The sequence below is a fragment of the Asterias amurensis genome, chromosome 10, assembly GCF_032118995.1.
Source record: "Asterias amurensis chromosome 10, ASM3211899v1".
NCBI classification, from domain to species: Eukaryota; Metazoa; Echinodermata; class Asteroidea; order Forcipulatida; family Asteriidae; genus Asterias; species Asterias amurensis.
This window is the reverse complement of record NC_092657.1, coordinates 17,972,987-18,045,075: the sequence shown is the minus strand read 5'-3', so window position 1 is coordinate 18,045,075 and position 72,089 is coordinate 17,972,987. Positions and strand designations below refer to the sequence as shown.

The following is a 72,089-nucleotide window of genomic DNA, read 5'->3' as shown; positions in this document are numbered from 1 at the left end:
AAAAAAATGCTTCAAAAAGAAAGAAAATAAGTCACAAAAACACGGCAAACTTTCCCGTTATGATTGTCGGCAACAGTCCCCATTTGGTATATATGGATAGAATATTTCATATTCTTCCCGGAAATGTTAAAAGCGAGAACACGTCGTAGCTAGTCCAGTCAGGATACAACGAAAAAACAGCATGATGCCATATCAGTCGATGATGTCATCATCAGCCAATCACCGTGCAGGAAAACCACGCTGTCTAATAGTTGATTTTTTTGTAAAGGGAGTTTTGGATTAACGGTGGAAAGCGTTGTATCCTGACTGGACGAGCTACGATCCGGTCTCGTTTTTGACATTTTCGGGAAGAATATGAAATACTCTATCCATAAATACTATTTGGGGAATGTTGCTGACATTCATAAAGGGAAAATTTGCTGTGTTTTTGTGACTTGTTTTCTGTCTTTTTAAAGCAATTTTTTTTACATACAATTTTATCTTTTTGAAATTTGAGTTGCATCGATTTTTTTCATACATAACGACAGATATGGCCTTCGTTTCAATTTTTACGTCTACTTTAGCTGGCTGTCAAAACAAAAGGTCTTGCCCGGCGGTATATTCGCGAATCGTGTACTTTCTAGGTGGCTGCCAAAACAAAAAGGTTTTGCCCGGTGGTATACGCGCGAATCATGGTTTCGAGTGACGTCAAAGGCCACATCGTCTGAAGGGGCCGGCTCCGTATGTGTGTCGTCACTGACTGAAAACGAATAAACCAAAAGTATCAACTTTATTAGATAAAAATATGTCACTTGTCAATTTATTGACCATTGCTCATTTTCAGTATATGATAATGTATGCAGGTGATTTAACAATAGCATGGCGTCACAGGTGTTGGGTTAAAAGTAAATAATATCGACATCATTTTGGCCATTCACTTAATACGCAGTTATTGACACATTAATTGAATAAATATCAGAACATAAAACGGAGGGTGCACTTTATTATGTTACGTTTTTGTTTGCTTGATAGGTCGGGTTTGGCTCTCCAAGCTGGTAAAAGACTTGATGGATGTGAAGCTGCATCGTTTAATGATGATAAAGACTGCTGGACACAAACCGGTAACGTCATTGCACTTGGTCATGTGCTATATGAAAAACATCCTTACGCTGGTTTCCTGTATGTTGTAGGTCACAAGTTCCCGGCAGGTAAATAATGTATACTGGTGTATGGGTAACATTTTAATAGTGGTATTTAAATATAGTTGGAGAATAATTCATTTTATCACTCACAGAATACATTATTCAGTGGACCCACACAACTGTTGTGGTGCCACCTTGGCTAGTTCAGTAATGCTATGTGGGCTTGCTAAGCCCAGTACAGTTGGTCTTTTCATGACCTTGCACATTTTTCCAGGGTTTTCCCGAGACGTCTTTTTGCAATGGGCGGAGCTCAACAGGTCGCCCTATGCTGCTTATGTGCGGGAACTTCACTTCGGTTCAACTTCCAACCAATTCAACACCCAAATGTTGTACTTGTACTTCGAAAATTTGTAGGAGGGGTGATGTAAATTGATGCAGCCCCGTAAATTACACCGAAATAGCTCATCCCAACCTAAGACAGATGAATGCCATCAAAACGAAATAGAGTGAGATTAGACCAAATAAATTGTGGGTGCTGCAGAACAGCTGTCCCAATGCGGCGACTAAATGAAGTGGCATACCTACTAATGGAACGCCGTTTCATTTCCATCTTCTTTGGGTTAAATGCTCCAAAATATCTGGCTCGAGGATAATCTGTACAATTGTACAAGACTATGCTTTATGTTGTTGTGTGTTGTTCACCCAGCCTGCTGGGGAAATCCAGTTATTTCACCTTTGTAAAGGTCAATCCAGGACCTACTTAGAAATTGACAAAATTGTTCTTGTTCTTAAAATAATTGCTCCCATCAATACATTGCCCTGTAAACTCATTTTCGGGTCATGTCACGAAGGGCAATAATTGTACATGCAGCCAATATAAGACAACTTTCACGAAGGAACAAACATTGACTTGTCAATTTCCGTAAAATAGAGTTGCAAGAAAATCTTTTTTTTTTTTGCTGCTGAGGTGTTCCTTCCTGTTGTATTATGTAGTGCATATGGTTGCCTCCAAATTTACATTTGTAACTAATGTACAAGATAACGTAGTTTTTAAGAAAGAGGTAATTTCTCACTTAAATATTTGAATTGAGTCCAAGACCTAAGCTGAGGTCCCAAATTTAAGCATCTGAAAACACACACTGTGCGAAAACGGTGTTTTATCTTCGATTCATAAATACCTCAGACAATTTCGCTATTCATATTGGTGGAGAGCGCGTCACGTGGGTGTGTATAAACCTTTGTTTATGGCCGGTAAAAAGTGTTAATTTATGGGCGTGACACGCGACCTTGCACCTGTTCTTATAAGACAGTTTCTTCATTCATATCGGTCGAGAGCAATGGCTGAAACCGTTGTGTCACATCACGCGATACGCGCGAGGCGCATAACATTCCCTTATAAGGAGTTGTTTACCAGAGGGCGGTGGAGGGCTTTATCATTTTATAGCTGGAGGGGTGTTGTGATGAAATAAATCATTTAACAATTAACATTTTTGCATTTAATTTACTTTTTGACCAAAAAGTGATGATGTTTTAGGCCGAAAAGGTATTTATGAATAAGGGAATCAATGTGTGGTGGATAGGTTTCAACTAGTGGTTTTATCCCAACGAGGCCTGGTTCTTGATCATTTTATACCGAGACGAAGTCGAGGTAAATTAAAAAGAACCAGGCCTCGGGAGAATTAAACCACTAGTTGAAAACCGATTCAACACACTTTGGGTCCCATTCAAATACCTTTTCGGTCAAAAATATCATCACTTTTTGGTCAAAAAGTAAAATAAATAAAAACAAAAAATTTAAACCTCATGGGCCCGATCAAGGAATTACCACCATCCATCCTCTTTAAATTCAATGTAGTTGTGCCAGGCCCATGTTGTCTGAATTTGTAGATTAGACCCTTCAAAATTTGGTTAAAAAAAATATGTAAAACTGTCCATATTTGTGAGCAGTAAAGTACGGATTTTGTTTGTTAAATTTATTGACTTTTTAAATAATCTTTAAAAAGTAAAACCTCATGGGCCGGGTGTGTTCCTTAAATTTGACCCTCCCGCCGGCGAAATGAGTCTGATGTCAAACGAGTAAATGGTCCTAGTTTGACAGTCGATATTCGAATGTCAAACTTAACTAGTTCCTCCTATGAATGCCAAACAACAGTTACTGGTTTGACATCAAACCCCAATGGTCGGTCTCGGTGAGTCACATGGGTGTTTCACTTGTGTGATAATGGCGGCGTTGCGAAGAGACGGGCTGCTTCCTGAATCCAGATTTATGTCGTGCGCACGAAAGAGAATTCGTGTGCACAAAATATATAAATTTTTTATTTTTGTAAATGTCCCTTTTAGGCTCCGTACAAAAACGATCACTGTTTACAGTATTATTTTATGACACCCCAAAGTATTGTTTCAAATGTTAAACTTGCATCGGAGAGAAAGAATATTGGTTTTTATCCATACACCCTATATTTGCCTGACACTGCTCTAGAATTGCAAAAGTCGTTGGTCCGAATCCAACCCGAGTAAAATGTCCGTGATTTGTTTTCACAGAACACTAGAAAATACTGAGTATATACAGGGCTAACACACATCGACATTTTAATAGTTGTGTGAGAATAATCTGTACAACTGTACCGGACTACGTTTTATGTTGCTGCGTGTGTTGTTCACTCAGCCTCAACGTCCTTGGCACTGGGGATGAACATGTAGGCTGGTTTGCAACATAGGAAAGGAATCAAAAAAATGTTGAGTGGTTTAACTGGTTTGGGTTTTTTGAACAACATGTGGCATACACTCAAGTTACAAGGATCTATGTGTCTTACATAATTATTATGTTAGTTTTTGAGCGATCTATAATCAACGCTTTATTGTAGTTTTTGTTTTTTCAAATTCAAGGGATAACAAGTTTTTTTTTGCATGACAATTTATAATATACTACTTTTTGAGAAAGATCCCTATAGGGATAGGCCCTTGTACCGGGTGAGTGAAAAAAAAAATGCAATTATTAGTTTGGAGTGTATACTTTATGAACAAGAGCAATGTTGAACAATAATGTACATTTCTAAGTATAGTAGACCAGCCAAACTTTAAAAAGTGCTCTAGAAAAAAAAATAATAAAAAAAAAAACGGCATAGTTTGTTATTGGCTGGCATCCATGCTAGAAGTATGGATCATGGGCTCGGGAAGACGATTAGGGTGGATGCCCAGCTTGATTTTGTATTTTAAGGTAATTTGGGGGTAAAAAGGTCAACAAAGGTCAAAAATCAATATTTTCAAAATTGGTGTCAAATTTATTCACATTTTGATAGATCTATCCATAAAATGTATTTTTAACTTTATGTTGATACTACAAACCTATGTAATTAACGTATAAATATTGACCTTATGCACAAATGTATAGCAAAACGAAGTGTAAAAGTATGATTATCTTGAAAAGGGTACATTTTGAGTACACCAATTGTTTTTGCACTCCCTATCCTCATTGGTGCATATATTGGTTCCAAACAACATTTTTTGAAAGGTAAATATACCCAGGCAGTTTTTGAGAAAAAACAAATTTCAAATACCACCTTCATGTGGGGGTCTTAACGACTCATTTTAAGGTCAAAATTTCAAATAAGGCAAAACAAACTACGATGGATCCAACCATTTGAGGATATGTGTATATGTACCTCAACCCGACCAGGAGGGCTGTTTAAAATAGCTCCAAAAAGACAAACTAAACCAATCTACACTAACAAACCAATCTTCACTGATGACCAAGAAGAGATACATGATTATTATGAATGCCATGTTCAGGGTAAGATTCATTGAATATAAAAGACTCGGGTGGGATTACCATCCACGACCTTGCTCGGCTATAGCAGGTGCATTACCACTAGGCTACCGAGCTAGCCCACGTCGGGGAAAACAAAAACAAAAACGTTTTAATGGGAAACATCTTTCTCTCTACATTTTAATAAAAGACGAAAAAGGTAGCAAAGCCGGGTACTAAGACTTTAAATAAAAATAATCACAGTTCGTGTTTTCTATGAAAGATGTTTCGATTATTTTAAACTTTTTCAAATCGCTCTGTTTATTCCCCCAGACTGTCAGGCTTTGTTGGATGCTGGTAACAAAGACAATGGTATATACACTATCCATCCCTTCCAGAATAACGAAGGAATCAAGGTGCTTTGTGATATGACGAACCATACCGGCTGGATTGTAAGTCAGCACTCATTTGGGAATGCATCTCACTCATGTAGATTCAAAGACATCTTAAACAGTCCGCCAACTCCGAAGCAAAATCTTATTTAACTTTAGTTGTATCCAAGCATGCTTGATGCTCTCAAGGTTACATTACGCCAATAAACACACTTGGGTAAACCGTTCCTTTGAACATTCTGATCATCTAATTGGAATGCTCTTCTACCGCACCTCAGACTAAAAAGAACTCTCTCCAGCTTCAAACCATCCTAAGAACTGACTTGTATGATGTTGTATAGCACGACAAATCATTATTTTTTTCAGAACTGTTAACAAATGAAATAATGTGCTTAACCCTCCGAGCCGGCCTGATAAAAAGAATTGTACATGCTGGATCCACATAGTGTTTGAATTGTGCACACATAATGTTTTAATGGTATGACCATTTCTCTGTAACCACACCTTAACTATTTAAGCGTTTGTTGAAAACAAAATCACACGTAAAAATTAAAATTTTACGTATTCAAATGATTAAGTGTTTGCGAAAACAGTATTTAATTGTGTGTATTATAATGAGAAAATATAGACTAATGGCGTCCCCTTAATATTTGTTTACATTTGACTTAATTCAACCAGAAACCAGCTGCATTACCAGAAATCGGTTCTTAAAAAACAAAATTGATCCACACTTGTTGTAATAACTTTAAGAAAAAAAGGATCGCCCTTTCGCCCACGCCTCCCTAAATATAATTTTTACTATTATATCTTTTTCGAATAGTTTAAATTAGCTTCATTTTATCAGGAAAAGAAAAGAACAGTTTACCGATTTTTTTTTTTTACATTTTGAAGTTACCTGGTCAAAATAGCTAAATGAAGATCAATCTGACTGTCGATGAAAACAATTATCTTAACAAAACAAAATGTTACGTTTGTTTCAAGGTGGTCCAGCGACGCTATGACGGATCGGTCAGTTTCAACCGCAGTTGGGCAGAATACAAGAAAGGCTTTGGGTCAATGGATGGTGAGTTCTGGCTTGGTAATGAGATTCTACATGAGCTGACTGATGCTGAAGGGAACTGGACAATCAGTCTGGACCTAACCAATGAAGATAACATGACCGGTCATTTGCTGAAGAAACAGTTTCACGTCGGACCTGGCGATTACACCCTGCTTCTGGAGCACTCCGGGATACAACAAAGTGGTATGTGTAACGTGTGATTTGTATTCACCATAACCAAGGCTCCACTTATTATGTTAGGATTAAGGCTATATTCAAGGCTCAATTTAATGTAGTGTTGAACAAAATCTTAAACATTTGTCTTTAACTTTATAGGCAATGTTTTGAAGGGCATGTTCTCTAATTATTATGTTGCATTAAATGCTAACATTTCAAAACCGCCATTCAATTTAAAATTAAATTTTGCTAAATATATTTACCGTTTGTCGACCACTGAGAAAAGTTCAAACGAAAACTATTATAGTTTCATCAACAGTTTCTAGTTAGCAGATATTGTGGATACTATTACCAGGGCTCCACTGGTTATATTGATAGTCTATCAAGGTTATTTTAAAGGCTCCATTTATTGTAATTTTTTTAAAGAACAAATTGTAAAATATTTGTTTGTAAAACACAAACTACGTTTTGACGGGCCTGTTCTTAATTACTATGTTGCTTTATGTTAACGTTTTAAAACCGCCATTCAATTTAACACTAAAATTGATACAATTAAATCTGTTAGTTGACTCCGGGAAAAAATCTAAACGAAGCTATTATTAATTCAACAGTTACTTAAAATAACTAAAGGCTGAATTGTTTTTGTTGTTTTCTTTCCAGTTGGTAGATATTGTGGACACAAATTAGGAATGGAAGACGGGAGCATCTCTGATGATAGGATTACAGCATCTAGTCAATATGTTTACTGGTATCCGCCACGCAGTGCACGACTGAATATGAACGGTTGTTGGGCACCACCTGAAAAACAAGGTTCATGGCTTCAAATAATGTATATGGGTTTAGAGCCTGTGCATATTGAGGGCGTCATCACACAGGGCAGTTCATCCGGTTATTACTGGATGACACACTACCAGGTACAATACAGCATTGATGGCACTGCATGGCTGTATGTGAATGAGGCCTCTACTCCACAGGTAAGAGTACTCGGCAAAGACACCTTCCATCCAGACATGTAATCATGTATTGACACTCCAATTAAGCTATACAACTATTATTCATGACCAAAAGCTTAATTATCATTTTTATTTCTTTATTTGTTTCCACCCCTGTTTTTTTACAGACATTCGTTGGCAACACTGATACAAACACCCCTTACCAATATTCATTAAAAACACAAACACTCCAATATTGCAGTACAGCCGTTAGTTGTAACCAAAGTGTTATTAATCATTTTGTATTTATTTGTGTCTCCACCTCTGGTTTGAATTTATTTTTACAGACATTCATTGGCAACACTGATGGAAACACCCCAGTTACCAATATATTCCAGCAGCCTATTCAAGCACGGTACATCCGCATCAGACCAACAGCCTGGAACCGCCACCCATGCCTACGTATTGAACTCCTTGGCTGCAGAGGTATTGTTTCAATCAATCACCACGGTTTCAAATGTCAGGCTTATTGTACATAATCTCACTATAAAAGGATTGGGGTACTTTTTGTAACACAAAACTCAAAGTCTACCGATTTACATTTACATTTAACTTACACAGATTGATGATAATGTCAGTAGAAAGCTTATATAAAAGATATTACTTGCTGATGTGCTGTAATTTTTAAGAAATGAGTAAAACAATGTCATGAAAATACGTTGTACATGCTAAAACAACACCAAGGGAAGCTTTCTACAATTTTTGTTTTCAAACTGTGTAAATCTGATGACATTTGGTGTCGTCCTAAAAAACAGTACACAGACCCTTAAAACGAGACACGCCTAACTGATTTCGAACGTAAGTCTATAAATCTCATCTATAAAGCAACTAGAAAACAATTTATTGCCAGACTTGCACAGAACACTGAACATAACAAATTCGGTGCATCAGCTGCAAACCAACAGCCTGGAATACTTAAGATATTGAGCTCAGTGGCTGCAAAGGTAAAGGATATAATTTAATGATGTATGCTTTTGACCACTCACCACGTTCTCCAAGAACACGAAGTCATAAGATTGAGACATTCAAAACTGTACTCGAGTATGAGTTGAGCACAGTATAAATCAAGTACATTGCAAAAATATAGAAATGGTAAAAAGTCGTAAAGTCAGAATATGTTTGCACTCAACCTCACTCCTCTTCAAAGTTACTGTAAACAATTATTAGACTACACATTAGCTAATATTATGAACATGTACTATAAAGCCAAATTAAAACGTGTTTCTAAAGTAAACCATGGTCTTAATAAGAGTTAATTAAAATTAAACAATTCTTAAGTTCACAAGACCATCTTAAAAATTCGCATAAACTGAATGTTTTCAATAAAGGCTGGTTTGATGGAACACTATGAATTTGTTTATTTTCTCAGTCCATGAAGTTTGTCAGCAGAAGCTTGGAATGGAAGATGGTACCATCCCTGATGGAAGCATAACGACATCGTCTACTGATGACCAGAAATGCAGTTGGAACACTTACGGACGGCTAGATTTGTACGGTGGCTGGTGTCCCACATTGAATGACACAGACAGTGCATGGTTCCAAGTGGATCTACATCACCCGGTATTGATTCAAGGTGTTGTTACACAGGGTAACTTCTACAACTGGTACCGGGTTACAGAGTTCATCGTATCTTACGGTGACACTGAGCAAGACATGCGCTTTATAGGAGGTGCAGAAAAGGACAATGCACAGGTATGACGTTATAAATACATGGCAGAAAACCGTTCAATGCAGAATATTGAATGAGTATTAACGACACCATATGTAATTGATTACGAAAATATATTATTTATTGACCATCGATTCACTAAAACGGCAATTTTACTATTCCTCCATAATCAATAATTCTTTTGTTTTACATATGGAAACGGAATGAACTTTTAAACCAGATTTTGTAGAAAAACAATTGTTTATAACACTGTTTATCAGCATGTTTTACCAAAATTAATAGCAACTGCTCTAGTAAGCGTCTGCATGCTTTAACAATCTCAACTAAAACAAAATCGATTTCGTGTATTGAAGCTGCGATTCACATGACCTTGGCGGAATCAAACTGTTCTGTTCTGAAATAGCTCTTGATATTGAGCATCACATTGTTTTCTTAACAGAGATTTTCCGGAAATACAGATATGACTACAAAAAATACCACTATGTTCAATGAGGGAATCAGAGCGCGCTACATCCGCATCATACCAACTGGGTATTATACTACTTCTGGATTTTCGACTCGTCCTGGGTTGCGTGTTGAACTCCTTGGATGTAATGGTAAAGTTGTAAAAGTGATTATTTTATTTATTTATTTATTGATCCCGTTGATTTGTACAACATCAAAGTAACCATAATACTTCTTTAGTTTGATTTGTTGAAACTTTGTGTTATGTTTCACAGCAAGACTCAAAAAGCACCAAAGTGCCCTCGCCGTTGGGATACGTCTCATTAAGCAAACACTTACTTGATTCATATTGATCTCAAATGACAACATTACTAAAAACAATCGCTGCAAATACTTTGTTTTTTATCTAAACATGTATAATCTCTACATGTATTAACTATTGATATAAGTATGTGTTATGTAAAAATGCATAGCACGCACATAATGCTCATTTTTTGTTTGAAACAATTTGTTTTATTTTGATGGAGCAAGGAACAACAACTAGCAAAGTCCCGGGCCAAGTACAACCTGTTAGTTCCATAATTTGAGATTACTTTGTTTTGTCAAAAGCGTTTAAGTCACTTGCTTGTGTGTGGGTTTTTTGTTTTTCTTCTTCTTTTTTCGAAACATACCGTTATGTCCAGAAATCTTATATTATTGTGTTGCCTTTATTACATCTGATACAGAACGATTCTTTTGTTTGAATCGTCTCGGAATGGGAGATGGCAGCATTCCAGACTACAGAATCACAGCATCAAGTACACAGCAGAGGGAAGATGGTAACTGTCAACCAAGCAATGCACGACTCACTCAATCAGCAAACAGTGATACTATTGGCTGGTGCCCTGATCCTAATGACATCAACCCATGGTTACAGATTGATCTCGAAAGTAATGTCATAGTAGAGGGAATTATGATGCTGCAGGGATCTGATCAGGTAATCAATGAAGATGTGAGTCATGGGTACCGGCTGGAGTACAGTGATGACCAGAACACTTGGCATACTTTGGGTTCAGCACAGGTAAGAACATACATGTTTAATGTAAACTGATTAGGTTATTGGAACCTAATTATGTCAACCTGTCAAGCTTCTTAAGTCTGCTTCAATTCGCATTCTCGCATTTTGCTCCTCACACCTGGAATGCACTCACCATCTCAATCAGAAGGGAGTCAGACTTTCCATGCAAATTCGAGAAGTGTATCAAACATTATTTTTACCCAATGTTCTTGATGAATTGGCGCTTTATAATGGTTTCACAAATCCATTAAGTCCGACTCTAAGAGCTGACAAGCAAAACTACTCAAACGGATTTGGTTGATCTTGTTCAACTTGTTTGTGGACAACCACAATGTCGCTGTGCCAAAGATAGTATAGTTAGCTTCTATGGCTACTTTTTAGCTACACATTTTGTATTTTGTTTAAATCAGACTTATGGTCTCGAAATCAATTCAACTGTTGTGATATGCACAGTTGAATTGATTTCGAGACCATAAGTCTGATTTGAACAAAATAGAAAAATGTGTATTGATAATTCTGCTTTGCTTAGTTAAATGGTTTTTGTTTTACTAGTGAGTGACATGCTATTTGATGGAGATAGCATGATCATAATTTGTAGTTTTTGTTTCTTAACAGATTATCCGAAGAAACACCGCAGCAGACTCGGAAGCTACCATCATGTTCACTCCACCAATCACTGCTCGTTATATCCGCATCACACTAAACCAGACTGATGGCTCTCTGTGGATACGTGTTGAACTACTAGGGTGCAAAGGTTAGTTCTAACGAGATGTCTGAGACACATTGTCTTTAAAACAAGTTATATTCGTCTAAATATAACAGTGAACTGATCGTGAAAACTGTGTACATACATAAACAAACAAATCAAACACAGCAATATTTTAAACATTAAAAGGGTGATTGACAAAGTTACAATTTATAATTTTAAAGTGTACATATTTGAATGAGTTTTGCTCATCTTTTTGAAGCAACTTACAACTCTAAAACCAAGATTGTTCTCGAATAGTTAAGGTAAATTCACGTTCTGTAATCTTTCTTTAAAGTTATGGCAATAACAACTTATTTGATTGATAAACAGAACTGTTTCCCCCCACAAACTTTCGATCTGAAAATTGGTTCTTACGCTAATGTCTCTCCGTTTTGTTCTCTTAGTATGGACAAGTGTTTTTGCTTTAATTGCTCTGGATGATCAGAAATTTATCAAAAGCTTGGTGATTTTTTTATTTATCATGTTCAAAAATTAGTTTTTTTGTTGATGAAGTATTTATAAACTCGATTGATGAACCAAAACCAAATTTGTTTATTTAACTCACGAACCAGAGCCCAGTTTGAGCCTATCGTGTTATAGAGAAGCCTTTTACAAAGACAGTCCAGAACTTTACAGAACTGGAGAACAACGCATTAAATTCAAATATTCAATCAATCAAATGTTTGTATTTACAGTACGCTGGGTATGTAGACAACGCCTTCTTAAGCAAGCCCATATCATTCCAGACGAGTCACCACGGCTTCAGATTGACCTGCTGTTAGTAACTCTAGTTGAGGGAGTCATAGCACAAGGGGAAAATGAAACGTCATTTCAAGTAGAATACAGCCTCGATAACGTTACCTGGGTCAACGTCAGCCACCAGGGAGCACCTGGAGGAGAACCTCAGGTAAATGGTTCTGTCATTGCACAAACAAAATTGGTTTTGTAAAGGGGCACATCGGCTGAATTGGGCTATTAGGGCTACAGCATAGACTAAGATAATGACTTCAAAGGTCTGCCAGGAATGGAGAAGAGCAGTCACTATAACAATATTATTTATGATCCTACACCACTAAATTGCGTATACGGTGAGCCGGTGTGACTCTTTAAATTGACGAGTTTTGTTTCTGGCGGAGTTGTTACTCAACTTAGCTTTAAACAAGGACAATTGATAATCCCAGAAGCTCGTATGCACAAGGAACATTGCAACATTATGAACAATGTTTTACTTTGTGATTAAATAAAAGTAAAGGTATAAACCAAATTTGCCTTAATCATGTTGTTCTATCTCCTGTGCTACAGACATTCCATGGTAATACTCTGGAATCCGCACCACTAACCAACGTGTTTAAGCAGCCGATCCGAGCACGCTTCATCCGTGTGACTCAAACAGACGTCGGACATCCAGCCGTAAGCATTGAACTCGTTGGATGCGGAAGTAAGTTCCTTGAAAGTAATAACCCAACTGAATTGTAATTCCAGCTGCTGGTGTTGTTTTACTTGTTGGTTTGGCTTTAATCTTAATATAAAGAAATAAAAACGATCTGAAACGTGTGTAAAACAAGCCTTGTATTAAAGTGTTTTGAAACAGTATAGCCTGCTAATTTACACCTTTCAGTATAGCCTGCTAATTTACACCTTTCAGTATAGCCTGCTAATTTACACCTTTCAGTATAGCCTGCTAATTTACACCTTTCAGTATAGCCTGCTAATTTACAACTTTTAGTATAACTTATATTCTAGAACACGCGTGCAGTAACTTAAAAAAATATATATATATATCAGACATTAAAAATTGCTTACTTAATTTTTGAAAAAGTACCTTTAAAAGAGCATCAAATGATATTTGTATTTTATTTTGTTTTTTCCAGATGATATTCTTGAGACTGCCAACAATCAAGCCTTCAGCATTCACCATCATACAGATAATAACCAACACGACACAAACTGCCCAGGTCTGAATAGTGAAGGAGGATGGTGGTTTAATAGATGCTCTGGTATACCTGGTGTAGATAATAACCTTAATGCTGAATATATCCAACCTGGTGATACTAAGGGTCCATACAAACGAGTTATTAGAGCTACTGAATGGAATGGGTCTCGTATTGTAAAGACTGGAATCAAAATACGCCGCCAATCTCCACCTCGTGGCTAAAAATATTTCAGGATGAAAATTTGCTAAGCCCATTGACAGTCAAATGATTAGGAAACGCACAATCGCATCTTGGTGCGTTTATTTGTCAAATTGAAAAGCTGTTCAGCCGAGTGTTAAACATGTGTTACAAAAATCCATTTAAAATTTGGTCTTTCACCGTCAAAAGATCAAGAAACGCAGACTAGTATGTTTGTGCATTATTTATCATACTCACATACGGTTTGCCATACAAGATGGCGACTTTTCATGGCAAAAAGGGTTATTCAATACGGTCTATCAGCTAAAACAAATCGAATGCAGCATGACTGGTAACCTGGTATTTTACTTGTCTCAAAAATGTTAAAGGAACACATTACCTTGGATCGGACGAGTTGATCTATAAAAAGCGTTTGTAACCGTTTGTTGTAAAATGCGTATGGTTAGAAAAATATTGTAAAAGTAGAATACAACGATCTACACAAATATGCCTCGAAAATGCGTGGTTTTCCTTTTACCTCGTCGACTAACAAGGTCGGCCATTTATGGGAGTCAAAATTTTGACTCCCATAAATGGTCGACTGTGTTAGTTCGCGCAGTAAAAGGAAAACCACGCAATTTCGAGACAAAATTGTGTGGATAATTGTATTCTACTTTTAAAACATCTTTCCAACCATATGCATTTTATTAAAAAAAAAGTTACAAACGCTCAGTTATAGACCAACTCGTCCGATCCAAGGCAACGTGTTCCTTTAAACAGAAGCAAGCTCACACACCAATGAGAGCGGACCACTTGCTCCATGACTTGTTTATTCTTTTAAGAGATGCAAAGCTTTACTACGATTGTAGAGTGTATCAACCGCAGCCTGAAGTTAAATTGACATTCACATTGAGTAAGAACCGATTGGCGGTTTGGAATTATACGGCGTATTCAGATCAAGCTCTTAGTGTTTTAACAAAAACTGCTTTCGGCTGAAAATATATTTTTAGATTACGTAATTTAATTTGCCAGGTTTGCCCTACAATCTTTATTTATTCATATTGTGCACTTATTAGGCATTGTTTCAATCAGAGTAATTTTGAATTGTATTTCGTAGATAGCTGCTGAAACCATTTTTTAAAATTCAGAAGAAGTTATCACATTAATGTTAAGTTAAATAAACTTTTCGTACACAAGGGATACCTAAAAACAAACTGCTAAATAAGTTACAGTTACTCTACGGTTTAGGGGAAACACAGGTGGAAATGAATTTATGGGCAATGAGTGGGGTTTAACTTAAGGAAAACAAAACCTTTGTAATTGATTTGAATTTTACAAAGTTCCAATTTTAAGAATGGTTTCTTGTAGAGGTTGATGTAAACAACAATATTTAAAAGGGTTTTATGAATATAGCGAACGGATTATTTAAATTAAAGGAAGAAGTATTAAGTAGTTAGCAATGCCGCTTTAAAAAATTATAACTTTATACAAATGTTCAGTGACTTTATCAAAATCACGCAAATGTAATACTTTGACTGTTTTTTTTCTACAAACAAAACGGCACAGCGTTTTGTCCCTTTTACCCAGCAAGTTAACTTGTCAAACAGCCATATCAAACAATGCGTACCGTGGTAAAATGAAACAGTTGCCATGGTAATACGTTAACCTTTTCAGTTTGTTCACCTGTATATGTAACATTAAAACAAGTCTCTTAAAACAAGTCACGAGCTTTGTGTTGATCAACATCCCCCTAACATACCATAACAACATTGAAGGAAAATGATTACATTGTGTTCCCATGCCTAATTCTCGATGGTTTTAATGTCATTTCGTTAGAGATACTGTAAGGGCCTTGTCACACAAGGTCAATTTACATGGAGGCAAACCAACTGCAGTGAATGTTACAGGACTACTTTGGTGGCAAATTTGTCAAACAATGCAGTTCCGTTTCCAGTTGGACAAACAACTTAGCCTTGCAAGGGAAATATTTGTTCTTGAAATTTGAACAGAAACCTTCAAACATATCATTATGTATACAACTTTTAACAACGACTGCTGAATGATAAATGAACAGAGAAGTTGTATCTGTGCTTTTACATAGGTGGAAATACTTTAACAAAACTTTTGTTTTCCATCTTAAGTATTACATTTCAGCTTGATTCAAGAACTTCTGTCACATGCAATTTTCACTAAATTTTAACTTATTTTAATTAATATCTGCACCTATCAATATTTGTGTGTTAAGGTAGTATTATATTGGTGTTGATTAATATGGTAAGTTATTGGTAAAATTGTCATCTCATAAACCATTTTCAAGACTAAGTTTTAAAAAGAAATGTTTTTAAAATTAAATACATGAAAGCTGCGATTGAGTAGAAGAATAACAACAGTTTCATATTTGTCAACAAAGCAAACATGGCAAAAATCCTTAAAAGAAACATTACGTTTTACCAAACTGTGGTAAAAAAAAGCTTTGTTTTAGGAAGGGTTTCTGATTTTAAGTGTTGTAATTCAATTGTAATTGTTTTGAAAAGTTCCTAAATTTAGGGGAAAAGTGTTTATTTTAGTGGTGGTACTTGCCGTTAATTGTTTAACAAATTCAGTAACTAAGGCAATGGGTTGGATTCAAATCCCGGTCGCTGGGTATGTATGGCTAGATGGAAGATATATAGTTATTGTGAGTGTTTGGATTAAGTTATAGTGACTTATAAGTGACAACATGTCTGTCTACAGAGAGCTGAAATGGTTTAGGGGATAAAACAATAATCCGCAAAACTGATGGAAATTGTCAACAAAACAACCAATGTTGGTGGTATGTGTCAATGTAATCAAATAAGAATTACAAGCAAGCAAACTCAAAACGAGACAAACACATGAACACACTTGATAGTTAACGGTTAAAATAGGTCACAGCTACTTGTTAAAAATCATTCAACTAAATTTTAAGTAAGAAGTAGATCATTATTGAGCTCTCCTACTGCCAGTTTTCAAAAATTTACAAAGTCTCTTGGTTTTAGTGGAGCAAAACATGATAAACTAGACTAAAATGGTACCAGAAAGATATCTGTTGAACAAAGAGAATATTATTATAATTAACATTTATTTCTGAACACTGACCTTTAAAAGTTAAAGGCAAACGATGGTAGCGAGCATCAACTGGTATTTGTTTTATAGTTCGCTATTGTAAGCAACGGAGTTAATTTACATCTGGTGACCAAGCAGGTCCTTTACACTATCGCAGACGGTTTGTTAAAGCTTTCAATTCTGAACAAATCACAATCAAATGAGAAATCAATAATCTTTATCTAGGTAACCTTATTATATAATCAGTCATGAGAAGATTTAAACCTTTCAACATTTGTTGAGTTATTATGTATTATTATATCGATGTATGTATTAATGGTAATAGTTGAAATCATTGTTAAATGCTAGAATTCTCTTTTGATGAATTAAACAAACATCAAAATGCTAACGACCAGGAAAACGAGTTGGACGACTTAGGGTTTTACTATTTTCTGAGTAAACAAATAATGTATTGAAAATAATGAAATACAACAATACAAAAAAAAAAAAAAAAAACATTTTGCAAAAAGCAATGAACGTTTATTGATATTGATACTCAAGAATTCAAGCTTTAATAATGGTTTCTTCTGATTTAAGAATGTCTTATTTAAACGTAACTTTATCAAGCTAACAAAAAAATTAGACCTAGATTTTACTTCAATTGCATGTTTTAATTGAATGTTTTTATTGCACTGGAATCAAAGTAAAGTGGCAAAGATAATCGGTTTGTGGGTTCGAATCTTTGTCGATACAAAAAGGTTTCAGGCCATCAAATAATGCCTCGATAAATAGGGCTGTAAAATGATTAAGATTACCGGTAACACTTACCAATCAAAAAGGGGGCCAAACTGCTATGTTGTTGAATAATCAAAAACAAACCATTATCCTTGCCACTTTTAAAATCTTACATTTTGTTCCTCGATTGTGATTTGCATCGTAAAGTAAACTTGTTGGTAGTAACTAATAATAGACCGTGTAAGTCCAACGACGACAAATCTCTCATTACTTTTTATTTTATTGAAAGGTTTGCGGTAACAACATGTAACGATAATCTTTAAATGAGTTGTGGTGGTTCTGAAAAGAACCGTTGCAACGCGTTGGTTGCACTGTTTTTAAAGACCCTAAAATATGTTGTGGACTTAATACTTTAAAACTTAGAACCAAACATTTATTTATTTTTTTATTTATTTTTTACTATCATGTTTTTTTTTTTTTTTTTTTTTTTTTTTTTACGCGATTCATTGGATAAAATTTAGTATTACATCACCATACAAGTGCACAAAACTGTAAAGCTGCTTTTAAAAGTTTCAGGAAGTCAAGATTGTATCGAGGTCGACTTACACAGTCTATTGATTTTTTTGTGGAAATGTACGTACAGTATGTCTTTAGTGTTGTTATTTAAATTCAGCTATTGTCCATGCGCATTTGCTGGGGTTCATCACACACTAATTTTGTGTATACATGTTTTGTTAATTTTCCCCTAAGTGACCAAAACTCGTTACTAAACTGTGCATTTTATAACTTATGAATGAAATCTCTGTGTCGAAAACAAATGTGTACTCAGTAGAAAAATAAAGTTGACTTAAAAGGAAGAATTGCAATGGTCGATAAAGGTCGATAATAATTATAACGTCACTATTCAAGTGCGCAAAACTGCACGCTGTAGCTGTTTTGTCTAGGTTTAAAGACGTCCAGATTCTCTAGAGGTCGACTTACACAGTCTATTGAAGTTGTGTGGTTATGTGATTACAGTATGTAGTATTTGTTCAAACTTAAAGTAATGTTTTGTCTTGTACAATGCTGGGGTCCATTACCATTATATAAAATCGTTGTTAATTTCCCCTTTGTTTACCATTACCCGTAATGTAATGTTTCAAATATAAGAAGACAACAAATATTACTTCTGGGTAGGGAAAATAGAACATTTTAAAAGACAACTTTGTCAAACAAAATTCGGTGTCAAAAACAAACAAATAAAGGTTATTTTAACTTAAACAAACTTTAAACTAAATCAGATACCCAATGTTTGTGTTATCGTATTGGTCACTAGACAAACCGATCATTTCAGTGAAATGTATTAACAACAGGTTGTCAATTATCTACGATTTTGGTTTGTTTATCTTTTTGGCTATAAACAGCAAATTTTCTTGAAGATGCCTTCAAAGTTGTTAAATAATGCTGTTTTTCCATAAAATATTTCAGGAAGAACAAAGTGAATGTTGCACAAACTTAGCCAAAAAGAGAAGAGGATAGATTTGTTTATACTTTTGTGCCAAAATCAAGCTGAAAAACGGGAGGATTTATTGTTTTTCCTTTGGTGCTCCAATTTTCAACTGTACAATTTAGCAAATAAACAAACATTTAAAAATGCAGATAAATGTGAACCTTGTAATATTCTTTAAAAGGGGGATTAAGCCAGTTATTTATATATCCACTAATCAAATGTCGAACTAATGTTATGTATTGTTGTAGAAAGAGGGCATACATAAACGATGTAATAAACATTGCTAGTCTTACAAGAAGTACTTATTTCTTGCTAAAAATTGTTCTTTGGTAAAGGACCACACTGACAAGTAATCATTTGTATCAATATACACACGAACTAATGACAAATATTTACTATGTATTTCCCCTATTGTAAATCGATGAATGATCTAATTTATACTTTAAATTTAACGGCTCCATCTGACATGACGTAGTTTTCGAGAAAGAAGTAATTTTTCACGAATTTAATTTCGGACTTCAAGTTTAAAATTAATTTGAGGTCTCGAAATCAAGCATCTGAAAGCACACAACTTCGTGTTGCAAAGGTGTTTTTTGTTTCATTCATATATCGCAACTTCGACGACCAATTGAGCTCAAACTTTCACAGGTTTGCTATTTTATGCATATTATGTTGAGATACACGAAGTGTGAAGACTGGTCTATGACAATTACCAATAGTGTCCAGTGTCTTTAAGCTTCTTTGGCCTTAAATGCAGTGGACACTATTGGTAATTACTCAACATATTATTATCATAAAACCTTTCTTGATTGCGAGTTATGGGAAGAGGTTGATAGTATAACACATTGTGAGAAACAGCTTCCTCTGGAGTGACGTAGTTTTCGAGAAAGAAGTAGTTTTCCACGAATTTGATTTCGAGACCTCGGATTTAGAATTTAAGGTCTCGAAATCAAGCATCTGAAAGCACACAACTTTGTGTGACAATGTTTTTTTTTTGGTCAATATTATCTGGCAACTTCGACGGCCGATTGAGCTCAAATTTTCAGAGGTTTATTATTGTATGCATATGTTAAGATACACCACGTAAAACGACTGGTTTTTGACAATACACAAAAATGTCAAGTGTCTTCAAGTGTTTTGTTAGCAAAACCAAGTTGGTAATGTTCCTTTAAATTTCAATAAACTTGTTGAGAATCCACTCATAGTGTGTCCATGAGATAGCAAGCGTTGAGCTAAACTACGTTCACAAATTACCAACGGGTTTTCGAGTCTGCGTGTAGTTTGTTTCTATCACGACTGGATCTCACGAATAAAGAATGTCTACTAAACATTATTAAAGGAGAACTTAGGGGAAAAGACTGTCACACAGAATAGATTGTGCTTTTCGGAAAATATGTAACTGTTGACTGATTTAAGGCCATTGGACACTTTCGGTAAACAGTAATGTCCAAGGCCAACACTTCGTGTATCACAACTTCTATATAAAATAACAAACCTGTACAAATTTAGGCTCAATCGTTCATCGGAGTCGGGAGAAAACAATGGGATAACCCACCCTTGTTTCCGCACGTTTCGACGTGTCATGACTCATGACATGTGTTTAAAATAAATCCGCATTTCTCGATGTCGAGAATTTAAATTGTTTTAATGTTTTCTCAAAAGTAAAGCATTTCATGGTATAGTGTTAATATGGTTTACTCTGGGGTTCATTGGAGAAATAATAATTTTGCTTCAGTGTAAATTTGTGCCATAGCGTGATACTGTCAAGACTAATGACTTTATAATTAATCGGTTCGTTCATTTCATTCCAGGTAAAAAGCCGTCATAAACCAATTTATTTCAGTCATATACAAAACACAATCACCATTAAAATAACCAGTACCCGTTAACGACAGGCACCAATTGTTCCCTAAAGACTCATCACTTCTGGACCTGAATTAATTTGTTATTCGACGGCACCATTATACAAGTGTTGCACGCTGTGACGGGGTCTATGGCGTTTTGTACACTCGAGGGGGAAAATGGCACCCGAGGCGAAGCCTAGTCTATCGACTAGGGTAGTTTGTTCCCAAATGAATATTCCTATTGTGGTAAATACTATAATGCATATGCAAACTTTTCCATAAAATTTTTTAATGGTAGCTCGGCAGGAATAAGTCATTATAGACATTGGGATGTATTTTTTTTTATTTCATTGGCTAATTTTCTTTTCAAATGACAGTTTCTTTCCCATCACTGTAAAATGCATAATATTTTATTCCAGTATTACAATGTTGGGACTGTCTCTTGAAAGCATTTTGACCGCTGCATTTCCAATAATTGCTACATCGATTATGCATTCATGTTAGTGAATAAAGTGTGCGCCTATGGGGATTGTCCACACACAGTGGACGAGTGACAAACTCTGTAGTGCCATAAGCTGCAAGAAGTAATATGAATATTCATGTTTTCACTTTTCTTTAACCAATCAAACGTCAAATGTTGCTAGCAAGTCAAATGCAAGTTCACGCAGCTCGTTACAATTTATCCAAGACGGTAATGGGAGACTTTGGGACGCTAGATGGCAGCAGACTTACCAGGTAAATTGCCATTGTTTACATAGTTCTGAGCGTGCGCCTATGCCCGAGAACAATGGATTTTACCTGGTAAGTCTGCTGCCACCAAGCGTCCCTAAAGTCTCTCATTGGGAATGAATGACACGCACACATATTTTGGAATCAATGATTGTGTCTAGTCCCCGCTACAGTGGGAACGTTGGGACAAAAAACCAGCAAGGCGACTTGATTTCAATACGTTAGTGGGACAAGAAAACGCAACCTCAAAATAAAACTAAAAAGTCAACAAGGGTGCGCATTGCTGAAGAAGGCAATCCTCTTCAAATATTAAATTCCAGTTAACTTGTTAGATGTTCATGACGATACAATAAATTGTGCATGTAACCGCCCTCTGTGAATAAGCATATTCATTATACCAATTAAATCTGGATGTTTTTTGTTGGGTCGGTGGGACTGTTTGCTTTTCTGTTTTACGTCCTACTCCGTCTGCACGCAGTCAAGCAACAACTTTAAGCACGCCATAAGGACGATACCGCATTTCCGTTCGTCTACAGCCTGCGGTTGTTTCCGGCAGGACGAACGGCAAGCCTCAACAGCCCAACAGACAGCGCCACCTATTGATATAATCTCTTCAGAATTATGAAACATCGTTAGAAATGGCTTCCCATAAAGTAACGTTGGAAAAAAGTATTTCTCAGTGTAATTTGATTTGGTTTTTAGATTGTTATCTCGCAACTTCGACAACCAATTAAGTTCAAATTTACAAATGTTTGTTATGTTGTGCAAATGTTGAGACACACAAAGGGAGAAGACAGGTCTTTCATATTTACCGAGGGTGTCCGTTGTCGTTATGTAGAATAAACTAACGTTAAAATCAAGTAGGTTGAAAACTAACCTGTGCAGTCAAGAAGCTCAATGCGTAGGGCTAGGTAGTTTTCCCAGGATATTGGTCTGATGCGGATATACCGTGCTTGAATAGGCTGCTGAAATATATTGGTTACTGGGGTTTCTGCATCAGTGTTGCCTAGGAATGTCTACAAATTAAATTAAAGGTATGCATTTACAAGAAATAAAGGAGCTGTCAATTATTGTATTATTCTCAAGGTGTTTAAAGGGTCTATGTAACTTTTGTAAGACAAAAAACACAATGTCCACAGATTAACACTAAACTTACACAGTTTGAAGATAATGATAGTAGAAAGCTTCCCTGAAAATATTACGTGCTGAATTGCTGTAGTTTTTGGGAAATGACTAAAACAATGTAATTAAAATAATTTTCGTCTCATGAGACGAAAATTATTTTAATCATTTACAAACGTATTTTCATGAGATTGTTTTACTCATTTCTCAAAAACTACAGCACCTCAGTAAGTAATATTTGAAGGGAAGCTTTCCACTATCATTATCTTCAAACCCTGTAAGTTTAATGTAAATATATGGACATTTTGAAAAGGTACCCAAATACTTTAAATAAAGGTGTATTTGCCGAGTACTCTTACCTGTGGAGTAGACGTCCCGCTCACAAACAGCCATGCGATACCATAGATGCTGTATTGTACCTGGTACTGTGTCACGTAGGAATCATTGTCCGATGGACTGCCCTGTGTGATTACACCCCCAATGTATACTGGCTCGGTACCCATATCTACTTGAAGCCAAGAGTCATCGTATTGTCCAGCAGTTGATCCCCAAACATGGTTGAGGTTCAGCCGTGCATTACTTGGCTGATACCGGTTATCCCACTGACTAGATCCTGTAATCCTATCATCAGGAATGCTCCCGTCTTCCATTCCAAGTGCAAGACTACATATAAAACAAACTGAACCAAACATGTGGCTATCAATGGGTAGGTAAACCGTTTGATGAGATGACAAGTGTTGCGGCCTACTTGTTTTTCCGGCAGACAATTAATTAATGAGATTGTTTGGTTCGTGTTAAAAAGTGTCCACAAGCTAAATTTGTTGCGACAAAGCTTTTGAAAAAAAACAATACTTGTGTGGACGAAAACATATAATTAATTACAAATGTGTATTGTAAATATGATACTTTTTAAATGTTTAATGAAATTAAATGTATTCGTACCAGTCGGTTCTATGCTGGAGTGCTCCATAATCATGGTGTAATTGTCAGATGTTATGTGAAAGTGTGTTTCCTTGAGGTAGCCGGTGATGTTTTGTTCATTGGTGAGGTCCAGACGGATTGTCCAGTTCCCTTCAGTATCAGTCAGTTTATGTAGAATCTCGTTGCCAAGCCAGAACTCACCATCCATTGACCCAAAGCCATTCTTGTAATCCGCCCAACTGCGGTTGAAATTTACTGATCCATCATAACGCCGCTGGGCCACCTTTGTAATTAATTGAAATACGATAAAACATTTTGTTGTTAAAGGCACGGGACACTATCGGTAATTACTAAAAATAATGATTGACATAAAATATTACTTGGTGACGAGTAATGGAGAGCTGTTGCTAGTATAAAACATTGTGAGGAACAGCTCCCTCTGAAGTAACATAGTTTTGAAAAAGAAGTAATTCCTCACTAAAATTGTTTAATTTGATTTCGAGACGTCAGAGTGTAAATATTTGGTCTCAAAATCAATCATCTGAACGCAAATAACTTGTGCATTAAGGGTATTTGTTCAGGGAAGGTGATCAACTGTCACTCGAACTTAACATTCCATTTAAAACGTTGATGATTATTCAGCCAATACAACTCCCAGTTGAATCTACACCAACTTAACTGTCCACTGATACAAGGAAGAACGTCGACAAATACTTTAAAGTGCCGCCAAATTCAAACTTCTGGGAAGTTTTACTAAACATTAACAGTATGTTTTCTGGTTTATGTTATGAACTAATGATGCAATCATAAATAAGACAATACTTGTGTACTTACAATCCAACCGGTATGCTTCGTCATTTCACAAAACACCCTTATTCCTTCATCATTCTGGAAAGGATGGATAGTGTAGATACCATCCACTTTGTATCCAGCATCCGTCAAAGCCTGGCAGTCACTGAATGTATCTGTTTGGAGGAGTGAACAATCGGTTTTGGTTCCTAATACGGATAGGTAGTATAATAAACATAAGCCATTCTATCACGAATGCAACATCATTGCGTAAAGTTTCCGAGTGGTGAAGAGCGCCGAGTTCGGTGGTGTTTCGTATAAGCAGAGTGGGTTCGAGCCCCAGTCGTGACACCTGTGTCCTTAAAGGAACACGTTGCCTTGGATCGGGCGAGTTGGTCTTTGAAAAGCGTTCTGTAACCGTTTGTTATAACTCGATATGGTTAGAAAGATGTTGTAAAAGTAGAATACAATGACCTACACAAATATGCCTTGAAATTGCGTGGTTTTCTGTTTACCTCGTCGACTAACACGGTTGGCCATTTATGGGAGTCAAGTTTTTGACTCCCATGAATGGCCGACCGTGTTAGTTCGCGACGTAAAATGAAAACCGTGCAATTTTGAGTGATACTTGTGTGGATCATTATATTCTACTTTTAAAACATCTTTCCAACCATATACATTTCATAACAAACGGTTTCAAACGCTTTTTATAGCCCATCTCGTCCGATCCAAGGCAACGTGTTCCTTTAAGCAAGACACTTAACCATGTCTTTGTCCTTCGGATGGGACGTAAAGCCATTGGTCCAGTGTGCTATGTAACTTACGAACCCAGTGCATTTTTCGAAAAGAGAAGGGGTTCGCCCCGGTTTTCCTTGTCTGATTGGCAGTATTTTGCGCCACGGCACCTTGAAACCATTACATCTTGCTAATGATTCGGTATCGTTATTCAAACGTTGTTCAACACACCTGGCGCTTTGTCTCCTATGCAAAATGCCTGTAATAAATACAGTGTTTATAATATTCTTGTGTATTATTTAACGTTTGTATTCGCTAAGTAATATCGGTATCCAATTATGATTGTGTATCTATGTGGATTAATTGATGTATAACTCTATGTTGAACAAACGGAGTAGCGTAATAATAATAATAATAATAATAATTGGGGAGTTGAGAAGTTCCACATTAATTAAACAATGACAAATTTTTGCACACCTTTTTCAGTAGACTTATATCGATTCCGTTTTGGTACCTGTCTCATGATTTGTGTGACCCAGTGTTGACCAGGAGTATAACCATCAGGAGGAGGTCCAAAATGATGAACTATCATCTTACTCTCAGTCATTTCCAGGATAACTAACAACACGTAAATTCACACTATAAGTAAAGCGCTTTGAGGAATGCCAATTCATATTGCGCTATATAAATATTGTTTGTTTTATTATAATTAATATCATTAATAAGAACATTGAACAGCTGTTTTAAAACAAACTCTTATAACAAAAATAGGTCGTCGAACTAGTATTTCGTTCTCTGAAACTGTATCAAAATTGGTGGCTATAACAAAAATGTTAATAGCCATGGCAAACTTATTATAACATAGAAACTTTGAATGGCTATATAGTTTCCCTGTTTCTTTCTGGATCCCCTCCCGTAATCCGTTTCCCCTATTTTTGTTTGCTATAAATGGATGGACAATGCAATTGTTTGTAATTGTTGTTATGCCTCTGAAGGGTAGATAGACTTTTGATCCAGACCGGACCTTGTCCAGCGCCTAAAACAACGCGAATGTTGTTACTCTGCATTTACTTATATTAAAAACAAAAAGAGGGAAAGGGATTTGGGAAAGGGATCCGGAAAAAGCGGGACAATAGTCAATCATCGGGTTTTTTTTTTTTTCACAAATTGTGGTAGTGGCTATGAACCAATAGAAGTAAAGTGTTGATGAAAAAGGATGGTCAGTATGAAAGGATGGATTACAGCACCAAACAAAGGGGTAAATGGATTGTATGTTTAACAGCCCGGGGAATTTTTGAAAGAGTTAAATTAGACAGAAAGTTACATCATGATGCAAGTAAACATGGTCATTAAAGAATAACAAGATCAAAGATGCGATGATAAAACAAATATGTATAAGAAAAAAAACGGGTAACAACATACCACCGCACTTGACTAGGTGTATTGTAACCAAACAAATAGTCGGAAGACAATTTTCGCTTTGTTTATATAGTTTATATACAACAAACAAATTCTAAGACAGGTTGGAGTGAAATGGAGGGCAGTGGGAAGTTGTTTAACAGCAGTGTTTATTTTTAACTCAGACTCCTTGTTTTACACTATGAACTTTAAAGGCTCAACAGATTCTAACGTTATTTGATTGTCCGAACACCCTAGAGCAAACTACGAAATCACAATAAGGCTTACATACCAATAATACTAGTATTTAGAACCCTCGCCATTTTAAAATAAATCACAATGTAAAATAACAACACGACTTTCATCGGACTTGTTTTAAAGATGATGTTGATAATTTGCTGCATCTGCATGGGACCCCTCAACAAAGCAGAACATAAACTCAACTGAAAAAGTTCAACAGCTAGATTTTGCACAGAAAACTACAACATCAAAAAGTATGTTCAGCCCAATACGAGATACAAGTGGAAACAACCAACAATTTATTTAAGTCAGTCACACAGCTAGGGCATTATCAGATTCTTCGTCTCAATTGTTAAAATCTGGAACTCACTTTCCTCGGCAGCTGTGAACAACGTAACACTAGCTAAATTCAAGGGACATAAGCAGTACCCTCCATAGTATAATTCCACACGCAGTGCGCAAGTTAGCGTTAATTTATCCGGCAGAATATTTTGCTGACTGAATCAATGGAGATGGAGATGGAGATAGATACATGATAGATAGAGTTGATTAAAAAATCCTATTAGAAAGAGTAAATCATCTTCAACGACGCAGATGTGCACATTTTGATAAAATATAATAAACATCGCACTTACCACCAACGACCAAAAAGAAAACAGGACACATGTTGTCATCGCCACTTATATTCAGAGCATTCGAAACTTCTTGAAACCAAGTAACAACTGTATCAACGAAGACAGATACCTTTTTTGATTGAGATGATTGTGATATACATGTATGTGTTGATCAACTCCTATTGTCAATACTGATGAGTAAAGCATACCTATCGCGTGTACGGCTATTCTCGACTGCAAAAACACAGCCTTTGTTTTGTATGCATTTTGAATTCATCATTGTAATCCGGAACAAGGCTACAGACGAAGCTCCAATGGTGACACAGAGACCTTGGCTGTGATTGGTCAATGACAATTTGGGAGGGTCTTACTCGATCGGTTTATACGCCCCTCTTAAAATGTATGTATGACGTCACATTAAAACAAAATAATAATAATAGGCCATAGGCGCAGCCACTTCAAGTGGCTGGTACTCGTGGTGGCGTGATGTGTGCCTATGGCCTCATTTTTGGTTAGAATTGTGAGGTCATGCATGAATATTAATATAGCCTTATTGGTTCCACTAAGCAAGATGTATCGTTTTGGTTTAGAGAAGAAAAAAAAATGATGTCGCTGTATGCAACGATGTTTGTTAAAAGCCCACAGCAGTTTTCGATACTTGTAAAGACATCTGGAGAATCAAATCACATCAACATTGTTAAGCTTTTTTAAAAATTCATAAATACACTAACTTGACATAATAAATGTTAACCAAACTCACATTTGGCCTGGCCGGGTATCTCACCAGGGTCACCTTTGCTATGGTTGAGTGTACTACCCACGTGACAAATCCCCCCCCCCCCCCCGAAGAGGAGCATAATTATTATAATTATCAATAAATTAAATTGATATAGTGCGTCAAATTAATGCCAGCGTGCATGGTATGGTTATTGGTTATGGTGACCTCAATTTCGTAACACAATACGACAGACTACTTTACGTTTAGCTCTGTAAAGTGAGCTTTGTGACTTATATGAAAGCGAACTACTTACAAATTAATGTTTTTTTATCTTTTTATTCGGCCCCCTTGTCGGCCTTTCTACGGACAAGAAGTAAACTTTCTCAACAATTACTATAAAAAAACTGTGAGAACATTAAAATGCTACTATTTCATTATGTTATTTTAAATGTCGTCTTGTCAACATTTATTTTAAACTGAGACACGTTTGTATACCTTACATGATTGCGATGGTTGCGATGTTTAGAATGGTTTTTGTCATAAGGATTATAGATCAAAAAGGCATTTTTAAAAATGTTTACTCACGATGTTCTAACTCCGTTTCTAACAATGTTGTTTGTCCATAATGCCATAATCATCGCCAAAGAGCATCTCCATATGATTAGGGCGCTGTATGGGTTTGGTATTATTACTAGTTTTATTAAAATTATTACATTATTACACAAACTGACAACACTTTTTCCACTGATCTTCATTAGTCTATTGCTCAAAAAATCATGTTATTATTTCACAGCAGGCATAACATAGACTATCAATACAAAAATAATAAGATTGGTTGTATCGAAAACTTATATTTTTGTTGACACTAAAAGTAATATGGATCACAAGCTTGTTCACTGGTTTTTTGTTCCAGCAAACAAGTCGGTTTCAATTAAACACCATTTCATATTATACCTAATGGCCTAATTTTCATTGAAAATAAATCAATTTTCAACTGGTTTGACTTCAGCCAGATAAACTGTTCTGACTTTCTATATCATGGTTAAGAAGCCTTAATTGTTTGTATCACGGCATAGTGCCAGCTGCATTCCAATTCTGAGGTCTAGAAATCAAATTCGTGGACAATTATTTCCATCTCGAAAACTACGATACTTCAGAGGGATCCGTATCTCAACATGTTTCTCAGACGACAAAAGAACACCAGTTTCGACCGGTGATTTTTAGGTTTTATTTAGGTATGGATTTTTTTGTGAACCAGTATTTCACGTTACAAACACGTGAACTTGTTTTGATATAGAGAATACCTACTTTTTGTTTTACAGCCAACAAGTCATTGAACCTTCGAACCAGTGAACCCTAAATGCTTTTCCATTATACCCCTTTCCAAAGCTACTTCGATGGGCTTATTGTCATTAAAAATAAATCCCGTTTCACTGCGCTTGACCTCAACACGATAAACTGTTCCGACCTAATGTATCGTGGTTGAGATGTGCTGAATTTATTATCAAGGAAAAGTGCAAACTGCAGTGTAATCATACAATGAAACCAAGCCATGCATATCGGCAACGCTTGATGAGCACTTTAACATATTTAATAATTTATACCATTATATTATTGCTAGTCCACGTCTCTCTTGAAAGGCAGTGGACACTAACGGTAATTACTCAAAAAAAAAATTAGCATAAATCCTTTCTTGGTGAGTAATGGGGAGAGGTTGATGGTATAAAACATTGTGAGAAAAGGCTCCATCTAAAGTGCCATAGTTTTCGAGAAAGAAGGTATTTTGCACTAATTTGATTTCGAGACCTCGGATTTAGAACTTGGGGTTTCGAAATCAACCATCTTAACGCACACAACTTCGTCTGATAATGTTTTTCTTTATGTCATTAATAGCATATGTTGAGATACATCAACTGTGAAGGCTAGTCTTTGACAATTACCAATAGCGTCCACTGCCTTTAATATATAAAATAACATTCAGGTTTTAAATAGCGCTTTTCACACCCGAGGTGCGTCCCATTGCGATTGCAACATTGGACAGAGGCATGAAGTTATGTGTCTTGCTCATGTTAACCTTTGCGTCATACACTAAGTTGGACAGAACCACAAGAAGTTCGGTTCTGTGCTCTTATCCACTCAGCCACGGAACCCTACATCGAGCTAATAATAGAGCGTCAAATTGCTCGGTACAGGGTACAGCTATAAATACAACCTCGAAATGTATAAAGCCCTGTTCGCATTGGACTTAATTTGGGTAAACTAACCGAGCCAATGGATAACTTACCCATTTTAAGTTAAATGCGAACAGCCCATTAAGTTTTCCTCCCAGATTGCCCGACCCGAATGGCTAGTTTAACCGAGCAAAAGGTGCCCAGGAAGATTGACCAGGTCAGTTTAATCGAGCCAGAAAGTCCAATGCGGACGCGACGACCCGGTTAAATCTCCCATCCGTTCGTGACCCGAAGAAGCTGACATGTTTTGTCATGGAAAAATAAGATTTTCGTGATTATCGAACTATGTTACACGAGGGGCCAGCTCGGTTAGCTGACCCACGGTCTCGGTAAGTTTACCAGAGTCAAATAAATCCATGTGCGGACGGTTGTAAAGTTAACCCGTCGGAATTCAACCCAGCGTCATGGATAAGTTACCCAAAATATTAATCCAGTGCGACTACGCCTGTAAGAGTATTTACGTTGATGCATGTACATGTGTTTGTCCCTTGTGTACGTCATCGTGTCGTCAAATTGGACGCAAAATTGGACGCAAATCACGTGCGATGCTGCCGCGGGTTAAACTCAACGTGTTTTTCCTGATGTTGGTTATTACGAAACATCGCCCGTCTGCTGTTGCGTTTCACAATTCTGCGAACGAAAATCGTCTGGTTGAAACATCGCTTTGAACATATTTTTCCAACTATTTTCTTGAAAATCAGAGGAGCATTTCCGTTCATAAAAAAAAAAAAGGTTTAGTGAAAAGCAATATTTTTAAGATCAGTTTATTGGTCTTAATAGACCTACATGTCGATTGTAAGAAGCACACCAAACAACGATTCTGCTGTTTTCAAAATGAAACGTCGAAAGTAAGATTCATAGTGGGTGAACATTCGCAATTGCAGTTGCGCATTCCAAATAGACGCGTAAGATATTCTCATCATCCATGGTAACAAACCGTCCCCGATAAGCCCGTGGTATTCACTGCCCACTTTTATATCAATTTCATCCATTAAGTTCTTCAATACAAGTTACTCTCTGGTCTGGAGCTGATAGTAAAATGTTGTTGAAGTGATTGGGAATATAAGCCCTATAAGCAGTCTTCTTGGCCGTACTTCCGGGGAGTATAACATGCATTTGTTAAAGGATTATAGACTCTGTGGGAGTAATTCGAGCTTAAGGTTGTGTATATTGTTTGGTTCCAGGAGCAGCTGTCCAGGAGGGCAGCTATAGTCGTGTAATCGACAACAATGGCCCTAAAATGGAACAGCTTGAAGCTGGGCCAGTACAGCCAGTTAATCACATGGGTTAATACCAAAAAATATTTCGCTTCTAAAGCGCTCGTATCACAATCAATTGACAGCAAGTCTGCTTCTTGCCATTTCTAGATGTGCATTGTGTATGCCCTGTAAATACAGTGGTGGTTGTAGGCTTCATCTTGTGCTTACCACTTTGTTTTATTGCGCCTTACAGCCTTTTGAAACGAGTGTGTACTGACCCATACTCAACCGTCATCGCTGATAAATCATGCACAAGTAAAAAGCGTGTATCACTTAATTTCATTTATAATAGGAATATTAATAATAATGGACAGTTTTTATTTAGGGCAAACTTACAATGAAGTCTCAAAGCGCTTTTGGAACATGAAAAGTGAAACCAGGCCTAAACAAAATACAGGAAGAACTACACAATGCATACAATTAGAAACACGTTATTTAACAGAAATATCTGTCTTAAATTTAGACTTAAACTGTGGAGCGTTGTTTTATACTATTGGGGAGTTTATTCAAGAATTCCGGAGATCCATCCGAAAAAGCCATTTGCCAATAAAAAGCATTGGTGGTGACTCGAAAAGGAGAGAGTGATATGTGCGAGCCAGGACGAAGATGTATAGTAGTGTTATCTGGCAAATTTGTTCATGTGAACGAGTATAAGCATTGTGAGAAACGGCTCCCTCTGAAGTAACTTAGTTTTTGAGAAGGAAGTAATTAGATTTTGAGTTCTCGAACTCAAGCATCTGAAATCACAAAAGTTGTAGATTTTTTTGTCCATAACCCTCTCGCAACGTTGACGGCCAATTGAGCTTAAGTTTTCACAGGTTTGTTAGTTTGCATAGGTTGAGATACACCAAGTGAGAAGACTGGTCTTTGCAACTACAAATAGTGTCCAGTGTCTCTAAAATTCCCTCGAAACATCTGGTAAATGTGATGGGGGTGGGGTGGTGGTACGTCTTCGTACTGAGTTCAATGGTTGTTTTTGTGTTGGTGTTGGCTGTACGTTTATCAATCGATTGTTTAGCCCTTATGTTGTTAGTATCCCCCTTTTGTATACAGACTACCGCCCCCCCCACCCATAAAAAAATACTATATAAACATTGGATTTGGTTCTCTTCTTGGTATACAAGTTGCATGATCACTTTGGTCCAAATAATGAAACTGTGGTCATTTAGTGCGTTTTATTGCAGTTTTACATCGTCTTAAACTTCGCGCAATTAACAGAGGGTAGCTCTAAGAATTAAAGTATAATGAGTCAACTTTCAAAGATTGTGCATAATTTTCACGTCACATAATTTGAATAACTGGGGCAGAGATTCCAGACATCAACTTAGTCTTAAGATAAGAGCTCCCCGGCCTTTGGAGATCCAGGATATTAAATTTCAGTGGATTTATGTTACCTATTTTTATTACTTAAACGACATGTAAATAACTAGGAAAGTTTGCCTTGGTTCTCCTTGCTCTAGAGAAACAAAATAATTATCTGCTAGATTTAGTTTCATTCTGCTTTAGTCACTAGATGGATCACGTGAGGTGGTTACTATTTAAGGTTATATGGTGTGTGCCAATAGGGGGAAAAAGTTAAAATATTTTAAGTGAAAATGAAAATAAAACATTTTTTTTGATTAACTGCGTACTGTAACAAATTCTGATTTTAAGCGTAATAAATATGAATAAATATAAATCTGAAATGGGGGAAAACGGATTGTTATGAAGTGTGTGTGTGCTACAAGGGGTGGGGCGTTTTTCCATGTCTTATGATATATCATTAGCCATAATGCCTTATGTAATTAAATTTGTTTTAACAAATTTAATTACATAAGGCATTATGGCTACTTAAAAGTAGTAATTGAATAATACTTTTGATTTAATTTGCACGCCATACAAGCTTCTGAATATTCAATAAAATACCAACCAATGAAATGTGTGAAAACATAATATGACGTTGCTCCAATGTCGTGCATGCATAAGCATTGTTAATGGCGGACTGTCTCTCGCAACGTAAAGCCACAACTTTAAAAACTTCAACACACAATGAAGTGTAAGTGTTATTGTTAAAAAAAAATTGATAGATGATTTGAAAACAAAAAAAATCAGTTTTTGATTGTGAACAATTTTCCTGTTATCCTACTAAAAACATATGACAGTAGGATATGATGTAGTGTCACTCAAACAAACAAAAGTTGTCACTCTAAAAGACGAATGCCCTGATATATTTCATTTTGAGGAAAAAATATACTCAAACCGGACAGCACGGGCAAGTTTAAAATTGACACTGATTATTAGTTTGTGTACTCTACGCAAGTGTACCAGGCAGATCAATATCACTCGACAGTCTTTACAATTATTGATGATGTTTCCACTTTGACGCACACTCTTCTTGCATCACAACTTTGGTTTATTTCATATTGACGTAATTTGATCAATATTTGGAAACCTTTGGTTTTCTCCAAGAGACTGTTTGCTTCAAGGGCAACAAGGCAGGGTGCCGAACGTGTATCTTTCTTTGTTTACAAATATAAACGAAGCCTGCAGCCGTACCTGCTCACTGTAGAGAGACGAGCTGTTGATCAACACCCATCAAGTTCTCACCTCAGTTTTAGATCGCTGTCTGTCACTGTTGAGTCATTTGGGGATTTGTTTTAATTTATTTTATTTTTCGTTTAATAATATCAAATAATTCTGACTGCATCTGGATCTACAAAGAGTTTTCGTCAGTGGAGAGGACATCATGAGGCTCTTACTCTTCCTGGTTCTTGGTGGTAAGTTCAATTTGTATTCTTCTGGTTTTAAATCTGAATCAGATTGTTAAAGGCGGTGCACACTATTGGTAAGTGTCAAAGACCGTTGATCTCACTTGGTGTATCTCAACATATGCATACAATGACAAACCTGTGAAAATGTTAGCTCAATATTGGTCGTCGAAGTTGCGAGATAGTAACCAGACACTTTGTACATGAAGTTTGTGCTTTCAGATGCTTAATTTCTGAGGTCTCGAAATCCAATTCGTGGAAAATTACTTCTTTCTCGAAAACTACGTCGTTTCAGAGGGAGCCGTTTCTCACAATGTTTTTTACTATCAACCTCTCTTCATTACTCGTCACCAAGTAAAGTTGTATGATAATAATTATTTTGAGTAATTACCAATAGTGTTCACTGCCTTTAAACACTTTTATAGTTATGAAGCGTTTTTTTTTCCATCTGGTATTGAGTCAACTTAATCTCGAATCTAAAACTTAAAAGGGGATTTCGGTTGTAAGTTGACTTTGAACAGAATTGTGACTTTTGTTATGCCACATATCACCTCAACATTGTAAACAAATACTGAATGCAAGTGTGACTTTGTTTGGTTGTTGATGTGGGGCTCGTGGACTGCGTTAAACAAACGATGCAGACAATTATTTGTGAACTAACAACTAACTGTTGTAAAAGGTCATAGATGTTAGTTGTTTGCAACTTAAAGGGGGCTCTGTTCCCAATATTTATATTAACAACTGATTTAAAGATTTCAAATGTGCATCGGGGATATAAACTTGCATATTTTGTGTTTACCCATATACACCGATGTGGGTACTAAGTTTTTTTCTCCGAGTCCTGTGAATACTCTGTTAATGGACGGAAACTTTATTCCAAAAGTTAATGTATGCGAACAAAATGTGTGTCAAATCTGATGTAGGCAGCTGTTAAAATGAGAAAAAAAGTGCACTTATTACATATGCCGCGTAACTTGTTTTCGAACATTTACAAACCAAAATATACTCTGCTGATACAAATTGCGTGTTGTCAATCAGGTCAAACTGCTGTGCATCATTCGCAGTAGGGGCGTTGGCAACATTTCTGAGTGATTGGTTACTTTATAGCCATAATATTAAATAACAGCTTCCTACACACTTTTACTTTCCGTTAGGATGATTCCTCTGTTAGTCTTTAATTTTAACAATACTTGATATGTATCATTGAGCCAGCAATCAGACAGTTAAACCGAGTTGAGGAAAAGGTCAACACGGTTCAATAGAGAGGCTTGTTATCAAATAATGTACACCTTTTAAAGACATGCTTGAACGAAATTGTCCTTTCCAATCCAATCGACTACCCTTATCAACCGCTTTTTCTAAAAGATTTGCGAAAAGATCCGTTACGTAATCACTCATGTTACGTCATAGTTGGGAGCTCCAATTTGAATAGCCGCGTTATTATAGCGTAGAGGGATAATACAGCAAACTCCCACACATGACGTCAAAGCATGTCACCGAAAATTAAAGCACGTAATCATTTTCGAGAACCCATCCTTTGGAGGTAATGTGCCGCCAGGACGCCACTAACTTCTAAAGACGGCCTCCCACGATTCCGTTGTCGAGAAAATTGACTAAGTCTCCAGCGCCACCTGAAGCTCCCAATCAAAAAAAATGACAGTGGCCCACGTGCATGGCTCTGTTTACCGTTATCAAATAATCCGCGCTTACGGAAGCAATGGATTATTTGCTTTAACCTAGCCCACTTTACTGGTTATTGGGTACGTGTGTACTCCAGGGCTCAATTGCATGGCTCAGAGACTTTCCGCTGAAATCTGCGCTCACGATCACGATTCCTCGCTGACGTGTAAGTGCCGAATTTCTGCGCTAGCTGTGTAAGCGTAGAATGCCTATAGTAACTTTGATTACGCAAGCGCACAAGCCTAAATTCGCCAATTACCTATAAACTACGCCGTAAGCACAGAATGCTACCACAAGCTCCGATTATGTGTTTACGGTAAGCAGATCCATGAAATTGGTTCCAAGTTACTAGGCATTCTGCACTTGCACGTTAGTGGAGACTGGTGATCGTAAGCACATAATTTCGGCGGCTAACACAGACCTGAAACCTGGCCCCTGAGATGGCATACATATCGCATCAAGAACGGAAGGCCTTTTCACACTATCGACCTTTGATCCGTGTCGATGGGGTCCGTGTTGGTTCGTTAAAATTGCCACGTGGATACTAACAGCATTTGCTTCCGCACTAGCTCTACACGATATAAACTTTTTGGTTACACCTGTACCTTTCAATCCTGATACTGCGCGACCGTTTCCACTGCAAGGTCTAATATGGATCAAAGCAGGATGCGAGCGGCGCGAGTGGTTGCGTTATGTGCGGATGACGTCACGCACAATCAGCACGGATCAGGTTCGGCTACGGGTTCGGCTACTAATGCAGATCCTAAAGCTGTATTATTGTAAAGAAAGGAGCTATCACTTAAGATTACACTGCCCATATACTTGAGGCTTTCCCCTGTCTTGAGATTTGCACCTTCAACGGAAATTGAAGGTGGAGGTACAGCTACAGAAGCATGTTTGTACATCACCTCTGTCAAATTCATTGTGCGCCATTAATGCACAGTCGTCGGCAAAACAGTGTCTCAGCGATGTTCTTCTCGGTTATCTTTGTATTGGCATGTAGACGGCGAGGTCAAACAGATATCCATCACACCTATACTTCAGGTACACTACAAGCCTGAGGTCACGTACAGCATGGTTGAGCGTACTGGAGAAGAAGAGGTTGAAGAGCACTATGCCAGAACGCAGTCCTGCATTACAACATTAGAGACATTGAATGGCTATGAAGTTTTCCCCCTTCGAGAGTACACACTATCATTCGTGTCATCATTGAAGAAGCGAATTATTTTGACAAACTTCTGAAGACACCCACTTTTGACAGTACAGACCAGAGCCCTTCTCTGCTGACTGTGTCAAAAGCCTTAGTCACATCTATGAAGACCATAAAGGGGTCCAGGTTTTGTTCGAAGAACTTTTCCAGCATCCGACGCAAAGTGGAAATTATCGATGGTGCTACGGCCAGGACGAAAGCCACATTGTGTCTTGTGTATGTTTTGAAAAATGAACAGGGAGACAAACGGTGTATGGTTGAGGGGCTTGACCGCAAGGAGGTCGAACATCAATTAACAACTATAAGCGTTGGAAGGGAGGGAAAGTATAGGTAGTAAGTACATCTGTGTGGAAAGGCAGAAGAACAAGAGACATACGGTCACTTGTTATTCGATTTTAGTTGTTCAGACCATGCGGTTGAATTGTCTGAATATTTATTTATTTGAAATCTTCGGACATAATTCTTTGTTGCCATCAAAGCGATGTGCCCTCCCAGACCCCTCCAACAAAAACATACATGTTACAAAAATACAGACAATAAAAGCATGAATTTTAAAAATTTAGATATTAATAACATATAAAATGCACCATGCATATGAATGCACCTTATATAGACTTAACACCACCTAGTTAGCTGTATCTTTTACTAATAAAGAAACAAATATTACAAATAAACAATAATATGTTGCAAGGTACAATTTTACAATAGAAGTCATTCATACAAACTTTGGATAAAACTGTCCAAAATGGCTATGTAAATAGAGTCCGGAGTGTTTGTGTTTGACTGTTCGATTTGTCATCAAATGTCAAAAAAAAAAAAAAAAAAAAAAATAGACATGATTGCATTTGTGCACAAATGCAGACCTGTTTCGTTAATAAAATGTTCAAAATTTCTCTCTTAATTTGAAATTCTCTTTGCATCAAAGCAGTTATGACAGTCCAGCCTAATAAAAAAATAATTTGGATTATACCAAGTTCAGATAGCAATTTATGACTTAAAGGTGCAAAAATTTAAAAAATCATAAAAAATTATGTGATGACGTCATCATGACGTCGTTTTACAATTCACAAGAACTTGTCAATATCCAACAACCTACTAAGTTTCAACCTAATCGCATAATTACTTAGGGAGTTATATTAGTTCAAAAAGTGCACATTTAAGGCTGCGTCACGTGACCCCGATGACGTCATTGATCTGAAACTTCACACATATGATGGCTGTCTGACAGTTAACGTGTGTGTAAAATTTGAAGTGATTACAAAAAACTTCACCACACACATCTTCAAAAAGTCCATTTTGACGAGTTTTCAACCTGCCGCTAGAGGGCGCTGTTGCATTTTGTGACGTCATTGGTATTTTTTTTTAACTGCCCACCCTTGCCAGGCACTAACATCGTTCAAAGCAACTTCATATCTTTTGCCAATTTTGAATTAGAGGGCCACTTCCGGTTTTGACCGGAAGTAGAGGTCATGTGAGATCACGCACACGAAACAAAATGAAGACCTAATTTATCCCTGCCCAATCCCGCAAACAAAAACCTACGGTCTCTTGTGGCTGATTTGTTATAAATTTTCAAACATTTAAAATACAACACCTTTAAGATGATATCACGTGACTTCTGATTATGTCATAATGACATCCTTGTTTTACAATGATCATTGCACCAATACCTTTCATCCCTGAAAATTTCATTGGGAACATTGCAAATCAGCACTTATATGAAATTTTTCTGAAGATGACAAATAAAAAAAAAAATAATAACTAGACATGATTGCATTTGTGAACAAATGCAGAGCTGTTTCGTTAATAACAATTTAAATTTTGTCAACTGAATTTGAAATTTATTCTTTTTTTAAAGCAGTTATGACTAATCCAGGCTATTAAAAAAAAAAAAAATTGGATTATACCATGTTCGGATAGCAATTTATTCGTTAAAGGTGCAAAAATTGAAAAAATCTTAAAATATCGTGTGATGACGTCACTATGACGTCATTTCACAATTCACGAGAGCTTGCCAATATCTAACAACCTACCAAGTTTCAACATAATCGCATAATTACTTATAGAGTTATATGAGTTCAAAAAATGCACCTTTAGGGCGCGTCACGTGACCCCCAATGACGTCATTGATCTGAAACTTCACACATATGATGGCTGCCTGACAGTTAACGTGTGTGTAAAATTTGAAGTGATTACAAAAAACTTCACCACACACATCTTCAAAAAGTCCATTTTGATGAGTTTTCAACCTGCCGCTAGAGGGCGCCGTTGCATTATGTGACGTCATTGGTATTTTTTTTAACTGCCCACCCTTGCCACGCACTAACATCGTTAAAAGCAACTTCATATCTTTTTCCAATTTTGAATTAGAGGGCCACTTCCGGTTTCGACCGGATGTAGAGGTCATGTGAGGTCACGCACACGAAACAAAATGAAGACCTTATTTATCCCTCCCCAATCCCGCAAACAGAAACCTACGGTCTCTTGTGGCTGATTTGTTATAAATTTTCAAACATTTAAAATACAACACCTTTAAGATGATATCACGTGACTTCTGATTATGTCATAATGACATCCTTGTTTTACAATGATTATTGCACCAATACCTTTCATCCCTGAAAATTTCATTGCAATTGCTCTTTGGGAACATTGCAAATCAGCACTTATATGAAATTTTTCTGAAGATGACAAATAAAAAAAAAAATAATAACTAGACATGATTGCATTTGTGAACAAATGCAGAGCTGTTTCGTTAATAACAATTTAAATTTTGTCAACTGAATTTGAAATTTATTCTTTTTTTAAAGCAGTTATGACTAATCCAGGCTATTAAAAAAAAAAAAAATTGGATTATACCATGTACGGATAGCAATTTATTCGTTAAAGGTGCAAAAATTGAAAAAATCTTAAAATATCGTGTGATGACGTCACTATGACGTCATTTCACAATTCACGAGAGCTTGCCAATATCTAACAACCTACCAAGTTTCAACATAATCGCATAATTACTTATAGAGTTATATGAGTTCAAAAAATGCACCTTTAGGGCGCGTCACGTGACCCCCAATGACGTCATTGATCTGAAACTTCACACATATGATGGCTGCCTGACAGTTAACGTGTGTGTAAAATTTGAAGTGATTACAAAAAACTTCACCACACACATCTTCAAAAAGTCCATTTTGATGAGTTTTCAACCTGCCGCTAGAGGGCGCCGTTGCATTATGTGACGTCATTGGTATTTTTTTTTAACTGCCCACCCTTGCCACGCACTAACATCGTTAAAAGCAACTTCATATCTTTTTCCAATTTTGAATTAGAGGGCCACTTCCGGTTTCGACCGGATGTAGAGGTCATGTGAGGTCACGCACACGAAACAAAATGAAGACCTTATTTATCCCTCCCCAATCCCGCAAACAGAAACCTACGGTCTCTTGTGGCTGATTTGTTATAAATTTTCAAACATTTAAAATACAACACCTTTAAGATGATATCACGTGACTTCTGATTATGTCATAATGACATCCTTGTTTTACAATGATCATTGCACCAATACCTTTCATCCCTGAAAATTTCATTGCAATTGCTCTTTGGGAACATTGCAAATCAGCACTTATATGAAATTTTTCTGAAGATGACAAATAAAAAAAAAAGTAATAACTAGACATGATTGCATTTGTGAACAAATGCAGAGCTGTTTCGTTAATAACAATTTAAATTTTGTCAACTGAATTTGAAATTTATTCTTTTTTTAAAGCAGTTATGACTAATCCAGGCTATTAAAAAAAAAAAAAATTGGATTATACCATGTTCGGATAGCAATTTATTCGTTAAAGGTGCAAAAATTGAAAAAATCTTAAAATATCGTGTGATGACGTCACTATGACGTCATTTCACAATTCACGAGAGCTTGCCAATATCTAACAACCTACCAAGTTTCAACATAATCGCATAATTACTTATAGAGTTATATGAGTTCAAAAAATGCACCTTTAGGGCGCGTCACGTGACCCCCAATGACGTCATTGATCTGAAACTTCACACATATGATGGCTGCCTGACAGTTAACGTGTGTGTAAAATTTGAAGTGATTACAAAAAACTTCACCACACACATCTTCAAAAAGTCCATTTTGATGAGTTTTCAACCTGCCGCTAGAGGGCGCCGTTGCATTATGTGACGTCATTGGTATTTTTTTTTAACTGCCCACCCTTGCCACGCACTAACATCGTTAAAAGCAACTTCATATCTTTTTCCAATTTTGAATTAGAGGGCCACTTCCGGTTTCGACCGGATGTAGAGGTCATGTGAGGTCACGCACACGAAACAAAATGAAGACCTTATTTATCCCTCCCCAATCCCGCAAACAGAAACCTACGGTCTCTTGTGGCTGATTTGTTATAAATTTTCAAACATTTAAAATACAACACCTTTAAGATGACGTCACGTGACTTCTGATTATGTCATAACGACATCCTTGTTTCGCAATGATCATTGCACCAATACCTTTCATCCCTGAAAATTTCATTGCAATTGCTCTTTGGGAACATTGCAAATCAGCACTTATATGAAATTTTTCTGAAGATGACAAATAAAACAAAAAATAATAATAATAATAATAATAAAAAAAACTTTAACAAAAACAAGAGCTGTTTCGCTGCGCTGCGCTACGAAACAGCTATAAAAACTAGACGTGATTGCATTTGTGCACAAATGCAGAGCTGTTTCGTTAATAAAATTTTCAAATTTTCCCTCTTAATTTGAAATTCTCTTTGCATCAAGCAGTTATGACAGACCAGCCTATTTAAAAAAATAATTTGGATTATACCATGTTTAGATAGCATTTTATGACTTCAAGGTGCACAAATTTAAAAAATCATAAAAAATCATGTGATGACGTCATCATGACGTCGTTTCACAATTCACAAGAACTTGTCAATATCCAACAACCTACGAAGTTTCAATATAATCGCATGATTACTTCGGGAGTTATATTAGTTTAAAAAGTGCACCTTTAAGGCCGCGTCACGTGACCCCCCATGACGTCATTGTTCTGAAACTTCACACATATGATGGCTGCCTGACAGTTAACGTGTGTGTAAAATTTGAAGTGATTACAAAAAACTTCACAACACACATCTTCAAAAAGTCCATTTTGACGAGTTTTCAACCTGCCGCTAGAGGGCGCTGTTATATTTTGTGACGTCATTGGTATTTTTTGTGAACTGCCCACCCTTGCCAGGCACTAACATCGTTAAAAGCAACTTCATATCTTTTGCCAATTTTGAATTAGAGGGCCACTTCCGGTTTCGACCGGAAGTAGAGGTCATGTGAGGTCACGCACACGAAACAAAATGAAGACCTAATTTATCCCTACCCAATCCCGCAAACAGAAACCTACGGTCTCTTGTGGATGATTTGTTATAAATTTTCAAACATTTAAAACACAACACCTTTAAGATGTCGTCACGTGACTTGTGATGATGTCATAATGACATCCTTGTTTTGCAATGATCATTGCCCCAATACCTTTCATCCCTGAAATTTTCATTGCAATTGCTCTTCGAGAACATTGCAAATCAGCACTTATATGAAATTTTTCTGAAGATGACAAATAAAAAAAAAAATAATAACTAGACATGATTGCATTTGTGCACAAATGCAGAGCTGTTTCGTTAATAACAGGTTAAATTTTGTCAACTGAATTTGAAATTTATTCTTTTTTTAAAACAGTTATGACTAATCCAGGCTATTTAAAAAAAACAAATTTGGATTATACCATGTTCGGATAGCAATTTTTTCGTTAAAGGTGCAAAAATTGAGAAAATAATAAAATATCGTGTGATGACGTCACTATGACGTCATTTCACAATTCACGAGAGCTTGCCAATACCTAACAACCTACCAAGTTTCAACATAATCGCATAATTACTTAGAGAGTTATATTAGTTCAAAATGTGCACCTTTAAGGCCGCGTCACGTGACCTCCAATGACGTCATTGATCTGAAACTTCACACATATGATGGCTGCCTTGCAGTTAACGTGTGTGTAAAATTTAAAGTGATTACAAAAACTTCACTACACACATCTTCAAAAAGTCCATTTTGACGAGTTTTCAACCTGCCGCTAGAGGGCGCTGTTGCATTTTGTGACGTCATTGGTATTTTTTTTGAACTGCCCACTCTTGCCAGACACTAACATCGTTAAAAGCAACTTCATATCTTTTGCCAATTTTGAATTAGAGGGCCACTTCCGGTTTCGACCGGAAGTAGAGGTCATGTGAGGTCACGCACACGAAACAAAACGAAGACCTAATTTATCCCTACCTAATCCCGCAAACAGAAACCTACGGTCTCTTGTGGCTGATTTGTTATAAAATTTCAAACATTTAAAATACAACACCTTTAAGATGACGTCACGTGACTTCTGATTTTGTCATAATGACATCCTTGTTTCGCAATGATCATTGCACCAATACCTTTCATCCCTGAAAATTTCATTGCAATTGCTCTTTGGGAACTTTGCAAATCAGCACTTACATTAAATTTTTCTGAAGATGACAAATAAAAAAAAAAAAATAATAATAATAATAAAAAAAAACTTTAACAAAAACAAGAGCTGTTTCGCTGCGCTGCGCTACGAAACAGCTAATAATAATAATAATAATAAAAAACAACTTTAACAAAAACAAGAGCTGTTTCGCTGCGCTGCGCTACGAAACAGCTAATAATAATAATAATAAAAAAACTTTAACAAAAACAAGAGCTGTTTCGCTGCGCTGCGCTACGAAACAGCTAAAAAAACTACAAGAGGAGACTGGTTCACCTTACAGCTTTTAATGTTTCAACATATACCTATAGATCATCACCTGCAGAGCAACACCGGTCGTCAAGACCCTTCACAAATATAGATGTTACTTTTGGGGCAGCACCCACTCCTCGTTCGTTAAATGTTTTTCCCCTTTAACCAATTCTTCTGGCCATTTTTGTGTGAAAGTGTTCCAGTGATTGGTCAATGGATTTCGATGTTGATGTAACTTTACTTTCTACCTACTTGGTAATTTCTTCATTTTTTTTTTTTTTCTTGTCCGAAATTTTAAATTGTCTTTTACAATAGTCTTTTACAAATAAACATTCTGACTGCTAATTTGGGGGTTTTAAGAGCGGGATTTGAACCCATGGCTTTCGGTTGAAGGCTTACCCACATGTGAGTCATAATTAAGTGACATGTTCGAATTCCAAATTAGTTATTTTGACACACGTACCCAAGTGTTTCTTAGTGTGTATCAAATATACATCAACTGCTACCGGTAGATCAATATCGCTCTTCAAGATTCTTCATTTTGTCTGTTTGTTATGTTCACTTTGATGCACAAACTTCTCGCATGAGAACGTTCTCTCTTTTCTATCAATAATCCTAACACCGACCATTTCTGAAATAGCGCTTCAGTAGCTTCAAATTACACGTCAGCAATAGTAACTGTTTGCTCTCTATACACCTTTTGATGTTAATTCCACACTACTGCACGCACTTCTCTCGTGTTAAAAATAACTCTCCATTGATCAATATGCCTAGTCCTGAAGGACTTCTTTATTGAGGTTTGCTCCATTAAATTTACCCGACACGTCAGCAACAGTTATTGATATCAGTTTGCTCTCTACAGGACGCCCTAGTTTATTTAACCAGAAAGTCGATATTACAATCTAGATATGCCAGCCTTATTAAAAGTTGTTTGAATTACCCACAAGTTTTAAACAAACTTAAATTGTACAACTTATGCCATTACGCATTAAATTTGCCTGTTGATAACATGTTCCCGTCCCGTAACCATGTCCCGTTAATAAACACACTAATGTTCCATTTTGCCGTATGATAACCATATAATGTTTTTGTTTATGCTTTTACACCTGCAAATATTCTCGTAACTATAACATATGCTAAGTTGCATCGGGGATAAATAATATTAATTTTGGTTTTTACCCATACACCGATGTGTGTTTAATACACTCGGGAAAGAACTGAGTATACAGTGCCATTAGACACACATCGGTGTATGGGTAAAAATAAAAATAAATATTCTCGTAACTGTTAAATTGTCCCCTGTCACTGCAGTATTATAATGCTAGTTTTGCAACTAGGTGCGACAACATCTGGAATCATAAACTATGAAAATAACCCGGGGCTAACAAGTAGCCTGATATTTGATGACTGAAACTTGTGTGAGAAAACCTTTTCTAAGATTAATAGGTTTTAAAGCCCGATCACAAGGGCTCAAAAACGACTATGAAAACGATGATGTAAACAATGCACCTCACCCAATTGGTTGATTTGGCGTGAGCGGTTTCTGCGTGAAGCAAATCAACCTTGATAATGCGTTCTATTTGCGTCGTTATCGTTTTCGTTATCACTGCAGTGTGTCTTGGCCTTATATGTATCGAAGCCTTAATAATCACACATGGAATTTTAAATGACATTTATGTCATCCACCCAAGGCTCATTTTGTTTTTCACCAGCCGCGTTCCTCTGCGGCTCCGCCGGTCAGCAAGTCCGCTAAGCCGCCGCGGCAATGCTGCTTTTATTGATTTTTAACCATGCTGGACCTCACAATAGCTGACCGATCTCTCAGCGGATCCGCCGGAAAATGTTAATAACGTGTAACTGAGCCGTCAGGGCCGTGAACGTTCCCGGTTAATATGGGTTGTTTTGTTATCGAAATCTGCGGACTGCCGCAGAATGAACGCGGATTGGAACGGCTTTTAGGTTTTGACAAGGCGCCTTACTACAGTGGAATTTGCAATTTCGGGGTTGACTTCGAGCGTTCTTACCGACAAGTTGTAATGCAAGTCTAACTTCATTTATTTCTCAAGTCCATTAATCGCGAAAACCAAGGGAAAATCGCGCAAAATCACTGTCCGAAAATTGTACGCCTTTCTCTCGATGTTTTTGTGTTTTACGCCGTTTGAAGCGTCAATGCTGAACGCTGCCCTCGCCTGATTCAACCATAACCTGTAGATCAATATCAGTCGCCAAAACTCTTCACCATTCTAGATGTTATTTTCGCTTTACTGCACCCACTTCTCGCTGGATTTATTTGTCTCTCTGCGTATCAATATTTTTAGCCATAATTTAAGTCGCGTCAGTAGTTTTTAAATGACACGTCGGCATCGGTTATTGATGTGACTTTGCTTCCTTCTAACGAGGCCATAGCATCAGTACTGAACGCTACCTCGCCTAGTTCAACCATTACATATAGATAAATACCACTCGTCAGGACTCTCCAAAGTTCTACGTGTTATTTTCACCGCGCTGCACGCACCCAATTCTCGCATGATAAACTGTGTTTTGATTTTAAAGACACTTCTTGCCAATTTTTTAAAGTTGTTTCAGTATTTGTTTATATAACATGTTAGCATCGGGTTGTGTTGTAACGTTGCTTTATCCCTAAAGCCCTTTTCACACGACAAAGTCAAACTAGGGTCCTTGGTCTCCGGTGGCAGTTGTCTTGACCAAGGACGTTGGTCAAACTCAAACAGGACCTTTCACACGGCGCAGAAACCAACATCCCATGTCTCAGAACATTCGTCTTTTGTGGTGCTAAAGGTCAACATTTGAAAACTTGCTCTCTTGAAGGAGTCGTGCACACGCTCAAAGGTTTAACGTTATCATATAACGGGGTCGAACATCTTGATTTTCTTGCACCATGTGTTTCTTCTTGCGCGCATGCGTGGTAGCTCCAGCAACACCAGGGTCCTTCGTTACGCAAGCAATTTCCATTCACACAGCACACACGGACGTTCGTGGTATAATTTTCACAACGTTGTGCTTTTAAGACGGAGGTCTGGACCTTGGTCTTAAAAAGACCAGGGACCCGTGCCTATTTAAGCAGAGGTACCTTTCACACGATGTGGATTAAACAACGTTGTGTTCTTAAGACCAAGGACCCCCTGCTTATTTTGCTCGTGTGAAAAGTTTTAAGCATCGGAAAGTCGTTACTACAGGCGCTGATATAGCCTAGTTCCCATTTTCTTTTGTAGCCCGAAGTAGTGTAAGTCGTGAAATGTAATACTTGTTAAAACAAAACTGCCTGTTTGTATTCCCATATTGGAAACCACAGCGGGATTTGAACCTTTTACTTTTGGGTTTGAAACTAAGGTCACCAACTTTAATCAAGCCGCTTGTTGGCGGTCAGACTTCTCCGTGAATGTCAGTGTTTTCGAAAATACCAGTCGAGCCATTTGCATATTCTTATTGATCTTCAGCCATTAACTATTCTGAAAAATGTAACGGCTTTCTCTGGATGTTTCGGCGTATCAAGAACTTATTTGAACAAACAAACCTTTTGATTTAAACTTGTAACATTTGTACGTTATACTATTATCTGCATTTTTCAATAAATATGTTAAAACTTTGTTTAATGTAACAACATATAGAAAATTTAACTGAAGTCGGTATATAGGTTGGCCCAAAAAGTCACTCCTGTTGCATTACTATATTCATCAACCACAACCTGTAAATCAAAACCACTCTTCAAGGTTCTTTTCTGGATGTTATTTTCACTTTGCTGCACCCACTTCTCGCTACATGAATTTGTCTCTCTGTTTTGAAATTTCTAGCAAAAAAAATCACAGTTTCTTCAGGAGTATCTAAATGACACGTCAGCACCGGTTATTTATGAAACTTTGCTTCCTACTAACGAGGCCATAGCATCAATACTGAACGCTACCATCGCCTAGTTCAACCACAACCTGTAAATCAATACCACTTGTCAAAACTCCTCACCATTCTAGATGTTTTGGCCATATCATCAATACCGAACGCTACCCTCGCCTAGTTCAACCACAACCTGCAGATCAATACAAGTCGTCAAGCCTTTTCACAGTTCTAGATGTTATTTTCACTTTGCTGCATGCACCCACTTCTCGATCGGTCAATTTTACTCTCTGTACTTCGAAATTTCTAGCACAAGAAATCACAGTTTATTATATGATCGTATTCTTTTCAAGCTGCTTCTTTATGTATATAAATGCTCCCAGGGTCTTGCTCCAAATTATCTTTCTGATCTTTTGTCTTCTAATACACCTGGCAGAGAAGGTCTGCGCTCCTCCTCTGATAAATCCCTTCTTTGTGAGCAAAGACCTTCTCGATCTGCCGGCTCCAAGTCTTTTTCTCTGGCTGGGCCGAAGGAATGGAACAGATTACCCAAACTCATCAGGGAATCATCCTCAACTGCCATTTTCAAAACAAAACTCAAAGCCTACTTCTTCAATCAGCCTCGTCATTAATCCTTTTTGTTGTTCTGTTGTTCTCTCCTTTCTCGTTTTGTTCTTGTTTTATTCACTGTTAAGCGCTTTGATCTGTGTTAAAGGCGCTATATAAATATTATTATAAAGAGTATTTAAATGACACGTCAGAACCGGTTATTTATGAAATGGTGCTTCCTACTTGCCTGGTTCAACCACAACTGGGGATCAATACCACTCGTCAAGACTGTTCACCATTCTAGACGTGAATTTCACTTTACTGCACCCACTTCTAGATTGATTAATTTGGCTCTCTGTATATCAATATTTCTAGCCATAATTTAACCGTCGCTTCAGTAGTTTATCAATGACACGTCGGCATCGGTTATTGATGTGACTTTGCTTCCTACTAACGAGGCCATAGCATCAATACTGAACGCTACCATCGCCTAGTTCAACCACAACCTGTACCACTCGTCAAAACTCCTCACCATTCTAAATGTTTTGTTCACCTCGCTGCATCGGATACTGATGTAACTTTGCTTCATCAATACGAGGCCATACATTTCAAGCACCGCAGATCCATTACTACAGGCGCTATAGCAAAGTCTGGTTCCCATTTACTTGAACTATTACAAGCCTTGAAATGAAATACAACTTTTTAAATAATAATTGCACAATTATGTTCCAATATCGGGAATACTGTATAGCTGGATTTGAACATATTATGACTTTGGTTGGGGTTTTAAGGAAGGTCGCCAAAATCAGCTAATTAAGCTTTCGTTTGCAGTAAGACTAGACTTATCGACAATGTCAGTATTCTCGACATTAGCAGTCGAACAATTTGCGTGTTTGTACTGATCTTAAGACTTTCATCATTCTGAAAGTATAACTACTTTCCCTTGATGTTTCTGCGTTCGACCTTCTTGGAATAAACAAACATTTGGATTTAAACGTGTAAAGTTAGCACATTTTACTGTTACCTCCATCTTTCAATACATCTGTAAAAACACCAAATGTTTAATAGAAACAAATGTAGAACTATTTTACAGGAGTTGGTTTTTAAAGTTTGCCCATTAATCACTCCTGTTGCATCACTTCAATATACCACAACATGTAGATCGATACCACTCGTCGAGACTCATCACATTTCTAGATATTGTTATTTTTACTTTGCTGCACCCACTTGTTGATTGATTAATTTTTCTAAATGTGTATAAATATTTCTAGCCACATTTTAACAGTTGCTTCGGTAGTTTTAATTGAAACGTCAGTATCGGGTGTTGATGTAATTTTGCTTCCTACTAGCGAGGCCATAATTTCATGCACCGGAGATCCGTTTCGGCAGGCGCTAGCAAAGTCTGGTTTTAATTTACTGTGTTAGTTCGAACTATTAATATTGAAATGAAATACAGCTTTCCAAACAATACCTGTAGATCAATGCCAATCGTCAAGACCCATGGCAGTTATACGTGTTATTTTCACCTCGCTGCACCCACTTCTCACATGACAAGTTTGTATTTCGTTTTTACCAATATTTATAGCCAATATTTCAGAAGTTGTTTCAGTAGTTTTTAATTGACACGGTAGCATCGGGTTATAATCAAAATAATGTTGTTTTATCCATACGAGGCCATAGCTTCAGGCACCAAGACCCATTACAACATGCGCTGGCAAAGCCTGGTTCACACTGACTTCTATATAATTATATTGTCCGAATTGAAATACAACTTTCCCAACAAAATATCTGCACGTTCGTTATCCCTAATTTGGAACCAGAGAGGGGTTTAAACTTTTGGGTTTGACATGAAGGACAACACCACCGTAGCTAATCAAGCAATTGTTGGCAGTCTGACTACTTTGTCGATGTCAGTATTTTCGACGGTACTTGTATGTGAGCAGAAAAGGTGCAGTTACAAAGCCGAAAAGGTTTAAGTCCGATGGATATTAAATTGCATGTTTTTGTTCCCCTTGGTCGGAACATGAGCTGGATTCGAAACTTTGACTTTTGAGTTTAACACTAAGGTCACCAACTCATCCAAGTAAGCAATTGTTGGCAGTCAGACTTCTTCGTCATGTCGGTAATCTCTACATTACCTGTCGAACAATTTCCATTTTTCATTTGATCTTGATTAGTTTTTCACCATACTGAAAAACATTACTACTTTCTCTTGGTGTTTCTGCGTTCGACCTTTTTGGAACAAACAACTTTTTGATTTAAACTTGTGAAGTTATCATATTATACTATTACCTGCAACTTTCAATACATCGGTAAAAACACCAATTGTTTGATAGAAAAAAATATTTAGAAATGAGGAGAAGGTATTGGGGTTGGCCCAAATAGTCACTCATGTTGTATCATTTCCATTCAATACAACATGTAGATGAATACAACTCATCAAGTCTCTGTGTATCAATATGTCTAGCCATATTTTAACAGTCGCTGCAGTAGTTTTTAAATGACACTCGGCATCGGTTATTGATGTGACTTTGCTTCCTACTACCGAGGCCATAGCATAAATACTGAACGTTACCCTTGCCTAGTTCAACCACTACATGTAGACCAATACAACTCGTCAATAATTGTCGTGGTTATACGTGTTATTTTCACCTCGCTGCACTCACTTCTCGCATGATAAGTTGCATTTTGTTAGCAAAATTTCTAGCCATATTTTAACAGTTGTTTCAGTAGTTTTTAAATGTCACGTCAGCATCGGCGGTGAAACTTTGCTTTCTCATTACGACGCCGTAGGTTCAGGCACTGGATATTCATTACTACAGGTGCTAGCAAAGCCTGGTTCCAATTTACTTTTCTAGTCATATTAATTGCAAGTCTTGAAATGAGACACAACTTTCCAAAACATTTCTGCATGTCTGTGTAGCTGGATTTGAAACTTTGACTTTTGGGTTTGACATCAACGTCACAAACTCATTCAATCAAGCATTATTGTTGGAAGTAGTGATCATTCGTTTTACACGTTCAAAGCACCGTAGCACGTCCAGATCTTGCCAATGCCCAATTACAAGCTGGATACTGAAGGCTGCACCCTTCTCGGACCGTTGTCTTTGTTAAACGCTATACATATTCATGTTATGTTCAATAAAGCAGGAGAGCTGGAGGCATGTGAAAGCCCCAGGAAATTTATCTTATTGTCTGCTCCTTGCAAAGCATGCAGGTAGCGGACAATCACTCACAAGACAGTGTAGTGTTAGCATTCACTATAAAGGAAAGATTTACTAAGCAAGCAGGGTGTGTAAAAAAAACATGCAACAATAGCCTATACAGTATAATACCACTACTTGTGAGCTCAATCCAACATGTGCAAGTCCCTTTGGTTGGGCAGTTGGAGTCTAACAATGTAGGTGTGCTCAACTTGTAAAGAGAAAGTCTGCTGTTCTCATTCAAATAAGATTACGTTCATCCGTGATGATATACAGGACTTTCATTCAAATAAGATAACGTTCATCTTTAATGATATTCAGGACTGCTGTTCACATTCAAATAAGATTACGTTCATCTGTAATGATATTCGGGTCTGCTGTCATCCTTTCAAACAAGATTACGTTCATCTGTAATGATATTCAGGACTGCTGTTCACATTCAAATAAGATTACGTTCATCTGTAATGATATTCGGGTCTGCTGTTCACATTCAAATAAGATTACGTTCATCTGTGATGATATTCGGGTCTGCTGGTCACATTCAAATAAGATTACGTTCATCTGTGATGATACTCAGGTCTACCGTTCACATTTAAATAAGATTACGTTCAGCTCTTATGATATTCAGGTCTGCTGTTCACATTCAAATAAGATTAGTTGGTCACTTACAAAATTATATTCCTTTTTTCTTCTCTTGTTAAACCCAACTTTGTGTGATCCCTACTGGATTTTGGAGTTTCAATCCTATGATATGAATATGATGTTTTTGTGTTTGCACATAATAACAGTAAGTAAGGACGCTGGAGTATCAGCTTTAACAGTAATAAATAAATCTTTATGTTATTCGGCCACAGTGACACCCAACATGCTTCACCCAGCCCCTTCTTAACATACATTTCTTTGCAAAATAGTTTAAGAGGGTACCTATAAATAATTACAAAATGTACCCCTTTTCGTTTTTTCCTTTGGTTAAATTTGGCTAGGCACTAGTGGACAACAGCAATTCTTAGTAAATCTTTCCTTTATAGTGAATGCTAACACTACACTGTCTTGTGAGTGATTGTCCGCTACCTGCATGCTTTACAAGGAGCAGACAATAAGATAAATTTCCTGGGGCTTTCACATGCCTCCAGCTCTCCTGCTTTATTGAACATAACATGAATATGTATAGCGTTTAACAAAAACAACGGTCCGAGTAGGGTGGAGCCTTCAGTATCCAGCTTGTGATTGGGCATTGGCAAGATCTTGACGTGCTACGGTGCTTTGAACGTGTAAAACGAATGATCACTAGTCAGACTTCTTCGTAAATATCAGTACTCTCGATACTAACAGTCGAACACTATTGTATTGATGTTAAGCCTTTCCCCATTCTTTGGTAATATTACTTCGTAACAACCCACAATGTAAACGCCCGGTCGCACGAGCCTCGATAAAGATAACGAAAACGAGAATGTTAACAATACGCGCACTCGATTGGCTGAATGGGTTTGGGCGTATTCTGCGTGGAGCTATTCAACCAAAATAATGCTTTCTCTCTGCACGGTGATCGCTGTCGTTGTCACTGTATTGTGACTAGACGCTGATTGACAGATTGATTAAATGCGACACTGCTTTATGTTCTTAAGCATTTACACCATAACGATGTGAATGCTGGGGTATACTCTAACTGCCATTGTTACAAATTCATTTGTAAACCACGTTATAAGATGTTCAACGCGTGACTGAATGGGCCAATTTGTAGAACACAATTATTTAAGCCATAAAGTCCTTGTGCCCCACCCGAGTAACATGCCTGTGATATTTGTTCACAGGACTCGGGAAAGTACTGAGTATACAGTGCCAATACACATCGGTGTAAGGGTAAAAACCCAAATTAATATTTTTTGTCCCCGATGCAAATTTAAAATTTATTATATCGTTGAGGTACCCGCTGCCAAAACATAGGACTCGAACTGCCTCTAGCTACCGGGCAACCTCGGTAGTCTAGTTGGTAAGACACTGTTATAGAATTGCAAGGGTCGTGGGTTCGAATCCCACCCGAGTAACATGTCTGTGATATGTTTTCACAGTACTCGGGAAAGTACTGAGTATACAGTGCTATTTACACACATCGGTGTATGGGTAAAAAACAAAATTAATATACTTTGTCCTAGTTTCTAGATTCATAAAAACCTTTTGATCATTTGGTATTATAAGGAAGATGATTGGAACGTTGTGTTGGAGGTAATGCTTGATTTTACTCTCAATAATTCTGAACCAGGTTACGCACACTCAGTTGAGTGAGATGTTGTCTTTAGCCGAAGCCTTCTCGGGAAACTCTGATGGTCGTCTTCCCCGCATCCCGGTCCAGCATCAGCGACCTATAAAAGCTCACTGTTTCATGTTGTGTTGCTTCTTTATTCAGCTGATCTACGAATTGAATTATCTCCTGCCCTTGTTCCTATTTACACAAATGAGTTCCCAGTGTACAATGGGGGCTCACATCTAGCTATATATTGCGGATATAGTGGCCAGCAAGTCTCATCATACGTTCATTGATCTCGACATATACTCTAGGTAGAGCAGCGTAGAGCTGGGGGTTGGCATATTGGTCCTTTCAGTGCACATTATGATGGCCCATCTTGGGATGGCCCTTGATCAAGGGCCATCCCAAGCATTCTTGTAATACATACATACATACATACATACAAACATACAACTAAGCAATTTAAAGTCTGTAGAAAAATTAGAGGCGAGCTAAAGGTATGATATGGTTTTCCCGGACCTGTCAACAATTGAATTGAATAACGCTTCTTAGACCACAGCAAAGGTTAAAATGTAAGATTTTGACTGGCACAAGGACATTCCCAAAGAACAGCGACAGCCATGTGCCAAGGCAGCTAAGTTAGTTTAGCACCGACTGCTTATTGTTGATGTTAAGCAACTATCTCAAGAAGACATTTCTTCTTGCTGGTTATAATTTGTTCATCGACTCTTTTGTTAGATTAATCCATGACCCAAACGAAATCTTAACAGCCTTTGTATCTCTTTATTGTGTTAGTTGTGTTGCTGAATAGCGATGAAGCAGCTGCTACTAAAGTTTGCCACTTGACCCAAGAACCTGATCCAGATGAAGGGAACCGACTACGATGGATCCAACCATTTGAGGATATGTGTTCCTGTACCTCAATCCGACCAGGAGGGCTGTTTAAAGTAGCTCCAAATAGAAAGACTAAACCAATCTACACTGACGAACCAATTTTCACTGATGACCAAGAAGATATACATGATCATTATCAATGCCATATGCAGGGTAAGAGGATTTGGAGATTAGGGCAGAAGACTCGGGTGGGGTTAGAATCTACGACCTTTGCATGGCTAGAGCAGGTGTAATACCACTAGGCTACCGAGCGAGCCCCCGTCAGGGAAAACAACAAAAAATACCACAATAATTTCTACTCGGTACTGAAAAATTGCATTTACCTTGCTACATATTATATGCCGGTCCCACTGTAAAGATAACGAAAACGATGATGACGTAAAGAGAAGGCATTGTGTTGGTTAAATTGCTCTGCATATAATACGCCTATGCTTATTCAACCAATCGAGGGCGTGTTGAAAACGTTTTCGTTATCGTTACCGAGGCATGTGTGACCGGGCCTTTAGTATCACTACCAGACTACCGAGCTATGCCCGATTGCTTGAAGCGCAATACGAATCTTAAGCAGTCGGCACCGCACCGATTCGATAGATGCTAGATGTTTTTGCATCGGGTGAACAAAATATTATATATCTCTTTTCACCATAACACCGATGTGTATTATCAAGCTTAACACTTTTTGCAGCTTAATACTTGTTTCAAAATCAAATAAAAGCATACTAACGATGAAGATAAACGAACGGCTGTCTGTAAGTAATAAAGTCAAGCATTCTAACGATGAAGATAAAAGAACGGCTGTCTGTAAGTAATAAAGTCAAGCATACTAACGATGACGATAAAAGAACGGATGTCTGTGTGAAACATTTATACATTTACGGTTTCAATGGGAAACATGTTTTCTCTCGACATTTTGATAGGAATACAAAAAGGTAGCAACGCCGGGTACTGTGACTCTAAATAAAACTAACCACAGATCTTATTTATTACAAAATATGTTTCGATTATTTTAAATTAGTTGAAATCGTTCTGTTTATTTCCCCAGACTGCCAGGCTTTGTTGGCTGCTGGTCGCAAGGAAGATGGTATCTACATTATCCATCCGTTCCAGAATAACGAAGGAATCAAGGTGTTTTGTGATATGACGAAGCATACCGGCTGGATTGTAAGTACATCACTCATTTGGGAATGCATCTTTCCTGTAAATTCAAAGACGTCTTAAACAATCTGCCAACTCCAAAGCAAAATCTTATTGAACTTTAGTTGTATCCAAGCATGCTTGATGCTCTCAAGTTAACATCACGCCATTAAACACACTTGGGTAGACCGTTCCTTTAAACATTCTGGTCCATCTAATTGGAATGTTCTTCTACCGCACCTCAGACTAAAAAGAACTCTCTCCAGCTTCAAACCATCCTAAGAACTTACGTGTATGATGTTGTATAGCACGACAAATCAATACTTTTCAGAACTGTTAACAAATGAAATAATGTGCTTAACCCTCCGAGCCGGCCTGATAAAAAAATTGTACATGCTGGATCCACAAAGTGTTTGAATTGTGCACATGATGTTTTAATGGTATGACCAATTCTCTGTAACCACACCTTAACTATTAAAGCGTTTGTTGAAAAAAAATCACACGTAAATATTAAAACTTTACGTATTCAAATGATTAAGTATCTGCTTACACAGTATGTGATTGTGTATATTATAATGAGAAAATATAGACTAATGACGTCCCCTTAATATTTGTTTACATTTGACTTTATTCACCAGAAACCACTGCATTACCAGAAATCGGTTCTTAAAAAAACAAAATTGATCCACACTTGTTGCAATAACTTTAAGAAAAAAAGGATCGCCCTTTCGCCCACGCCTCTCTAAATATAATTTGTATATATCTTTTTCGAATAGATTAAATTTGCTTCATTTTACCAGGAAAAGAAAATAAGAGTTTTCCGATTTCTTTTCATTTTGAAGTAACCTGTACAAAATAGCTAAATGAAGATCAATCTGACTGTCGATGAAAAAAATGATCATAAAAAAAAATGATACGTTTATTTTAAGGTGGTCCAGCGACGCTATAACGGATCGCTCAGTTTCAACCGCAGTTGGGCAGAATACAAGAAAGGCTTTGGGTCAATGGATGGTGAGTTCTGGCTTGGTAATGAGATTCTACATGAGCTGACTGATGCTGAAGGGAACTGGACAATCCGTCTGGACCTAACCAATGAAGATAACATGACCGGTCATTTGCTGAAGAAACAGTTTCACGTCGGACCTGGCGATTACACGATTCTGGAGCACTCCGGGATACAACAAAGTGGTATGTGTTCGTATGATTTGTATTCACCTTGACCAGGGCTCCACTTATTATATTAGGATTAAGGCTAAATTCAAGGCTCAATTTAATGTAGTGTTGAACAAAATCTTAAACATTTGTCTTTAACTTTATAGGCAATGTTTTGAAGGGCATGTTCTCTAATTATTATGTTGCATTTAATGCTAACATTTCAAAACCGCCATTCAATTTAAAATTAAATTTTGCTAAATATATTTTCCGTTTGTCGACTTCTGAGAAAAGTTCAAACGAAAACTATTATAATTTCATCAACAGTTTCTAGTTAGCAGATATTCTGGATACTAACACCAGGGCTCCACTGATTATATTGATAGTCTATCAAGGTTATTTTAAAGGCTCCATTTGTTGTATTTATTTTTTTAAAGAACAAATTGTAAAATATTTGTTTGTAAAACACAAACGATGTTTTGACGGGCCTGTTCTTAAATACTATGTTGCTTTATGTTAACTTTTCAAACCGCCATTCAATTTAACACTAAAATTGACACAATTAAATGTTAGTTGACTCCGGGAAAAAATCTAAACGAAGCTATTATTAATTCAACAGTTACTTAAAATAATTAAAGGCTGAATTGTTTTTGTTGTTTTCTTTCCAGTTGGTAGATACTGTGGACACAAACTAGGAATGGAAGACGGGAGTATTCCCGATGATAAGATCACAGCATCTAGTCAGCGGAATTCATATTGTCCGCCAAGTAATGCACGACTGAATCTGAACCGTTGTTGGATCCCAGCTACTGGACAGTTCGTTAATACATGGCTTCAATTAGAAATGGGTTTAGAGCCTGTGAATATTGAGGGCGTCATCACACAGGGCTTTCCATACGGTGATTGGTATGTGACAAAGTACCAGGTACAATACAGCATTGATGGCACTGCATGGCTGTATGTGAATGGGGGCTCTACTCCACAGGTAAGAGTACTCGGCAAAGACACGTTCCTTCCAAACATGTAATCCTGTAATGACACTCCAATCAAGCTGTACAACTATTATTCATGACCTAATGTGTTTCGTTATTGTTCCACCCCTGTTTTTTACAGACATTCTTAGGCAACACTGACAGAAACACCCCAGTTACCAATATTCATTAAAACATAGACACTCAAATAATGCAGTACAGCCATTATTTTTAACCAAAGTGTTAATAATCATTTTGTATTTATTTGTGTCTCCATCTCTGGTTTGAATTTACTTTTACAGACATTCATTGGCAACACTGATGGAAACACCCCAGTTACCAATATATTCCAGCAGCCTATTCAAGCACGGTACATCCGCATCAGACCTACAGCCTGGGTAAAATACCCAGTCCTACGTATTGAACTCCTTGGATGCAGAGGTATTGTTTCAATCAATCATCACTTTTTCAAACGTCAAATTGTACATAATCTCACTAAAAGGATTGGGGTACTTTTTGTATAACAAAACAAAAGTCTACCGATTTACCTTTACATTTAACTTACACAGATTGATTATAATGTCAGTAAAAAACTTATATAACAAAATATTGCTTGCTGATGTGATTTAATTTTTAAGAAATGAGTAAAACGATGTCATGAAAATACGTCGTACATGCTTAAACAACACCGAGGGAAGGTTTCTGCAATTTTTTATTTTCAAACTGTGTAAATCTGATGAAATTTGGTGGTGTCCTAAAAGAAGTTCACACACAGACCCTAAAACCGAGACACGCCTATTCTGATTTCGAACGTTAGTCTATAAATCTCATCTATAAAGTAACTAGAAAACAATTTATTGCCAGACTTGCACAGAACACTGCACATAACAAATTCGGTACATCAGCTGCAAACCAACAACCTGGAATACTTAAGATATTGAGCTCAGTGGCTGCAAAGGTAAAGGATATAATTTAATGATGTATGCTTTTGACCACTCACCACGGTATCCAAGAATACGAAGTCATACAATTTAGACATTCAAAACTGTACTCGTTTCTGAGTTGAGCACAGTATAAATAAAGTACATTGCAAAATATAGAAATGGGAACAAAAATCGTAAAATCAGAATATGTTTGCAGTCAACCTCACTTCAAAGTAAGTGCAAACAATTACACCTTAGCTACTGTTATGAAAATGTACTATATAGCCTAGGCAAAATAAAATGCGTTTCTGAGGTAAACCGCGGTCTCAATAACAATTAAAGGCTGGCCTGATGGAACACTATGAATTTGTTTATTTTCTCAGTCCATGAAGTTTGTCAGCAGAAGCTTGGAATGGGAGATGGTACCATCCCTGATGGAAGCATAACGACATCGTCTACTGGTTACTGCAGCAAAAACCATTACGGACGGCTAGATGTGTTCGGTGGCTGGTTTCCCACATGGAATGACAAAGGCCGTGCTTGGTTCCAGGTTGATTTAAAGCACCCGGTATTGATTCAAGGTGTTGTTACACAGGGTAACAACGACAGATGGTACTGGGTTACAGAGTTCATCGTATCTTACAGAGACAATGAGCAAGACCTGCGCTTCGTAGGAGGGACAGATGAGGACAGTGCACAGGTAGCTAGGACGTCATACCTAAATGACAGAAAAACCTTTAAAAAATGTAAATTATTGTATAAATCAACAACACCACATGTAATGTATTAGGCAGATTATATTGTTTCTTAATGAATTCACTGAAACTGGCAAGTTCACTATTCCTTCAAAGTCAATCATTCTTTTGTACAGTATTTCCAGATGTCTACAGCATTTTTACAAATATGAACAAAAGGAACGTTTAAACCAGATTCTGCATGACATTTTTGATAAAAGAGTGTTCCTCAGAACAACGAGCGGCAGCACGTTTTACACAAATAAACTGCAGTATAGCTTCTGCATTTATTTAGGAATCCCAACTCTCCAGAAGACGATCAAAGCATACTGATCGAAACGTCGAGTTTAAACCAACGGTTCTTTTTAGAACCACCCCAACTCATTTATAGATATCCGTTACATGGTGTGACCGCAAACCTGTCCATACCGTAACCCACCATGCACAATTTCAAATCCTACTGATCTAAACTGTAAAAAAAACAAAAAACTTATAGGGCCTATATCGTGTACGGCAGCAGCGATTGCTGAGACCTGGGCTGAATCAAGATGTTGTTTTTTTTTTGTTCTAAGATAGCTGCTGTTATTGAGCATCTCATTTGTTTTCCACAGAGATTCCGTGGAAATACAGATCGGTATACCAGAGTAACCAACATGTTCAATAAGGAAGTCAGAGCACGCTACATCCGCATCACACCAACTGGGTATGGAGGCGATCGTCCTGGGTTGCGTATTGAACTCCTTGGATGTAATGGTAAAGTCATAAAAAAAAAAAAAATATTTTAATATTTATCAACCCCGTTGATTTTTATAACAACAACTGACAACAACATAACCATAAATTATTCTTTAATTTGGTTTGTTGAAACTTTGATTTATAATTTAAAAGGCCTACGTCTCATATTTTAGGCAAAAACCTACTGAATTCAAATTTATCTCATTCAACAGAATTGTTACAATATTATAGAAAATCGCTGCAAATACTTTTGCCTTTTATCTAAACATGTGTGATCTGAACAAGTATTACAGGCAAATTTATACTTGTATATACTTGTATATTTTGATTAACAAATAACGACTATTAGCGAAATTCAAGGACTAAATACAACCGCTTTGGGGTGTACCTCTTATAGTGAGCCCTCTGCAGTTTTATAAAAGTGTATTAATTTATTTCCTCCTGGCTTAACTGTATTAATTGGAATATAAATATGTTATTGCCTGTTTTACAACGTTACTGTGGAAACAATAAACCTTTAACCTTAAACCTAACTAATAAAAATAATAAACTACAACCCGTTTTTATAGCGCTTTTTACACCCGGAGGCCGTCCCAAAGCGCTTCGCATTATTATCCCTGGTCACTAGGCCTTAACTCACTCCTTAAACTATTTCAATCCCTAGTAAGTGGAGAGTATACAGCCTGTTCACCGTTAAAATGCGCTACTCTGCTAGTAAAACCAATCACAAGAACCATCTCTGCCCTCATCCACAGGTACCCATTTACCCCTGGGTGGAGAGTGGCAATTACAGTTAAGTGTCTTAGTCAGGGACACAATTAGCGTAACGACCGGGATTCTAACCCACACTCTGCTGAACAGAAGTACCAGAGCTTGAGTTCGGTGCTCTATCCGCTCGGCCATGACACCTACGATTCATTTTCAATTTGAGAAAACATTGTTATGTCAATGGCGGTAAAGTCATTGCTTGTTTTTCCGGAAAAAAACCCATACTGTGACAGGAATTCGCACAATTCATTATAAAACATATGCACTTCGATTAAAGCCATTGGACCCTTTAGGTAAACAGTATTGTCCAAGGTCCACACTTCGTGTATCACAACTTCTTTATCAAATAACAAACCTGTGAAAATTTAGGCTCAATCGGTCGTCGGAGTCTGGAGAAAATTACGGGAAAACCCACCCGTGTATCCGCGCGTTTCGCTAACGACAATTGATATTGTTTTACTGTTTTCTCAAAAAGTAAAGCATTTCATGGAGTTATATTTCAAGGGAAGTCTTGCACCACTACCTTCTGTAAACCCTGTAAGTTATTTGTAAATCTGGGAACTTTTTTTTCTGTACCGAAAGGGTCCAATGGCTTTAACATATTATTGTGTTACCTTTGTTATAACTGATACAGAACGCTTCTTTTGTTTGGATCGTCTCGGAATGGGAGATGGCAGCATTCCAGACTTCAAGATCACAGCATCAAGTACTAAACAGAGGGATGATGGGAACTGTCAACCAAGCAATGCACGACTCACTCAATCAGCAAACAGTCATACTATTGGCTGGTGCCCTGATCCTAATGACATCAACCCATGGCTACAGATTGATCTCGAAAGTAATGTCATAGTAGAGGGACTTATGATGCTGCAGGGATCTGATCAGGGAACCAGTGAAGATATGAGTCATGGGTACCGGCTGGAGTACAGTGATGACCAGAGCACTTGGCATACTATGGGTCCAGCACAGGTAAGAACATTAAACATGTTTATTGTAAACTGATTATTGGGACCTAAGTATGTCAACCTTTCAAGCTTCTTAAGTCTGCTTTAATTCGCACCTTCTCGCATTTTGCTCCTCACACCCGGAATGCACTCACCATCTCACTCAGGGAGTCAGACTTTCAACGCAAATTCGAGAAGAGTATCACAAATATTTTTACCCAATGTAACATGCTGTGTTCTTGATGAATTGGCGCTTTATAATGGTTTCACAAATCCATTAAGTTCGACTCTAACAACTGACAAGCAAAACTATTCAAACGGATTTGGTTGATCTTGTTCAACTTGTTTGTGGACAACCACAATGTCGCTGTGCCAAAGATAGTTTAGTAAGCTTATATGGCTACTTTTTAACTACACATTTTGTATTTTGTTTAAATCAGACTCATGGTCTCAATTAGACTGTTGTGACATGCCAAAAAATAAATTGATAATTCTGCTTTGCTAAGTTAATATTTTTTTTTTTTTACTAGTGACATGTTATTTGATGGAGATAGCATCATAATTTGAAGTTTTTGTTTCTTAACAGATTCTCCGAAAAAACACCGCAGCAGACTCGGTAACTACCAGCATGTTCCATCCACCAATCACTGCTCGTTATATCCGCATCACACTAAACCAGACTGATGGCTCTCTGTGGATACGTGTTGAACTACTAGGGTGCAAAGGTTAGTTCTTTTAATTGTTATTTTTTTAAAGAACAAATTGTAAAGTATTTGTTTGTAAATCACTTACTGTGTTTTGACGGGCCTGTTCTCAATTACTAAGTTGCTTTATGTTAACGTTTCAAAACCGCCATTCAATTTAACATTAAATGTTGACACAATTAAATATGTTAGTTGACTCCGGGCAGAAATCTAAACGAAGCTATTATTAATTCAAAAGTTACTTACAATAATTAAAGGCTAAATTGTCTTTGTTTCTTTCCAGTTGGAAGATATTGTGGACACAAACTAGGAATGGAAGACGGGAGTATTCCCGATGATAAGATCACAGCATCTAGTCAATATGATTACCGGTATCCGCCAAGCAATGCACGACTGAATCTGAAGGGTTGTTGGGGACCAGCTGAAGAACAATTCGATGGCTCATGGCTTCAAATAGATATGAGTTTAGAGCCTGTGCATATCGAGGGTGTCGTCACACAGGGCAAGCCAGACGGTGGTTACTGGGTGACACACTACCAGGTGCAATACAGCATTAATAGCACTGCATGGCTGTATGTCAATGGGAACTCTACTCCACAGGTAAGAGTACTCGGCAAAGACACCTTCCATCCAAACATGTATACCTTAAAAACATAGACACTCCAATCAAGCTGTTTTATGTACAACTATTATTCATGACCAAGGTCTTAACTATCGTTTGTATTTCTTTATTTTTTCCACCCCTTTTTTTACAGACGTTCATTGGCAACACTGATAGAAACACCCCAGTTACTAATATTCATTAAAAACATAGACACTCCAATAATGCAGTACAGCCATTATTTATAACCAAAGTGTTAAATATAGTTTGTATGTATTATTGTCTCCACCTCTGATTTGTATTTCCTTTTTACAGACATTCATTGGCAACATTGATAGAAACACCCCAGTCACCAATAGATTCCAGCAGCATATTCAAGCACGGTACATCCGAATCAGACCAACAAACTGGAATAAAGCCCCGGCCCTACGAATTGAACTCCTTGGCTGCAGAGGTATTGTTTCAATCAATCTCACTATAAAAGGATTGTGGTACTTTTTGTAACACAAAACACAAAGTCTATTGATTTACATTTACATTTAACTTACACAGATTGATGTCAGTAGAAAGCTTATATAAAAAACACTACTTGCTGATGTGCTGTAATTTTTAAGAAATGAGTAAAACAATGTCATGAAAATACGTTGTACATTCTAAAACAATACCAAGGGAAGCTTTCTACAATTTTATTTTCAAACTGTGTAAATCTGATGACATTTTTGTGTCGTCCTAAAAAAAGTACACAGACCCTTAAAACGAGACACGCCTATTCTGATTTCGAACGAAAGTCTATAAATATCATCTAAAAAGTAACTAGAAAATAATTTATTGCCAGACTTGCACAGAACACTGCACATAACAAATTCGGTGCATCAGCTGCAAACCTACAGCCTAGAATACTAACGTATTGAGTCAGTGGCTGCAAAGGTAAAGGATATCATTTACTGATGTATGCTTTTGACCACTCACCAGGGTATCCAAGAATACGAAGTCATACAATTGAGACATTCAAAACTGTACTCGTTTGTGAGTTGAGCCAGTATAAATAAAGTACAATGCAAAATATAGAAATGGGAACAAAAATCGTAAAATCAGAATATGTTTGCAGTCAACCTCACTCCCCTTCAAAGTTATTGCAAACAATTAGACTACACCTTAGATACTGTTATGAAAATGTAATATATAGTCTAGGCAAAATAAAATGCGTTTATGAGGTAAACCGCGGTCTCAATAAGAATTAATTAAATTTAAACAATTCTGAGGTCAACAAGACCAACTTCAAAATTCGCAATTTGTTTTTAATGTTTTCACTAAAGGCTGGCTTGATGGAACACTATGAATTTGTTTATTTTCTCAGATCATGAAGTTTGTCAGCAGAAGCTTGGAATGGGAGATGGTACCATCCCTGATGGAAACATAACGACATCGTCTACTGGTTACTGCAGCGAAAACCATTACGGACGGCTAGATGTGTTCGGTGGCTGGTTTCCCACATGGAATGACAAAGACCGTGCTTGGTTCCAGGTTGATTTAAAGCACCCGGTATTGATTCAAGGTGTTGTTACACAGGGTAACAACGACAGATGGTACTGGGTTACAGAGTTCATCGTATCTTACAGAGACGATGAGCAAGACCTGCGCTTCGTAGGAGGGACAAATGAGGACAGTGCACAGGTAGCTAGGACGTCATACCTAAATGACAGAAAACCTTTACATGTAGAATATTGTATAAATCAAAAACACCACATGTAATGTATCAGGGAGATTATATTGTTTCTTAATGAATTCACTGAAACTGGCAAGTTCACTATTCCTTCAAAGTCAATCATTCTTTTGTACAGTGTTTACATATGTCTATAGCATTTTTACAAGTATGAACAAAAGGAACGTTTAAACCAGATTCTGCATGACATTTTTGATAAAAGAGTGTTCCTCAGAACAACGAGCGGCAGCACGTTTCACACAAATAAACTGCAGTAATAACCGTCTGCATTTATTTAGGAATCCCAATTCTCTAGAAGACGATCAGAGCATACTGATCGAAACGTCTCGTTGAAACTAACGGTTCTTTTTAGAACCAGCCCAACTAATTTATAGATATTCGTTACATGGTGTTACCGCAAACCTTTCCATACCTTAATCCACCATGCACAATTTCAAATCCTACTAATCTAAACTGTAAAAAAAAACAAAAAAACATATAGGGCCTTTATCGTGTCCGGAAGCAGCGATTCTTGAGACCTGGGTGGAATCAAGATGTTTTGTTTGTTCTAAGATAGCTGCTGTAATTGAGCATCACATTTGTTTTCCTCAGAGATTCCCTGGAAATACAGATCGGTCTACCAGAGTTGCTAACATGTTCAATAAAGAAATCAGAGCACGCTACATCCGCATCACACCAACTGGGTATCGAGTCAGACGTCCTGGGTTGCGTATTGAACTCCTTGGATGTAATGGTAAAGTCGTAAAAAATATTTATTTATCAATCCCGTTGATTTTTTATAACAACTGACAACAACATAACCATCAATTATTCTTTAATGTGGTTTGTTGAAAGTTTGATTTTCAATTGTAATGGCCTACGTCTCATATTTTAGACAACACTAAATTCATATTGATCTCATTTGACAGATTTGACATTTGCATAAACAATCGCTGCAAATACTTCTAATTTTTATCTAAACATGTATCATTTAAACATGTTTTACATCGTCGGTCGCACCACGAACTGACCTAACTCGTTCACTGTTTTAATAAACGTGTTCAGAGAAAATCACGATTGAAGTTGCACTACTTTTGACACTGCTGTTTCGGAGTCTGCTTACCAACTTTATTGTATTATTTTATGACGAAAACAAAGCTGAATACTTTATTCATACAGAACTATCAATGTGTTTTAATCCCTAAAACTATTTTAATAAGTAATTAATTCCTAAACAGATAGGTCACTTTGTGAAATTGAAAATTTCATTTTTGCCTGCAGCGCGCTGTGTACAAACCAATGCGTAAGAGAGACGTATCGAGATAGGTCACTTCGTGAAATTACTACGCTCCCCAGTTAGGTCACTTCGTGGTGCGAAAATTTGCACGCGCGCCATGATCGCGCGCGCTGTAGCGCATAGTTTAACCATTGGTAAAGCGACGTATCTAGATAGGTCACTTTGTGAAATGACAAAATGGCAAGTCCAGCGATGCGTCGTTTATACTAATTAGTGTAATTACCAAACTATTACATATTAGGCACTGAAACTTGCTGATAATGTTAACAGCATTGACTTTGTCAATAATTTGTTTTAAAACAAATTTGCGAAAATGTGTGATTTTGTGTCAGTTAGGTCAGTTCGTGGTCCGACCGACGACATGCAAATGATAATTCTACTTAATACCTGTATATTTAATTTTGATTAAGCAAATAAAAACTCAAGGGCTAAATACAACCGCTTTAGGGGTGTACCTCTTAGTAAGCCCCCCCTGCAGTTTTATAAAAGTGTATTCATTTTCAATTTGAGAAAACATTGTTATGTCAGTGGCGGTAAAGTCACTAGCTTGTTTTTTTTTTCGAAAAAAAAACATACTGTGACCGGAATTCGCACAATACATTGTAAAACAAATGTACTTCGATTAACATATTAATGTGTTGCCTTTATTATAACTGACCCAGAACGCTTCTTTTGTTTGGATCGTCTCGGAATGGGAGATGGCAGCATTCCAGACAACAGAATCACAGCATCAAGTACACAGCAGAGGGAAGATGGTAACTGTCAACCAAGCAATGCACGACTCACTCAATCAGCAAACAATCATACTAATGGCTGGTGCCCTGATCCTAATGACATCAACCCATGGTTACAGATTGATCTAGGATCTAAAGTCACAGTAGAGGGAATTATGATGCTGCAGGGATCTGATCAGGTAATCAATGAAGATGTGAGTCATGGGTACAGGCTGGAGTACAGTGATGACCAGAGCACTTGGCATACTATGGGTTCAGCACAGGTAAGAACATACATGTTTAATGTAAACTGATTAGGTTATTGGAACTTAATAGTCAACCTGTCAAGCTTCTTAAGTCTGCTTCCATTCGCACCTTCTCGCGTTTTGCTCCTCACACCCGGAATGCACTCACAATCTCAATCAGAAAGGGAGTCAGACTTTCCATGCAAATTCGAGAAGTGTATTAAACATTATTTTTACCCACTATAACACGCTGTGTTCTTGATGAATTGGCGCTTTATAATGGTTTCACAAATCCATTAAGTCCGAATCTAAGAACTGACAAGCAAATTCTATTCAAACGGATTTGGTTGATCTTGTTCAACTTGTTTGTGGGCAACCACAAAGTCGCTGTGCCAACGATAGTTTAGTTTGAGCTTTTATGGCTATTAACTACACATTTGTATTTTGTTTAAATCAGACTTATCGTCTCGAAATCAGTTTAACTGTTGTGATATGCACAGTTGAATTGATTTCGAGACGATAAGTCTGATTTAAACAAAATACAAAATTTGTAATGATAATTCTGCTTTGCTAAGTTAAATGTTTTTGTTGTTGTACGAGTGAGTGACATGCTATTTGATGGGGATAGCATCATAATTTGTAGTTTTTGTTTCTTAACAGATTCTCCGAAGAAACACAGCAGCAGACTCGGTAGCTACCAGCATGTTCCATCCACCAATCACTGCTCGTTATATCCGCATCATACTAAACCAGACTGATGGCTCTCTGTGGATACGTGTTGAACTACTAGGGTGCAAAGGTTAGTTCTAACGTGATGTCTCAGACACATTGTCTTGTCAAAAAATGTATATTCGTCTAAATGTAACAGTGAACTGATTGTGAAAAATGTGTATATACAAAACCAAAGAACCAAACCAAACACAGCAATATTTTAAACATTGAAGGATTACGTTGCCTTGGATCGGACGAGTTTGTCTATAAAAATTGTTTGAAACCACTTGTTGGAAAATGCATGTGGTTAGAATAAAATGATCCACACAAGTATCACTCAATATTGCACGGTTTCCATTTGATGTCGCGAACTAACACGGTCGGGCATTTGTGGGAGTCATAGTTTTGACTCCCATAAATGGCCGAGGCATATTTGTGAAGATCATTATATGATGGAACATCTTTCTAACCATATCGGTTATATAAAAAAACGGTCACAGGACGCTTTTCAAAGACCAACTCGACCGATCCACGGCAATGTTTTCCTTTAATAAGGTGATTGATAAAGATACAATTTACAATTTTAAATGTACAGTTTGAATGAGTTTTGCTCAGCTTTTTGAAGCAACTTACAACTCTAAAACCAAGATTTTTCTCGAATAGTTAAGGTGAATTCACGTTTTGTGAATGGCAATAGCACCTTATTTTAATTGATAAACGAAACTTTTTTCCTCACAAACTTTGGATCTGAGAATTGGTTCTTTCGATAATGTCTCTCCGTTTTGTTCTCTTATTATGGACAAGTGTTTTTGCTTTAATTGGTGACCTTTTAAATTATAATGTACGCATGAGGTTTTTTTGTTTATGAAGTAAGTATTTCTGAGCTCAATTGATCAACCAAAACAGTATTTGTTTATTTAACTCACGAACCAGAGCCCAGTTTCAGCCTATCGTGTTATAGAGAAGCCTTTCATGTAGAAATCAATCAAATGTTTGTATTTACAGTAAGCTGGGTATGTGGACAACGCCTTCTTAAGGAAGCCCATATTACAGACAAATCACCACGGCTTCAGATTGACCTGCTGTCGGTAACTCTAGTTGAGGGAGTCATAGCTCAAGGGACAAATGAACCGTCATTTCAAGTAGAATACAGCCTTGATAACGTTACTTGGGTCTATGTTAGCCAACAGGGAGCACCTGAAGGAGAACCTCAGGTAAATGGTTCTGCCATTGCACAAATAAAATTGGTTTTGTAAAGAGGCACACCAGCTGAATTGGGCTATTTGGGCTACAACATAGACTAAGATAATAACTTCAAAGGTCACCCAGGAATGGAGAAGAGCAGTCACTATAAAAAAATATGTTTTATGACCTTACACCACTAAAGTGCGTATACGGTGAGCCGGTGTGCCTCTTTAAATTGACGAGTTATGGTAGTCCCGGAAGCTCGTACGCACAAGGAACATTGCAACATTATGAACAATGTTTTACTCTGTGACTAAATAAAAGTACAGGTATAAACCAAATTTGCCTTAATCATGCTTTTCTATCTCCTGTTCTACAGACATTCCATGGTAACACTGAGCAATCCCCACCGCTAACCAACGTGTTTAAGCAGCCGATCCGAGCACGTTTCATCCGTGTCACTCAAACAGACGTCGGATATCCAGCTGTTAGCATTGAACTCGTTGGATGCAGAAGTAAGTTCCTCGAAAGTTATAACCCAACTGAACTGTAATTCAAACAGCGTGTGCTGTTTTTGGCTTTAATCTTAATACATAAACTAATACAAACGATCTGAAACGTGTATAAAACCATGGAGGAATAAATGTATTCCTCCATGATAAAACAAACCGTTAACTAAAGTGTTTGAAACAGTGTATAGCCTGCTAATTTACACCTTTGAAATAACACGCGTGCAGTAACTTTTTTCGAAAAAAAAGCTTACCAGACATTAAAAATTGCTGACTTAATTTTTGAAAAAGTACGTGAATCCTTTAAAAGTGCATCAAATAATACTCGTGGATAATTTCTTATTTCTCGAAAACTACGTTACTTCAGAGGCAGCCGTTTATCACAATGTGTTACTGTCAACAGCTCACCAATACTCGTTAACAAGTAAGGTTTTATGCTAATAATTATTTGTAGTAATTGCCAATAGTGTCCACTGCCTTTAAAGAGCATCAAATGTTTGTATCCTTTTTGTTTTTCCAGATGATATTCTTGAGACTGCCAACAATCAAGCCTTCAGCATTAACCATCACACAGATAATAACCAAAACGGAACAAACTGCCCGGATCTGAATAGTGAAGGAGGATGGTGGTTTAATAGATGCTCTGGTATACCTGGTGTAGATAATAACCTTAATGCTGAATATATCCAACCTGGTGATACTAAGGGTCCATACAAACGAGTTATTAGAGCTACTGAATGGAATGGGTCTCGTATTGTAAAGACTGAAATCAAAATACGCCGCCAATCTCCACCTCGTGGCTAAACATATTTCAGCATGAAAATTTGCCAAGCCAATTGACAGTCAAATGATTAGGAAACGCACAATCGCATCTTGGTGCGTTTATTTGTCAAATTGAAAAGCTGTTTGGCATCGTCTTAAACATGTGTTACAAAAATCCATTTAAAATTTGGTCTTTCACCGTCAAAAGATCAATAAACGCAGACTAGTATGTTTGTGCATTATTTATCATACTCACATACGGTTTGCAATACAAGATGGCGACTTTTCATGACAAAAAGGGTTATTCAATACGGTTTATCAGCTAAAACAAATCGAACGCAGCATGACTGGTAACCTGGTGTTTTACTTGGCTCATAAATGTTAAACACTATTTTTGCTAAACGTTTACTCACCGTCAAGTACATGTACACTCATTTAAACAGATGCAAGCTCACACACCAATGAGAGCGGACTACTTGCCCTATGACTTGTTTATTCTTTTATGAGATGCAAAGCTTTACTATGATTGTAGAGTATATCAACCGCAGCCCGAAGTTAAATTGACATTCACATTGAGTAAGAACCGATTTGCGGTTTGGAGTTATACGGCGTATTCAGATCAAGCTCTTAGTGTGGTGTGGCTTTCGGATGAAACTATATTTTTAGATATCTAAATTGAATTTGCCAGGTTTGCCCTAAAATCTTTATTTCTTCATATAGAGCACTTATTAAGCGTTGTTTCAACCAAAGTAATAGTGAATTGTATTTCCTAGATAGCTGCTGAAACCATCTTTAAAATTCAGAAAAAGTTATCACATTAAAGCCATTGGACCCTTTCGGTAAATAGTGTTGTCCAATGTCCACACAAATAACAAACCTGTGAAAATTTAGGCTCAATCGGTCATCGGAGTCGGGAGAAAACAACGGGAAAACCCACCCTTGTTTCCTCGCGTTTCGCCGTGTCATGACATGTGTTTAAAACAAATCCGTAATTCTCGTTAACGAGAATTTATATAGTTTTGCTGTTTTCTCAAAAAGTAAAGCATTTCATGGAATAATATTTCAAGAGAAGTCTTTCACCATTACCTTCTGTAAACCCTGTAAGTTATGTGTAAATCTGTGAACCAAAAGGTTTTTCTGAACCAAAAGGGTCCAATGGCTTTAATGTAAAGTTAAATAAACTTTTCGTACACAAAGGGATACCTAAAAACAAACTGCTAAACAAGTTACAGTAACATTACGGTTTAGGGGAAACACAGGTAGAAATGAATTTATGGGCAATGAATGGGGTTTAACTTAAGGAAAACAAAACCTTTGTAATTAATTTGAATTTTACAGAGTTCCAATTTTAAGAATGGTTTTTTGTAGAGGTTGATGTAAACAACACATTTAAAAGGGTTTTATAAATATATCGAACGGATTATTTAACTATTTAGCACAATTCGGAAGGAAGAAGTATTAAGTAATTAGCATTGCCGCTTTAAACAATTATAACTTTAGATAAATGTTCAGCGACTTTATCAAAATCACGCAAATGTAATACTTTGACTGTTAATTTCTACAAACAAAACGGCATAGCGTTTTGTCCCTTTTTACCGAGCTTAATCTAACTTGTCAAACAGCAGTATCAAACCATGCGTACCATGGTAAAATAAAACAGTTGTCATGGTAATACTTTAACCTTTTGAGTTTGTTCACCTGTATCAGTTACTTTAAAACAAGTCTCTTAAAACAAGTC

General features: G+C 37.1%; 1 protein-coding gene and 1 pseudogene across 1 annotated transcript; both read left to right on the top strand.

Annotated features, from left to right (window-relative positions):
* Positions 1-13,925, top strand: part of LOC139942761 (uncharacterized) — a 65,869-nt pseudogene extending 51,944 nt beyond the window's left edge.
* A 21,992-nt stretch (positions 13,926-35,917) lies between these two features.
* Positions 35,918-70,393, top strand: LOC139942760 (uncharacterized). Its single transcript, XM_071939551.1, has 16 exons — positions 35,918-35,975; positions 36,813-36,993; positions 54,479-54,714; positions 55,604-55,722; positions 56,625-56,883; positions 61,613-61,947; positions 62,509-62,647; positions 62,910-63,226; positions 63,543-63,681; positions 64,585-64,901; positions 65,542-65,683; positions 66,889-67,223; positions 67,845-67,983; positions 68,901-69,109; positions 69,460-69,595; positions 70,110-70,393. The coding sequence occupies exons 1-16, from the start codon at positions 35,918-35,920 to the stop codon at positions 70,391-70,393; spliced, it is 3,345 nt and encodes a 1,114-aa protein (XP_071795652.1).
* The last annotated feature ends 1,696 nt before the right edge of the window (positions 70,394-72,089 follow it).

Bases quoted from the DNA above. Each gene is read 5' to 3' on its own strand.
- LOC139942760 (XM_071939551.1), top strand. From the start codon at position 35,918: ATGGCTCAGAGACTTTCCGCTGAAATCTGCGCTCACGATCACGATTCC. The intron at 64,902-65,541 runs GTAGCTAGGACG...TGTTTTCCTCAG, and splicing joins CAAATGAGGACAGTGCACAG to AGATTCCCTGGAAATACAGA. The intron at 69,110-69,459 runs GTAAATGGTTCT...CCTGTTCTACAG, and splicing joins CACCTGAAGGAGAACCTCAG to ACATTCCATGGTAACACTGA.